Raw genomic sequence first — 64,547 nt, forward strand, 5'->3', positions numbered from 1 at the left:
CTTGTCACATTATCATTACGCTGCTACAGTGCAGCTGATAATGTGTATTTGGACTGTATGTAGCATATTTCTAAGCTATCTGTGGTCTGTGCGTAGCCTTTTATACTGAGGAAGCTGTTTGTTTCAGAGGGATACAGTCAGTGGTGTAATGTACCTCTTTTACTATACAATTTTGAATTGCTTGTACTTTTATTTCCATTTTCTGTCATTTGATACTACACTACACTGAATATTGTGCTGCAGATAATGTAACTCTGCTGCATAATAAGTACGCATTGCTGATAGTACTTTTGTACGGTTGCTTAATTAATATTTTAAACACAGGGCTTTTACTTGTACTGGCTGATTTTTACTCTCTAGTATTGGCGATTTTACTTATGTAAAGGACATGAACAGTTCTTTTACCTTAGGTTGCAGCTCATGATTTTTTATGATGTCCAGCTCTTCCCACTGTAGGGAGGTTGAATGCACTGTAGTAAGTTGTTTTTGGACATTTTGAATAAGAGCTGCGGTTACAATTGTAGTCACATCATATTTGAGCCCTGACTCTAGAGCTAAGATTTGAAGGAAATAAATTATCAGTGTATTAGCCGTGGCTATGATGTTGATATCCTGCACTGTATATTTAATTGCTATGCTAAATATACATTTCACATGCTATATTTCCATTGCTGTTGAACTATAACATTCAGACCACAGTGTGGATTTTTTTTTTGTTCTTCACATCCAAAACTCTTGCTGTAATGCTGTGACTGGATGATAAAGCTGCACCGAAACAAGTGTAATTGAAGTTTTGAGGAGTGAAGGGGACACAGTGGATTTTAGTTCCCAGACCAGGTGAAGGGGTGTGCGAGAAGAGGGATGGAAATACGGTTGAGTATATGAACCTTACAGTGGAGCTGTCATAGTGCTAATGGAGGAAGTGGAGCAGAGGGTCAGAAGTCCTCAGCACCTGTGTGGAAGATTAATGACCACAGAGCCACGGGAGGGAAAGACAGACAGACAGAGAGAGAAACTCTGAAACGGGCCCTGGCCTGTCTGACTTACTCAAAGGTCAAAGCTGCTTGACCCTTGCGAGGAAGCGGCCATATTGACTATATCTATGCACTTATGTCACTAATGTTAGTCTTAGATAATTATTGAATATATAACATTTATTAAAACTTGTCTGAGAACATTCTACAACATCATCTGGGAGCATCATGTTACATGTAAGAGCAGTGAGATTCACATTCAGCATAAGCTGTTATCCCTTTAGAGCATAAAAGGTGATCTCAGGCAGCGATGACAGTAGAGACCTTTAGGATTACCTCAGTAGCATGTAGCGCTACAGAAAAGAGATATCATCATTATCTCGACACAAAGGCGGCCCTCACATTGTTAAAACAATTTGCTGCTTGCTAATATAGGCTGTCAGAGCGCCGCACAGGTCTAGTTCCAAGAGTTAAGTTGTAGGGGTTTTTTTTCCCCCCCTCCCCGCCTGCCTGGGGAATCACCGCGGGTACGAGGCTCATTTCCTCATCAAACACAGGACGAGTGATTTGGAATATTTATGAGGCTCCCAATTTAAGTTAAACATTTAACAAAAAAGCATCCGATTAAAATGAGCCAGCAGAAAGGGTTAAAGTCCCTGTGGGCAGCCAAGGCTAAAAATTAAACATGGAATGCTGGAGATGAATTAAAGTAGCAGGTCCAAGGCAGATTTCAGCTCAGTGGCATTACTGTATAGAAGCAGTGGTGATATGGTATATGTTGAAACAAGCTTTTCATTGACTGTGACTTGAATTCTAATTAGGTATGAACAGATAATGCTTTGATAAAGTGACTGCAAGATGATTTTTGAATAATTTGCATGCTAATGTGAGAATTTCATCTAAATGAGACATTGCATCAAATTTAAGCAAGTCACAAAAATGAAACACTAAAAAATAAAAATGTATTTATGTTTGACAAATTATAAATCCTACTGTGTGAAGAAAATAGATTACCCTATGAACAATATATTTCATTTGAGTTTCTTAAATAGTAAACACTAATAAATTAGTGTTCACTAAGTTCAGTGATAAGCTAGTTAATAATTATCAATCACTATAATCAGAACATTACTGAATGGAACCGTCTAATTGTTGAATACAGGTAAAGTACCACTGTCTCCTCCAATAGTCCTGTTGAATTCTAGTGTGCAGATTTCACAATAAGGATATGAGAGCTAGTAACCCTGCTTAGGTCAGAGGGCACGTGTAACACAATGCCATATTGACTTTATTGATAATCTATGTCTCCCTTTTCATTCTTTCCCTCCTCTCCTCTGCTCTTTGTAGCAGCAGATCAGTGAGTGGCTGAGAAGGAAGGGTCAGCCAGCCCCTGGTCTGCTCAGTGACTCTCCCTACTTCCTGTTTAATCACCAGTCCCTCAGGGATATTCTGTTGTCCATCTATCACACCCAGAAAAAGTCCAGGTGCTCTATATCCCTGAGAGATTAAGAACTCAGGTCAGGTGTGCACATTTATGTGTCTCTTCAGTATGTGCCCCTACACTGGTGCACTGGTACTTACTTTGAGATGCGTAAGAGACTGTGAATAACCTTTACTATGTCTCAGATAATTTGAATGTACATGTACAGAGCACACTTCTGTATTTCATCCTGTGGTATTCCCTTACTAACCTCAGTAAGACACCACAGACGTGCAGCAGATCAGGTCAGAACTTAAAGGCCATACTCTCAGGTGAAGCGATAGCTACCAGCTGGTTAGCTTAGCTTTCTAGCCAACAGTTAAAGAGGAGAAGATCAACACTATTCTAGTGTCTGTGTGTTCAATATGTAGTTAGGATCTGCTGCCAGTTAGTGTAGCATAGCATAAAGAGTCAAAACAAGGGGGGGGGGGGGGGGGGGGGGGGGGGCAGCTAGCCTGCACCACAAAATGCACCTGTAAACAATGTCCATGTTAAATCAACATTAATAGCAGTTTTATTTTTTTGACCATTTTATTTTGAAAACATTTTCTTGAATTCTTCCCTGCAGAGGAGGAATGTTGTTTGTGTTTTCACTGGCAGCCCTGAGGGAAGTGACTGATGCCTAAACCACAGAGACACAGCCTCAGGCCTTCATATGTTGCCCTCCAAGGTTCCCTAATGCAATCTGCATGCGCTAATGTGTGTGTGTGTGTGTGTGTGTGTGTGTGAATGTACAGTATATGTGTGTATTCATAAAAGATTTAGAAATCTCGAAGACGAGATGCACAGCAACAGTACATCAACTGAACCATAAAGCAAACCTAATGTACTTCAATCAGTATTTGCCTGAATTCAAAGATTGTGTATCTCTATACCATTACAAAAAAAAAAAACAAAAAAACAAAAACAAAACACAGAAGCTTTCTTTAGCTGCTGCTAAATGACAGTAACTGAGAGTCGGTTAACACCTGTTAGTGCCAAGCATTAAGTCTGATTTATTATAATGTCCCCTTGGTTGATGCAAATGGTTTTCCGCTATTATCTTGTAGCCTGGAATGAAGGTCTTCCAAAGGCAGCCCCCCTATTGTGGTGGTGTGATCTCATTTTCTCAGCAGAGAGGCGAACTGCTAGCCTCCCTCTGATCCACCTGGCAGGAGGGGAGTTTGGACTGAGACAAGCTGGCCAGCCCACTGACCTCTGGGTAAAATCTCTAGCTGCGCCGGGCAGGCAGCCGGTGTGGGCCAACGATGGGGCACAAATGACTGAAGCAATAGGGCTGTGATTAGCTGACATGGCGGCTGGGTTTTGCAAGCTGTCCTATTCTCGGGCGTGGGTGGGCAAAGGGGCAGAGCGGCTAAAATGGGAACGAATGTATTGATCTTGCTAGCGTTATGAGAATGACACACACAAGCTATTTTTACAGGAGGGGGGACACACTGCTGGCGAAGGCAATCTGTCTGTGACGTAGATAAGCTCCTAAAGGGTAGATGGTCCCAGTGGGTGGGTAAAAGATGCAGGCGTGATTCAAAGGAATAGTTCAGTAGATTCAACTAGTTGTAACTTTTTGTATACCACTTTTTGTGTACCACTCTAGTGTCTGTTTGGTAAATACTATGTACAACTGCAACCATAAGCCAGTGTTAGCCCGGTGTAAAGACTGGAAATGTGGGGAAACAGCTTGCCAGGCTCTGTCTAAAGGTAACCAAACATAAAACCTTGTAAAACCACTACGGGTTGTTTTCATTAGCTGGTAGGCACTTTTTGATCAGACAGATCCAGGCTAGCTGTTTCCCATATAGTCCTTGAAGGTGAGCTTGCTGGCTGCTGAAGGTAGCTTCATTTTTTGGTACAGGTATGAGAATAGTATCAAGCATCTAATCTACTAACTACTAACAATCTAAAACTATTGCCAAGAAAGTGACTAAATTAAATAAATAAATGTGAATAAATGTGTAAATCCGAATTGATTTTGGAGGGATCACCATGCAGCATGAGCATAATACCAGTGAGTTAATGTAATGAAGAATTTTGCCGCAGCAGTATACCTTGTGCTTGATGTCTACATGGGCGATGTCACAACAAGACTCTCTGTCCCAGTGCTACAAAAGCTGTCCTCTGCCATCTCCCCCTCCCTCCTTGCTGCCCTTTACTGCCCAGGGGAAGTGCGCTGTTCCTATTGGAATGCTGCAGCCTGCCGACAGCCCGAGTTCAGAGGAGGCTTATTCTCACTCACGCCACTCACTGAACTCCTCCACTCTTTTTGCATAAAGTAATTGCTGTCAGGGAGTGTGCACTGCAGAGAGTTGCTTGGGCTCCACAAGCACAGAGGGTGAGATTAGGGAATAAAAGAGCTAAGTCAGTGCTACTTAGGCACTCCCAGATCCTGCGTGTGTCATTGTGCTGCTATGGATGAGGGCTGACAGTGATGAATATTGGCCAAAAGTTGGTATTCCACATGATGATTTTCCCTAATGAGAATTGATGAATGCGGGAGGGGGGGACTCAGGATCGTGTGATGAGAGGAGGGACCACTCATTAGAAGCTAGTTATGCTAAGTTGAGCGACTTTAAGGTAGGCAGGGCTGCTTGGCTGAGCTATGCCGCACCAGCAGTTCTTCAAAAAATATCAGCTGAAATCATTGATCAATACTGCCTCACACAGAAGAGTGTCAAATGAGATATATCCATAAGAGGAAAAAAATCAATAAGGAAACTCCTTCCTGTGCACAAACAGCATTTAGCAATACTGTCCACAGAGCAGTGCATTTATTAGCTGTGTGTCAGCTACCACATATGTTATCAGAGATCTATAGCAATCTTTGTATCCATATGCATGAAGCTGTGGTAACACCTGGGTGTGGGACAGTCATAGGCCTCTGCTGTCCCAGCTGCAGCCACGTCAGCCTGGGAAGAGGAGCAGGGCCGCTGGTATAGCAGATGGCAGTGTGGGCTTTGAAAAGCCATGGCCCTGAACGAGCCCCAGGCAGCCCCAGAGGCCAACGCTCAGCCAAAGCTCCACATGTGGCAAGCCAGGAAGGACATTAAGTGGATAATAGTTAATAGTGAACCAGGTCATTTACTATCATGTGCGTACTTTATGGACCACAACAGCCACTCCTGTGTGCAGAGGGGGCCGTGGCTGAGCACAGGTTGAACTTTTAGATGCAGATAAAAGTGCTAAATGATCACGCAGAGCCATTTCCAGACTGTCACACTCTTGGATAAACATTGAGCAATACTTGAGGTGATTTAATGGCTTGTTGTTGGGTTGATGAGAAAGCATATTAGTGGAAATGTTGTTCTTTCAGTCGTATGACTGACCACAGAATATGGCCTCACTCATTTTGAACATTTTCCATCCTAGAAGTCATTGCCCCTCTCCTTTACAGGACCCAGGGCCATGTGATGTGTCACTCCACTATGGTTAAGTATAGATGAAGAGATAGCCTCTTTAATATCCAGGAGCTCATTTCACAGTGGCTGGCAGGTCACAGCATGATGACAGCTAAACAAGCCAGCCTACAGGATGGAACATAAGCCACACAGAGCATGTGGACAGAGGCCTTCTCTCTCCTGCAGTGCACAGAGGATACAAAACACTCAGGATAGATGGTTATTGAGATACAGTTAGTGGGGAAAAACGTACATGCGTCTGTGATTTGCTCTGTTATACATGTTGAAATGAAGAGGCATTAAATTGCTAAACGCAATGACATGCATGTTTGAAATGCAAATGGCCTCCACCAGACAAAACGTTTTGAACTTCTCTGTTAAGGACAGTCTGAATGTTTTGTCCTCTTCAGCCACAGTGATAGACTTTGTCAGTGGCAGATGCAAAGCAGGGATATCTGGGGACACATAATAGGATTGCCTTGTCTACATTGTATTTTCTCTCAAAAGTGAATTAGGATATCTCTTTTCGTCACAAAGTGAAATAATGTATCCAATAGTTGCATTCAAAACCCTTTAACCACTTTGTGCTGTACTCATAATTGGATTTTAACAGCAGGTTCCTTCAAACATCTAGCCATCACCATCTCCAATATTGGATTTTTTAAATACGTCTATTCATGAAACCCTGTTTTTATTCCCTTCCTGTTGAAATGACATGGTTTTTAATCAGCCAATGCACAAAATGTCTGACTGCACTGGAGTCATTAAACCTGCCTGCCTCTACACAGACACATGCACACATCCGACTGACTGCGTAGCCTATTAGGGAGATGGAAGATTATGGGCTAAATGAAGCCATTAGTTACGCAAACCTAATGATCATCTTATTTGTATGTATAAATCTGATCCATTTCCCTTGCTCAAGGCAAATATTTCTTCCCTCAAATGATTTTGGAGGAACTGAGTAAAAACAACAGCAGCATCAACAACAAAAACAACATCAGGAGCCATAATGAAAGGAGCGGCGGCAAAGGCACTCAGGCGATTGCATCCATTACCCCTCTCCACTATATGGACCCCTTCATAGGGATTACCCCTGGTTCCAGAGAGGTTGATTATTAGATGCTCGCAAAGGTTTCGTTTGAATCGCCCCAGTTAAACGAGAAATTGCAGGCTGAGGAGAGAGGCTAATAACAGTTATTAACCCCGTGCGGGCGGCGGTGTAAAAGAGCGCCACAATAACGAGGTGCACCACCAAGGTTTGAGGCGCAGCGCAGCTAGCACACCCCCGAGGAGAAGCTAACTTATTAAAATAATGAATTAGCCGACCAGATTACTGCAGCCTGCGGCAAAGGCAATTATCCCCCTCCAAATCCCTGGACAGGGCTCCCTAGCGCCACCATAAAACAAGTGCTCAGAAAGCAGGAGCCCTTCGCTCCACACAAATGAATAGGCTGTTAATTAGGATCTCTCCCGCTGCGGGTAGCCTTCCCACTGCCATAACAGAAACCACTTCCACGACAGGAAGCGGAGGAGGGGAGAAAGTAATGGGAGGATACTGGATGAGTGTATGATTGCAAAAGATAGTGAAATATGTAGCCCAAAGAATGAGAGCGAGTGAGAAAGAGTGAGACTGCAAATAGTTTAAACATGAAAAAAAAAAAAACACAGAGAATGACAAAGCAAGAGCTGGATAGATTAGTGGATACATAGAGACGGCAGGAATTGTTTGTGGCCCTAATTGCGAGCTCTGTGTGAGGCCTCAGTGGAAACCAGGGCCAGGGAGCATCCAGTCCCAGCCCAGTGCTGAAGTATCTGTTAAACATTTGGTGACTTTACTGTCTGTGGTCAGGTCCTGTGAGCCAATGTGGCCTGAGGATCGGTGCCATCCTTCAGTAACTAATCTGCTGCGTTCAGTAGGTTTCATGCTAAAAATATCAATCCTGGGGCCAAACCCCTTAGTTGCCTTTAAATGCCAAATATATTTTTTAAAATAAGCGTTAAAACTAACAAGCATCACCTACAGCAGCTGGGATTCCCTTAAAGTAAGACTTAAACTCTTCCTCCTGAAGTATAGGGGTTATCAGTCCTGGCGCGAAGAAACAGTCGGACAAGGATGGAAGTGAAGTAGGCCAATGGCCACCCTGAAAAAGAGCCCACTCTGTACTTTGTGACATATATACAGCCCCTAATGGTTATAAATACTAAAGTATCACATGGTTGACATCATGAACCAAATCTGGCCACCTTCTGCTATCACCTTCCAACTCCACATCAGTAGAAATCACAAAGTTTTGAAGGCTGGACTCACCTTGTCCTGCATAGCTATACTTACACAGCAACAGGGAGATAACTGTCAAAGTGGAAACTGTGCCAAAGGGATAACTGCCGCACATATCGTAGTTCACCTACCCATTTATATTTAGTCTATCATGCAGTTCAGGCTCGGGCTGATTTATAGACTCAGGCTTGATCAGAAGTCTTTTTCTTTTTTCGCTATGGGTAAAGATTAACGTTCAGATACATCTGGTCTACATTTCAATGCTTCAACCAACTTGTGAAGTTTGCTTCCAAGCACCTTCTAGTTCATTCAGTCTTTATTTGCACCGATAAAACTATTGATTCCCTGAGGATTTTTAGTGGAGTATTTCAAGCTGTTTAGCAAGAAACAAAATTGGTTTGTTATGGAAATGTTATCTCCCATGGTGTTACTCCTGGGCATATTATGCCACCAGTTTTAATTATAAGAGACTGTTACAGTCAAGTGAAGTGTATTTCCTTGAAGTGTATTTCCATACAGTGCTGCAGTTACTGTGTGTATACAGTCATTTGAAAAAAGAAACATTATATATTAACAGTTTGTAAAGCATACTCTTTATAGCGTAACTTGCTCCCAAGAGGACGATTATATCGTCACATGGATATGCAGGGCACGAAACAAGACATTATGCCAGTGTACTGTATGAATATGCCTGCAAGGCTTGACATGAATGCAATTTCATGTAATTTGAATGCCTTTCATGAGGCAAGGACTCTTTTGAACTGTCTTAAAAAGCTCATCCACCATGGTAGCTGCCAGTGGCCCTGGGTACAGAGGAGTCATGTCGACAGGCCCAATTAATGATGGGGCGTCTGAGAGTGAATGAATGAGGAGCTTTGAGAGGATTCCTCCACCTTAAATCCCCCTGTGCTGCTGCTCCCAGACTGCCTGTGAAGAACAATCAAACGGCAGCAACCCCCTCCTATTTATCACTTTAAGACATTAGCCAGACATGGGCCTGAATATTAACCAGCTCCTTTTCCAGGAGAGTTCCACACCAAAGGCTGCGTGTGGCAACATACATTTTTAATCACAGGGGGAAACGAGGCCTCTCAATCGCTCTCATCTATTACTGTGTGCTTAACTCTCCGCATTTTTTTTCTCCAGGGATCTCAAAACAGGAAACAAGCTATCATCGTTGTTGCTCTTTCCTTGTGGTTTGAGCTTAATTTTTATATTGTTTAACATTTTATCAAAACTGTGCTGATCAGAATTTCATATTGGGTTTCTTGCTGCGGTTTCTTGATGGATCACAGTGAGTCCTTATCTACTACAGATTGTTTGTAAAGCATAATCTAAGTCTCTCAGTGACTATCTTGACTATGCTGACAGAGTTCATTTCCCTGGGTTGACTGTGTGTCTTCCTGCGTAGGACAACTGGGCTGAGGCAGTGGAGCGTGAGCCAGGCTTCCACAGCTTAATTGGAGTCATGTTCTCCAGAGCCTGGAGCTGCTCCTCTCCCTGCACCGGCCTCTCTGGTGCTGGGCCTGTGGTAGGAGCAGGAAGGGTAGGGCACAGGTGCCAGGCATGCAGGGAGATGATCTGTTCACCCCATCCTCTCCCTCTGGGCCCCCCCAAGTGTGACACATGGCACCCTGGTAACAAGGTCACTCCACTGTTGTGGCACCACAGGGGCAGCTGGCCTTATTATCAGGAGAGAAGACATTCTTAAGAAGAATCTAAAGGAGAATCTGATCTCCAATCACATTCATCCACACAAGACGACAAGGTTCTCTATATCCAGGAGCTTTCTTTCTAAGTTTGTCAAGGGTAAAATGTAATTTAAATGCATTAGATATGCAAATAGATATCATAAGAATATTTCAAATATATATGACATCTTGATAAAATCATAATGGATCATGAAAGTATGTCTGTGTATGTATGTTTATGCTCTATTAAAGATAGCAAACACTGGAAAACACAATAATAACAGCAACACTTGTACAAGACCATACAATCAAATAGAAAAGTCCTTCTGTTTATGCAACTTTGGTAAATTTTATGTCACTTTAAAAGGCAAGCCAGTTCAACACTCAAAATTTTGTTGTATTGGCTTCCATTTAAAGTGTTTATACTTAAAGGTATTTTTTTATGTTTCCAACGTGTGTACATTACAAAGGTGTTAAAAAAAAGTCACAGGGACACCTTATGATACAACACAATGCAATACAACATCAAAACAACATTGTCAAAAATGACCAGAGTTAAACACCTCACTTTTCTAAATGATACATTTCAGTAGATTTACAGATGTACAATCAGTCACACACATGTTTATACTGCAGTGCATAAAACATAATACAATCATGTAATTTTGATTTTGAAATACATATGTATTGTGTGGTTTTCAGAAGTTAATATCCTTAAAACACTTGAAGTACTAATGATGCCCTATGAGGCAGAACACTGCCAGAACTCTTCAAAGCATGAATGATTATTCTATAAATTGTGTTTTATCGCTATAAGACAAGTAATGCACTTTGCCTTGTGGTTAAGAACTTAAAAAGTCTTATTACCAAAATTTATTCAGTGGTCTATTTTTTATATGTTTAGGTAACCACTTATTATTCAGTGTTTAGTGAGGAAATTACAGAAATCAGTTAAATGAGGTATACCATGCATGGGCTAGCACTGCTCTGCCTGCATTTATCAATCTCAATCTCTCGCACAGTGTAAGAAAGTGAAAACTAAGGGAACTCATTTTGTGCCCAATGAAAGTTTTCCTTTGGAAATTTTGCCTTTCATTAAGAATCAAATTAAGCACTGGACCACTGCTTTTCGAAATGCCCACCCCCTCGAAAATACACACGCTCACACACATCTAATTTGTGATTTATTATGTTCCTGATGTGGAAGGAACATTGGTGTGTTGTTGAGTGAGTGGTGGTTTATCCACTCCACAGTGGGTACAGTAGTGTGTGTGTGTGTGTGCGCGCGCATGTATATTTGCCAGTGCGTATGTGTCACAGAAGGAGGGGTGAAGCAGAGTATGCAGCCATCATTCACTGCTGTGGGTCAGCCCTCGCACGTGACAGCAGGTGACCAGTGTCAGACAGGAAAGGTCACAGGCCTGCAGTTTGCACACCCTCCTGGTTTACAGAGCTTAAAGAATCCGGCAGACAACCAGGCAAAATGTGACTCTATATGAGATTATCTTCCTCTCATGCCGTCATGGAACCATTCGGAGGTTTGGGTCACGGTGAGATATTTACTGGAGCAGCTAAATGTACAAGCGAACTTAGCTGGGTCCCTTTTTGTCTGTTTCATTTTGTCTGTCCCGCTCTCCTCTCTCACTCTCTCACTTTCTTCACTGTCCCTTTTTTCTCCAGAACTTAGACAGCATGAAGCCTTTCTTCCTGACTCGTCTGTCTTTATGGACCCTGATGACAGTGAAGTCTGGAGGCAGCGTTTTTGAACATCTTTCAGCCCGGCCACTCTCTGTGGGAGTCCTCTGACTTGAAGGTACTACCTTATTTGTCTAATGCATGGTCATGCACATTTGACATTCACCTGTGTATGTGTGTGTGTGTGTGTGTGTATGTATGCGTGTTTGTCTAGGCCTCATTTTTGTGTTCACAGGCCCATTAGTTAAATAGATAAAATGCATTGCTCTTTTTCATCTCTGTATGGCCTCAGGGGTGTTTTTTCCTTGACTACATTACAATCACAGTAAGCTCATTAGTGGTAAGCATGTTTTAATTTCTTATTTTAGGCAGGGAATTTCACACAATCACATGCATGCATGTACTTTGGTGTGAGCACAAGTACCCAGTTTTTCTTAGTTTAGGTAAAATGGTTGTTTTGGTTTTATTTTTTGTTTTTGAAAGGATAAAATCTGTTGGATGAAGATTAGCTATGAAGTTTAACGTGGGAAACCTTTGTACTAGCCCCCTCCATTGTGGGAAAAGGGCATTGATAGGAAGGCAGATAGAGCTGATCAATAAGAAGTGCAGTTTTCTCCCCGGGCCTTCTTTCATATCTCTCTCTTGTTTGTGTTTTGAAGGGGTCGGGGGTAGGGTCTGGTAAAGTGGTGGCGTGGGCGGGCTTCTGCCCCTTTATCAATCAGGATTTTAATTACACACGTCTAGGGCGACAGCTAGATTAGAAACCAATCGACGCTATCGGCCACAAAATCTAATTACTGTTTATTGACAGATAAGGGCAGGCCCCCTTCACTTTTCCAAATAAGATAAACCTCCCCCCTCGTACACAATGAAGAGCAGCTCATACTGTCCATGAAAGACTCTATGATAAGTTAACCCCCGCCAGAGAATTCCTCTATGCTTATGGAGAGGCATTACCTCTATGGACTTCTCTGTTGTAGATGACACGGGATCAGTATGAGGGAGCCAAATTACACCTCCCCTTTAAACTGTATAATCTCTGTAATAGTAGAAGCTTTTTGTTTATACAGTACATCTGATCTGAGGACTTTTTTTTCTCCACACTCATTCAGGGAAATTTTAGAGCTCATCTCTGTAGCCTTTAACCTCATGTTTCATAAACTTTAGTTACTCCCTTTTTTGCTAGTTGCTCATAAATCAGTGGGGTCTTAATGATGAGTAATGAGTGACCCTTAACCCTGCACAGTGCGCACAGGTGAACCATCCCGTCTCCTGTTGACACACATCTCCCCAGAGGACTGTCCATCCTCGCCCTGCTGGATGTCCTCCTCTCTCTCTTAGCTAAAAACTGCCCCCTCCACACCCTCACCCACATCAGCCGTTTTACAGCCTCCGTCACCGCGCAGTGCACTTTGCCTTTAAAGCTGAGAATCTGCCTCCGGTAAATATGGAGTAAATGATTGGATTATTGTTCTTTCATTTGGCTGTGTAGTAATGGCTGGATTATAAACATTGCAGAGTATAGATTTCCTGTCAGATCCTATGAATCAGACATCCTTATCTCATTTCCAGACTGCCGCTCCACCCAGCGCTGCCATCTCCCAGCCAGGGAGTCTGTGAGAGCACAGGGAAGCCATAGACGTGCGTACACACACACACACATAAAGACATAAACATAAACAGACGGACAACCAGACAAGCACACATGGTTACGCACACACGAGTGAGAGGGAGAGAGGGGGAGAGACAGAGAGACTGTTGTCACCCAGCACAGCACAGGCACTCCAAAGTCCATTCGAAGATTTCAAAAACCACTTAGGCCCCCTGTCCATATTTGTTAAGCAAGTAAATCTAAGGGCTACGGTGCACTGAATTCAAAGAGAGAGGAGAGACAACAACGTAGAGAGCATGAGAGAGAGGGGGAAAGGGAGAAAGATGTCTCCTAAATGAAATTTAGGTGAGGGTGGGATGGAGGGTGGCTGACAGCAGGTGGAGGGAGAGAGGCTTCAGACCCTCTGATTTGGTTTGAATCGCGCAAAGAAAAATGTTTGGGTTTGAATTATGCAGCATTTTTGACCAGGACTGGAGATTGATGCCTGATTCCTCTGATGCTTGGACATCATATCAGTAGTTGTGTTTGATATGTTTTATGTTTTTCTCCCTCTGTCCGCCTTTCTGCCTCTTTACTAAATTTCTTTTCACTGGATTACCAACACTGTAATTGGGTTAGGGAGCTGTGTGGACCCGCAACCGCTGCACAAACATGCTTTTGTTGGAATCCATCAAAACTCACTGCACAACTGTGGAAAGTCAACAAAACAACAACATGCTAAACTGGTATTACAAAAGTAAAGGGTACATGTATACCCCTATGTAATTTATTCTGTAGTTAAAAACAGCACTTGACTCGTGTCATGGATCCAGTCCAGTGCACTGATCATCAAAGTAGCAGGCACGAAATGACGCAAGAGAAATTTGCTCTTATCATAATTTATGTTACTTTAGCTTTAGTGTGAACTGCATTAAGCCAAAACCTTAACTGTAGAAACTGAAACAAAGTTCTATAACCCCATAAAATCACTCTCGTCCTTATTGGCAATCATAGTCCCAGATAACATATCAGTGACATTACATATTAGAGCCTTACATCTCATGGCTTCTGCTTTTACAGGAAGATTGTTTATGTTGGCCAATAAAAATTCACAGGTGAATTCTTAAACTGGGTGATATTCTCCTTTAGTGCACAGTTTGGATAATCCTTCTGTGGGCTGCTGAGAGCCCTGCACACTGTTAGTTAATACACCCAACAGGGGGAACTGAACAGGATCACTGTTGTCATTCCTTAGTGCAGAAGAGCTGTGCCATTACATTTATAGATTTTCTCTTTGATGGGATAATTTGGTCTTTATATCTCTCACAAATGAAGTGATCCTCAGTGCTCCTCGCGCAGCTCAATGTGCAGGTCCCATTTTCAAATACAGTTAATTGCATTCGAAAAGAATCAATGATACTTTCACGGTGACAATATCTTTCTTTTAATGTCACTTAATTTCCTCAGTGAAATGATTACATCAATAGCCTGGAACCCATTTCTATCTTTCAGCATGAATTAATCTATTAAGGACAATAATTACACGTTTGTAATGGATAGGTTTTTGTGCTCAGGAGTAAATGTAGCGGAGTCTCCATTGTGCGCCTGGTTGTTGGCACTGTCCTGACCGTCACTCATTCAGTTTATGAATTACACTATCACCCTGGGAAAATAAATAAATAAAGGCACCTCTGCTGCAGCTCCTTGGTGGCCTTGTTGTGAGATAGCCCTCCCTCTAGTGGAGATGATGGAGTTGGTTGCTGCTGTCAGCTGGCTGTACACACTGGTCCACAGCTGAGGCAGTCAGTCAGTGATGGAAAATTTGAAATGTGTGGAAGAAAACCTTTCATGAGCCAGGGCAGGACCGAATACACAAAAACAAATTTAAATTTTTATCGTCACATTTCCAACATGAAATACAGGCAACAGAGGTTGGAGGGCCAGGTGTCCTGCTGGGAAAATGTTTAGATTTTTTAATTGTTTTTACATATTGGTTTGGATATGTAATATTCTGCCATAACACTGACAATGGATTCCAAAGCCAGGCCACGGGAGCACCAATTTACATACAAAACGTTATCTCCATACTCCCCCAAAATCCAAACAAAGGGAGTTTGTTAAGTTTGTGAACACCTGGGTTATGTGATACATTGACTGTGATCTCCACAACAGACACGGCGCTGCTATTGTCCTGTTACTTATTCATCAACTGTGGAAACCAACCGACTGACGTGGTGTTCAAACTTTTGCACGTCTGCTGTCACCTGACGTTTTCTCAGGTGAAAACGTGGCCAACACACCCCGGGGGTTGATGGGCAGAGGTAAAAAAAAAAAAAAAATCAACCAGATTTAGAGCATTTAACAGAACTCAATAAACTTCAAACAGCTGTTCAAGGAGCACGGAGGCACTAACGAAAGAACACGCTGACTAAAATGATATTCAGTGAGTTTCCTTACTGGTTGGGGTGCCCATAGGAATGCACGGAGCAGTAAAATAATAAAGGTCGAAAAATTAAAAACAAAATTCAATGTTTTTTTTTTTTTTTTTTACATACCCCATCAAACAAAACAGTGGAAGCCTAAGTCACGAGACAAACTGGAAGAATAGTTACATTTCTATCGTGTTTTTTTTTTTTTTTTTTTCCTCGTAACAGGCTTTTTTCTTTGAATCACATTTGACCCCGCTCACCCGGGTCCTGCTGCCGGTGGAGGTGTTTGGTTTAGGCACAGGGCGCGCGCCGGAGGAGGAGTTGATAGTGTGGCTGCGGTGTGTGACAGTTAAACGGCGCGCTCAGACACACAGAGCCACACCACCACCATCACCACAACCTGGAAACACCACTTCCACGCTGCGCTGTGCTCAGCCGGGGATGTGACATGACTTGTCCGAGTAAGGTACACTGTACATTCATCATCAGCCGTACTATGTCTTCATGTTACACAGACATATTATTTAGTTTTTCCCTGCTTTGTGTTCTTATTTTTCTAATTTGAGGCATTTTAACGTGTTTTTGAACCTGCTTTAAATTGAGCTTTGACGCACCTGTAGCTGTGCTGTAAATTGCACCAAGTGTGCACGCGGTTTAGCTCTAATTGAGGCATGTGCAGTGCACGCGGACCCGTAACACTGTACCTATTCCTCTGGGAATAGTGACTGAATTACGGGATCGATTTGACCATTACTGTATGCACGAAAAGGTTAAATATAACGACTCTAAGGCCTGTGTTGTCTGTTTATTGCCAGAGAAATTCTGAGGTAAAACCGTTAAATGCAAAGCACTAACCACGCCGATTCTGTTTGCTAATTCTTTTAAAAAGGTTTAATTTTAAAGATGCTAGCTTAAGAGTTTTACTCTCTGTCTCCCAGACCAAATCTGTTTATATCACTAGACTTCAATCACATTTTGCATAAAATTAACTTCACTTAGAGAGTTGATTAAAACAACATTATCCTTATTAAACCACCAGCAAGCTGAGGCTCCATGTTGCTCCGCTGCCTCAGTATTAGTTAAACTTAAGCCCCATGTAAATTGGAATACCCTGCTTGGTGTCATGTGTCTTTAGTCTTTAAAACTGCTGTGAGATCAGTCAAGTCATTCTTATTTTATGACACTGGCAGATGTACTTTTATCAGTCTTAAATACAAACAATATTCAAGTCACTACAGGTGACAGCTGCTTAAAGCCTTTTTTTGCTTAAGTAACCTAAAGTGACTTTTCTTGTTTTGACCAGTTAATTTGCTATGGAATGTTTTCTAATTGCACCACCTACACATTCAGTACACTGAGACAGACACATATGCATGTGTGTGCTGGACATTTAGTGAATAAATGTTGATATGGGTGATGCCATTAAAAAAAAATCTTAATCACTAAACAAAATAAAAGTAATTAGCAACATGTTGCAGTAGCTAGATCAACAGACTTTTATTCTGGTTGTCATATCGGACTAACTTTGTCGTGCCTCATGTGACAGAGTGTTTGCCTAGCGCAGCTCTATTCTTTATTTATATCAGATCCCTCCCTGTCAAATCAACTGTCACAAGCCGTGATTTTTTTCATAACAGAGCTGATAAGTAGCAGCGATAGCAGCAGCAGGGCTTTCATAGCTCACACCCTGTATGGTGTCAGTCGAAACACTTGGGAGGCCAAAGGAAAATACACAGAAATGTGATTTATCAAATGGAAGCAGTTATCCATATGAAAGAAAGTACACAGGGTTGATACCAGGGTAATGCAGTATGTCATGAGAGAGTATCACATCTTACGATTCTCTGTCTTGTTCTAAGTATCCTAAACTATGCTGGATCAGCTTTTACTGCTCCTATTAGGATGTGAGTTGACACATATGGCACAAAATGAGGAATTCTTGTTACAGTTTATTTAAGTAAGCTACCCTTCTCAAAGTATTTTAAAAGATTTTTACATCCCAAATGAGATAGATAGGGTCAATACAGCTTAAATTAATAGTTACAAATTTCAGTTTTTAATTTTTAATATTGTATTTACTAGTGTCTATAACGAAGTACAATATACAGTATAAATAATATTGTCTTGTGAAGTGTATAACCCTGTCTTATTTTTCTTTTTGTTCCATATTTTGTGCAGTGTTGTTTTTAAGTCTGAGGACCCTGTTTGATACTTGATTTTTATTCCTCTTTAAGGAATTAAACTGACAGGTGTTTGAGTTTGGCATCAATCTTAATTGGATTTTCATTTATTTAGTCGTTTGTTTTTGTCACAAAAAGGGACCAGATGCTGTGTGATCTGTGCCACTGTGGAGGCACTACTGCTGCACATCAATAGGCCTGTGATGATCAATAGGGATTGCGTGATCTTTTTGCATTGATTATAGAAACGTGAGCCGATGAATGGAACCGGATTCCTCTCCGGGGGTTATACTGTTCCTGTTCAGCAGAGAAAACTGGAGAGCAGCAGAGCGACCCAACACACCAGTCATTTTTTTTGCACGACTCTGCGGGTAGATCTCGACTCCTCCTCACTCACTCTTATTTTTACTGAAGTAGCTGAAGACCATTGTCATGAGTTTCTGAGAAGTGGGCAAGCTGCTTGTTTCTTTCTGCTTGACTCAACCAAGTGTCAGCCATTGTCGGACTGCTCATTTCTCCAATAAGATGCCATGGTAAGCTCTGTTCTTATAATGTGGGGATACAGTAACATGGAGACCTTCACTGACTGTGAAATGGTATCTGCATTCTCTGCATTCTTACTGAGCTCGATCAACAGTGAAACACAGGCGGTTCTAAAGCTGGGGTTAGAGAAGACAGAGCTGGATTTTCCGCTGCTTTAGAAGCTGATGGGCTTCCAGAATATGAGTTATGGCTTGAGATCATCTCTCACAGGTGGTGAGAGGTTCACAATGGTCCCTCACTTGTAACACCCGCAAATGGAGGTAGTGACACAGCTCAATAAATACATTTACTGTCCTTAGTGGTTTGAAAGCTATTGGTTTTTGAAAGTGAAGTGCTGCAGATGCACTCGGCTGCTTGCAGGGGCTTCTATAGTGTGGCTTACGCTGGTGTCAGATTTTACTTTATGATGTGTTATATAAAAGTAGAGGCAACATTTTGATATCTTAGAATGCATATAGTTGATTGCAGAAAGTTTTTTTTATCCTCATAGTTAAGTTCTGAGATGTCAGATGCTCCGTGAAGTTCGCTGCTGCTGCTGCTGCTGCTGCTGCTGTTGTTGTGTGTGTTAATATTTATTTGGCTTTCCTGAGACTTGGTTTGATATCATTGCAAAGATATATTAATGCAAGCTGGCAAAAAGATGTGGAAACTAAGAGAAAGTGCATTTATTTCTAAATTCAAAAAATGTAAATGAATAAATATAATTAGCTTTAATATTAAATACAATACATATTTAATTTTCCAGTTAAAACAGAGAAATTATTTAAGCTTGTCTTATAATTTCACGAATGCTACATTACAGCCTCTGACACTGACTGTCCCCTGCTTCTATTTATTATTTGCAATTTGAGTTTTTAGCTTCCAGAATTGTGCAACTCTTTTTATTTCACGGAGAGGGAAACTTTGTGTTTGTCGACTGTTCTCCTAGTTGCACCTCTGTTGTTCATGTGATAGGTTGTTTTGTCTATGTGTGTGTGAGCCATGTGTGGCGTGTGTGTCTGTGTGTGAGAGTGTTGTGCATAGCAGAGTGTGCGAGCGAGCGTTTGGATCCCTCCTCCTCGGTGCTCCGCCGGCCCCTCTGTCGCTTTAAGTCCTGCCCCTCGGAGCCAGCCAACAGCAGCTGTTCCATATTCATCAAGCCCTTGAGTCTTAAAGAGCCCTATCCCGACCATGGAAAGAGTCATTCCTCTCGCTCGCGCTCTCATGCTCTCTCCATCTTAGCGCTCATCCCGCTTCTGCCTGCGCTCCTCTTTCTCTCTCACTCTCTTTCTCTCTCTCTCTCTCACCCCCCTTTGCCTCTCTGTCTGTCTGTCCCTCCCCCCTTTCACTCTCTCCCTCTCTCACTCTCCCTCTGTTATACACACGCATTCACTTACATACACTCAGACACACACTCTTTCTCTCTCTCCCACACATATATACAGAAACACACACACACATACGCAACACACATGCTCACGCACACACGCGCCCACTCAATCCATCAGAGTCCAACATACCTGTGCAGGCTGGGGGGTGCGGAGCTGGAAGGGCTTTTCGGCAGCGTTGTCTCTGAGGGTGCTCTGCTATCATTTGGGGAAGAAGCGGGTCTCAATTGTTTTCTCTTTCCTCTTCCTCTCATTCCTGGAATGCTAAAACTGGACTGATGGACATTTCAGAACTTTGTCTTCCAGACCCTCTCAGCTATCATAACCAGTAGGTGCACCTTGTTTCTTTCTTTCCTTCTTTCACTTTTCCTTTTAACCCCTCTGTTGTGATGCAGTTTTCTTTCTTTCCTGTTTATTTTTTGTATCTTCATCTGATCCTTTACAGTGCCTGGTCTTGTTTTACGTTCCTTAAGCCCTGCTAGTCTAGGCTCTGAACTTTTTTTCCTGTTTTAGCAGTGATGTACTTCTTATTTTTCTGGCTTCTTCCTTCATATATCCTCTCACACCTGCTCACACTCTTAAACAGACACTTTCTCTTGATCATTGTTTTTAAGGGCTTTTAAATCATGTAGGACTTAGTGTAGAGCAACAGGACAGGTGCAACTGTGTATTTGTGTGTGTATGTGCGTGTAGATTTATTGTGTGAGGACATCATGTTTGCCAGTCTTTATAAATTTAATTCGGAGCATAGCTGATTGATTTAGCTCGCCCCCCTTTTACCCAAAGAATTTTTGGGTACCTGTCCAGTTGGGTTAGGAGCTTGTTTGCTGATGGCTTTGTTTCTAGATCGGGCCGCCCAGGGAGAACGAGAATAATATTTTAAGGAGATGAGATTAACGTGAATCCATGGAATTGAGAGGATAAATTACACACTGTAATATGTGCAGCCAGGGAAAGACAAATAAAAGAACCCTGTAACCTCAGTGAGCTGGCAGGTCTGTCCCAGCCAGCGGCACGCGAGGCAAGCTGCTGTCTCAACATCTCCTGGCTGCTGGGACAGTCTGGGCTTATACCTTAATATAACTTTGTAAATCCACCAATACCTTACATTAGATAAGACATAAATTATATTAAGCTGCAGGAATTATTTAATTTTTGATTGATTTTTCATTGGAAACAGTTTTATGGGACAGTATTAATGTATTTTCTTCAACACATCACTGATAATGTATGAAAAACCTAAACTAAAACATTGAGCTTGTTTAAAGATTTGTTGCGATATGTAGATAATTTTTATTTCAGTCTTTAATATTTTCAATAGATATTATTGATAAAGTACTATATATATATATCTATGCTGAAGTGGTGATTTGTGGAAAACCAAATCACATTTCACATTTCAATACCTCATTGAATTCAGATCATTTTATTTTTGCTGGAGTGTTTGCTGAGAGATTGCTGAGAGTCTAGATGTTCCAAATTACACTATGCATTCTCATTGTATTATTAATTATACATTTGCCGAATTGTGTGTTCCTGCGACTTATGTTTTCATGTACTTATTATTTAGTTTCACCACAATTAAGCAATATAGTTAAAAAAAAAAGAATTTAAAGCAAATACTTAACACAAAATAATTCATTGTGTAAAGTTAGAGAGCTGAATTCTGTTCGTGTGTATTGCTTTACTTGCACCCATTTGTTTACAAAACTTATTTACTTTAAGGTTTAATCACTGCATATTCAAAGTCATTGTCTAAATGGATTAATGTAGACATGTATGTGCTAGTCACCTATGTTTTTTAAAAAAATACAAGTTATATTATTATAGTTTACCTTTCTCTCAAGTTGACCTTAAAACAAAATTCCACAAACAGCTGTAACAAAGTGGATATTCCTGTAACACGTCAGGTATATAAATGTATTTATATTTTGCATTGCAGTGTATCTCATAATTGAAAGACAAACCTAATATTTAGTTTTAAGCAGTTCTTTACACCACTCCATTATTTATGTAAATTAAATATATTAATATATGATTATCATTAGGTTTGAGGAGGTGTTTAGCTTTTTCATTTTTAAATTATTTTTTTCCCTACAAATGCAGTTTCCATCAAATATAGAATCATATTGACTGAAACCAGGAGAAACATTATTAAACATTAAATCTTTTCATATTTTCAACTATGTTGTAAATCATTTATTCAAAACTTGTTTTAGTTTTGGTTCATGTTGTCTTCCTTCAGGTAATCTGACAAATTCCATTGAAGTATTTTGAACTTTCTACACTTGTATTTTATAGACGTGATATAATAATATTCACTAGTCAGTCGATCAAATATGAAATAATACATTTCTAAATTAGTACATGCTAATTTCTACACTAATATATTGCAGTTAATGTTTATATTTGTTGATTTGTTTTTTTCTTCCTAAAATAATACAGTTAGAATATTACAATTTCAATATTAGTATAGATTTAGTGATGGTGTGCACAGATTTGGAATTTGTATATCATAAAAGGAAATTGTGATTAATGTGTTGTATTTTTGTGTCCCATATTCATAACATTTTATTACTATGGATACATGGAACATTTAAAATAACAGTGAAAAGAGCATTTACTCTTTCAAAGTTGAATTGTGAACAGGTGTGTGATGTATTAATAACTTCAGCGTGGAGTGTGTCTAGTTTAAATAGTTTCTTGGTAAAATATGGATCTAACTGATTCTTTTTTCTAACTCCTAAACTGAAAAATCTGTCACAACAACTTATGCTGAAATGATTTTATGAAATTACTATTTTCCAGTATTTACTTGCCTACCTACCAACAGCTAGTTATTTGTGGGCTCTCTCCAGCATTGGCCTGAGTGGGCTGTTAATTGTGGTTCAGCAGTGGCTCTCTCCTGCTAATTGTACAGCGGTATTTGCAGCCCCTCACTGAGGGCTGGATGTGGCCGTGATGCCTGGTTGAGAGGATTAGTGAGATGTATGTGCTCCATGTAATTAGCGCAGCACTGTTGTGGAATCATTGTAGTATACACTCTATAGATTGACCTGAGGGCATCGCCGCTGCCTGGGAATTAGATTGCAACAGAGTTTTGTCCTCAGAATAGAGAGACACGCTCCTCTTGTCTCTTTGCAGACTGGCAATATTTAGACACGCGAGTTCATGGAAGTTATTCCCAAATATTCTTATAACACAGATTTCACTGAGAGTGTGTTTGCTCAAAATTGGTTTCTTTCATTACCATTTGTATGTACCCCATTATACTCAACCACTTATTTACTTTTGCTTGACTTGTTTAAATCTAAATGCCTCTTGGCTCATGCAGTGAGACGAGTCATTCACTGTATGAGTCTGACAGGCTTATTGTTGATCTTGTACTGCTGTGGCCGTTCGCGCCACTCAGAAGTCAGCCAGTGCTGAGGGTTGTCAGTTTAAATTCCTCTGTGCTTGCTTGAAAACACGCACAGTCTGAGCAGCAGTGAATTGAGATGTGACTTCTTTCGGCTTCTAAATGTTCCATCAACACCCTTGCTTTCCTTAAGCCCTGGCAGAGCACACTGCTTTAAACTAACTAGGCTATCCAATTTCCCTTCATGAAATAAGAGCTTTTTAATGTATTTTTTAGAGAAGCAGAAAGAAGTTAGCACACAATGATGAATTAGATTTCAATTTATTTGACTTCATTCCCAGCTTGCTGCATTAGAGCCTGCAAACACCCATCTCCAGCAGTTCGTCCGCCTGATTCTTATTAGGTTTCAGAAAACAAGGCGAGGGAATTGCATTAGTGTATCTTAAGTTAAAAGCTCTTTGCTCTTTGACCAAGTGTTTCATTGTTATTGGGTTAATCAGATTTTTGCTGTCTTCATGGAGATGCTATCGCAGGCTAGAGGCAGTGGTGGGTAACCAAAGCAGCCGTGCACAGACACTATCCAGATGGGATCAGCTTACGGTAATTTGGTTTCAGAATACATTACCAGGAGAGGCTCCTGGCCGAGAATGGCCACCCCGCTATGAGCCAGGAGCTGGTGGCCTCTGTAGCTGCAGTGTCCAGCCCAGCTGACCAGCCGGCCCACCTGCCCCACTCCCGCACTCCTCATCTCCCAGCGCTTTTAGGAGGTGTTGGGATGTGTACCTTTTATAGAAAACCTATATGTTTTTAAATTAAATTTGTCACCCAATTCTAAATACCTCTTCCTTGTACCAACAGGGCTTTGTTGTCCAATTCATTAGAGAGATTCCTGAGTCCACTGGCCACGCTGGAGCCCTCTCATTTCTGGTATCTAGTATCATTACTTTCACTGTAAATATGTCACTCAGCTCAGGCTGAGAGGGGGGAGGGTGGAGCATGTTGTCCCTCTCCAGGCCAAATGGGGATGCTGAGTATATTGACACTCTCTGGATGTTCACTATTCTGTAGCTCCACAGATATTTGGGTTTATACTTGGTAACACTTAGACTGAGCTACCACATCAGGTAATTAATTGGGAAATACAAGTAAGATAAGCATGCTATAGCCAGACTTGTTCTGAAAAATTACCTATTTTTTTTTTTTGTATTTATTCAACTCGAGTCCACTGCTCTGCATTTAAAAAAAACAAAAAAAAACAACTTTGTTAAAATGTTCACATTGCAAGTTAATGTGTTTCTTTTCATAACAACTCACATGGCATAAATCTAATTGCAGAAAGTATTCTATATTATTTTTTATATTATTGGTCAGTTTTGGGAGATTTTACTGTTACAATAACATGCTGTCTCTTGAGACCCTATCTAATGTTTGATCTTTACACGTCTCAGTGATTAGTTACCATGCCTCTTTGGCCATTTCCCACCCTCCACCTGCACAGACCAACCACCAACCGTCACCGCACGCGTCCCTCCTGATTTTTCGTCCATGGTAACCTTGGACACCTCCACCGCAGTGTGAGAATCTGTTTAAAAATAACCAGGTCCATTAGTCTAGAAGGATAATGCTAACCTACGTGGGCTCTCATGCCCTTGTGGCAGCAGAGTGCTATCACTGACACGGTGCGTCAGCACTTCTTCCTGTTGCTCCACATTGAAGGGCTCCTCTTCATTTACACACGCATGCATGCACGTATCCATACACACACATACCACAGAACACAGAAGTTGAGAAAAATAACTGAGTCAAGAAAAGAGCTGTTAACATTGAAATACAAGACATCAAACTGAGAACACTAAAAGTGAAGTTGGCTGTGTTGGCTAAATTTGCCATTTTTCATAGAGCTGTACCTATTAGTATTTTTGCGACATCGTCCCTTCTGCCACTATTTGAAGCAAATGCAAAATCTAGGTCCATTAATTCACACTTGGTAAGAAAATGTGATGTAAGGTGGGCAACTATATGGGTGTTTATCAGTGAAGGCTATTGGTATTGAGCGGCCAGTTGTTTGAAGGTTATGTTTCGGAGCAGTAATTGAAATGCAAAATAACATTAGGATCGATGGTTAGCTTTGTTTATTTATGAAATCAATATTGAAACCGTCCGTCACAGTGGCAGCTCTGATTCCCACTGACAGCTTCACCAAGTCTTCCCTGCATGTCCAGGGTGAGCCTTGCACTCATTACAGCTTTTAGACCAATCACTGTTTTTTTTTTTTTTTTTTTAAACCACGACTCTTTTCTGATAGCTGCAATCAAATGTTTCAGGCTCTTAAAACACAAAGTCCATAGGCTGAAAGAAAGCTATAGTGCATAGCATCAACAGCTACTGAAAATTATTAAGTTAAAAAATCTGATGCAGTGTGCACACTGTGTTATGGGTGTGTCTTCGAGAGAGAACTACTATTGCTCATCCCTGATTTGCCCAAGGGAAGTAGATGTGACCAATAACTAGCCATTAACATAGCAGTGTGCAAAAAGCCACCCATCGCAGGCCTAGTTTCTCTGTGCTGAACAGCAGTTTCTATTGATATATTTGTTTCTCTTGACCCATGTCAAATATGCATTGCACATATTATAGAAGAAAAAAATCTTTTTTTCATGATTTTACATGACTTAAACACTAAATTATGTGATTTGAAATCCTTTTTTCCAGAAGTCAGAACTGGATGGTCTTCAGAGCTAAACATGATTAATAAATATTTGGCAGTGTGAAGACATATTTAATCAGCTGTGCAAAGGCCTTTGAATTTCCCAGTGAAATCACATAGAATTAGCAGTGCTCTGCAATTTAAGAGCTGATAGAACATTAAAACACTGTATTCTTACTTTATACCTTCATTATTTTTTTAATTTTTTGAAAGATGTACCATTATGTTCACCATTATGTCAGTTTAAATCAGGATCAGTGTGTTCCTGTGCTTGACATAGCCTGGTTCCAGACCTCTGCCCCCATTCCCTATATTTTTCACTAATTCAAATATGAAGGTGACAGTGATGTGGCTATGAAATAAGATGGGTTCTGATTCTCCTTTACACAAAATGTCCTTCAATAGAGGCTAACTTTGTTTGTCTCACGTCTCATAAAACCTCCATCAGACATATTTCCAAACAGCTTTTCTTTTGTAGTACAATAATTTCATCTGATAACTGACAGATTTGCTAGGACAGTGTGAGTGTGTGTGTGTGGGTGTGGGTGCCCTCTTGCTTGCTTGCCTGCCTTCAAATTATACAACTTTGTGCTTATGTGAGTATTTGCTTGTTGGTCACAAAACATGCTGGCATTAAAATGCCTCCTTATGGGACCACCCCTGCAGCACTAAGTGCGATCGAATGGTCACATTGAGTGGCTGGTTGTTGAACCTGCCATTTGGAGAGTCCCTTCCTTCCTCCCAGTCCATCCGGTGACACCAGACGTGGTGAACACTGAAATGTATGTTTAGATTGGCCCCCCCCGCCCCCCCCCCTCCCCCGCCCCCCCCCGAAGGAGGTGCATTAATTCAGGAAATATCCCCAAAGTTTAATTATTCCTGAATGGTGTGGTGGTGGATACTACCGTATAAATCAGTTAGGCCCACCCGCCTTTTTATTACCAGCACTATTTATGGGGAATGTGTGGCAGCTGGTAGAGATGAGCCTGTAAAAAGCTAGAGGCTATTGCTGTGACTGTGTCAGACATAGTCATGGCGATAGTGTTTTTGAGCAACATCAGTTCATTTTGGATCAGTTTGAATTGTGTGCTTAAAACAACATTTTCAAATGTGAGATATTAAGTTCAGTTTTTTAACTTGATGATCATGTTGGATCATGCACGTTATTTTAAACATACCGATGTGCCGTGATCACACACTGACTGTGAGCCTGTACAAATATTTACACATCTGATTGCATTTGAATTATCACCGGACACCTGATAAACCTGCTAATTTTGGCCTGTTCATTTAGCATTTTATATTTGTGTATGTGTGTGCATGTGCTCGCATGTGTGTTTGTCTGTTTATATTTGGCTCTTCCTCTGATGAAGAGGATAATTTATGGAGGGCTCTTTGTTTTAAGCAGGTAGAGTTCCCCCCCTAAACAAGAACAGCCTATCAGAAGAAGATTAATGAAGTAATTTCATGCATGGCTCTATGTCTCCGTCCCCCTGTACGCACAGTCACTGTGTCTAAACCTGTGATTTACACTGGACTGTGTTAAATAGCCTTAACCCTTTATAATAATATTTCTCTCTGTTTGTGAGACACTCATGTGCATTCACTGCAAAAAACATTGAGCACAATCAGGAATGTCCTTCACCTTTCTCACCTTTCTGATAAAACAGACCAACCTCTTTGATCTCTTTTCTCTGACAGTTTGTTCCACAAATATCTAGACAGTGAAAAGCAAGGCATGACTTCCACTCATATTTACATTTTTTTTTTTGCTCAAGTTTCCATCATTCATATTTTATAATCCCCCTTTTTTATTTTACATAAGAAACCCTACTGAGAGTACGTGAGAGGTGTGCTGTGGTTGATATCTGCTGGCTTTCCACATAATTTATGGCAGTTCAACAAAACCTAACCTTAAAAGGCTTTTGTAACACAAAACTGAATTTTTATGACTTATTCCCTCTGTATTAGCCTGGACAGGCCAGTTAATATTAAGTTTTTTTTTTTTTTTTTTTAAATCAAACAACTTTTTATCAAGATGTTCAAAATTTGGCCAAAGTTCAGGTCTAGATATTTAATTAATTTACAGTAACCAGAAACTGTGCTTTACATGCTTCCAATTTCACACAGTTTTAGGGCCAAACAAGAATAAACAATTCACGTTTGGATTTTATACAGTAAAAGAGTTAAACTGTCAGTAAGCAGAACATTTTAAAGTTAAAACATCTGCAGAAAAAGAACGAATCCACCTGTGCCTTAAGTATTCAGGAGAATGTCCTGTGATATTGGTGCCAGTGTATCAGTAACGTATCACACAACACCAGGTTGTGTCTGATGTCATTACTCGCACCAGTTTTCTTGTGACTATCTTTGAAGGACACTTTAAACCAAAGAAAACGTCTACAGTCAGAAACACTTTTGACCACTACTGGACTATAATTACTTTTTCTAGTTATCGTGAGCCATTGTAAATTTATGTTGTTAAATTATACCATGGCTTTGCTACATAATGGGTATAATGGAAACTAATCTTTTCTAATGAAAAAGCAGAATTAGAATTTTGATCCCAAATGTACGGCACAGCAGGCGAGACTTATCACTGAACTTTTTTTTTTCTTTTTTTTTTTTTTTTTTTTTTATACATACAGTATGATGAGCTGTCCAGTTCTGCAGGGAGCTTCCCCACTGGGTCTGTGTGGAAGATTGTTAACTCTTTGCACTCTGTAGTGGGAAGTTTAGACAACTGACAACTCTCTCACATCCCCCACTGACAGTAGCTTTATCATTAGCCATTTGTCTCTCTCAACATCCTGAACTCAGCCCCTTATAAGAACTAGATCTGCCCAGTGCGGCCCAGACAGTTTACGTCAGACAAACGGCAGCGCCTGTATCACAAGAGGCCCTCTCTTTCCTGCCAGCAGCATCTCGAGAACAGGAAGGAGAGGGAGGGAGGGGGGGGATCAATAGATGTGATCTGCTTCTTGGCCAGCGCTATCTTGTGGTGCCGCTGGAGCATGGGGCTCATGTTGTTGTAGTGGAGTGAGCTCATGGCTTTATAAAGACTTCAGTGACATCGCTGTGGAGCAGCTAAATATAATCCTCTGCTGGAGACTGAAAAACTTAATTGCCCAGCCCACAGAGCAGCATGCACCACCCCCCCCCCCCCAGTGGTAACCCTGCACGAGCCCCTAGCCTACGGACTATTGATCCGGGGCCCTCACTCTCCATTGGTACGATAAACACCGCTCTCTGTGTCTCTTCTCTCTCTCTCTCCCCCTCATGTATCGCTTACTTTCTCTTTTCCTGTTTTTCTGTCTCCTCAACTTCCCTTTTGTTTGCCTCCATAGATCTGCACATCATAAATCTCTGTCAGCTTCTCCTGAGTGTCTGGCATATCCGTTAATAAAGAGGCCCCTCCCCTCCCTTCAGGTCCACCCCCTCTGCTCCTTCCTCCTCTTTGCCAGAGCAGGACTAATGAATGAGAAACTCCAAAATTAGGGGCCTCTCCCTCGTAGATTAGAATGGGTCCCTATGGAGTGCCGGGCTTGCCTCCAACCAAACCACAGCCGTCAACCAACCCCCTCCCTCACTACCATATTTCCATCTTTCATATTCAGTCTGCAACACAAACACACGCTCAGATCTTTGAGCACATAAGCCCATGCAGCGTTGGTACAGACACACACACTCATGCACGTGGCCCCAAGAGTCTTTTGGCCCCAAATTCCCCTGATGGTCATTAACCTGGAAACAGTTACACACAGAGGCATCCTCCATATTTCAGCTAAGTGTGTTTTGGAATCTCCATTCCCCTCCCTTCTCCCAAGGGCCACCCCAACCCCTCCCTGAGCCCCAGTCCTTTTTCATTTACATTTTCCCCTGTGAGAACACACACCGAGCACCCTCGGTGGCATACAAGCTACTATATGTATTTCCTTGACTTTGGTTGGGCTGTGCAGATTTTCAGCACGGTCTCAAATATGAGTCCGTGACTGTGTGTCGGAGCGGTAAGAGGTGGCAGTGGCCCCTGGAGGAGAGGTCAGCGTGGCAGCTGCCAGTGGGTTCTGGCTGTGGCGGGGAGGCTGAGTCGGGCTGAGAGGAGGTCTGTCAGGAGCTAATTGAGTTCGTCCTACCAGCGCTGACTCTGGGGCCAGTGGCTTATCAGGCCACATTGCCTGGGGCCCTACAGACAGATCTGCCCCTACTGGGGCATCTGATATCACCATCACCCTGCCTGCAGATGTCAACCCCCACCCCCCCCACCACCCACCATTTCCCTTCCACTTACCCAATCTGATCAGGTAGCAGGGATGTGACACTCGGGGATGAGGTTAGCAAATGTTATAAAATGGTGTTTTTTTGGCATGTTGTGGCCTTGAGAGTGAAAAGGACACTGGGAATTTACTCACTGTTTGAGGTGAACCTCGAGCACAGGTTTGTGCTGAATTCATGTGATATACACATGAAACAGGGAGAGAGCTGTAGTCACCCAGAGAACAGAACCTCCTGAAGCAGGTAACACCTCAGCAGGAACACTTACAAACTGGCTCAATTAGATCCTGAATGTTCTGCGTTCTTACGACAGTGTCATCCAGTGTTCGGAGTTTCGCTTGCAGGCGAGGGAAGTGTTGAGACGAGAGGGAGCGAGCGCGCCTCGATTTTCCTCTCTGAAGTCGAGGAACAGCAAGTGTGAGATGAGCTGCCAGATCATTAGGCCACCTAATCCTGGTCACAGCAGCACCAGTGGAATGATATTAGGGATCTGAAATGCTGTTAAGAGGGCCAGTTCGAATCAGATTAAAACCAAACTGTGCAGTGTGCATTTGTGGGACCATAACCCACTACTCAGCATGAATTTTGATCGGTACAAAGGGAACAAAAGGAGGAGGAACAGAGAGAGAGTAAAAGAGAGAGAGATACTGTATCTTAGATGAGCTCTGCTCCTTTGGTCAGCCAGGCAGCAGAATTTGAAATGCTCTTAGCTTGAGGAAGGAAGTAAGACAGAACTATAGATTTTACAGCATCAAGTCTCAGTGAGTTCAGCAGACCCTTTCCTGTCTGCTCTGTCTGTGTAGCACACAAGCTAATTAGCACCTGCCCCACATATTGAATTATTTATCAGGACTATTGCTGCTGTCAAACTATTTAATGTTCATAATTCATTTTCTCATACAATGGTATTTATAGATTTAAATTGGACCTGTCCCATTAGAGATTACGAATATTTATAGAAATATTTTAGACTATTTGATTAATACACCAGGTTCAAGTGGTTAGTACTCCCTCAGTATCATTAATCAATATATGCAGGCTTGTTAAAAACATAAGCATTGCAGTGGTATAATGTGTCATAGCAGAATGAGTTAAGGGGGATTCTAGCCAGCACATTTATTATAAATGACCACATTGAGCTGGAGGGGAAACAGTTAAGACACTTATGCAATTATGCTAAGTGTCACCCTGAAGATGGCCTTTGAACCGGGGTTAAGCTTACTCTGAATTTGTGAAATAAAAGCTAAATGGAGCCATCTTGTGCTCCTGCGTTTTAATATATAGCCTTTAATAAGCCAAGTGCAGGTGCCCTATCGCACAGGTGCACATATCCATCTGAAACAGAGAACATAAAGCAGATGAACACAGAGCCGTGCATTAATTTATGGGGATGCAATCTGCATTCATTATCAAGAGCGGCAAGTTCTATTTTAGAGAGGCATGAAATGGATTCACTTTTTCAATTTCTGTCTGCAAGGACGTTTAAGAGTACAAGTGGATAATTTTTACAACCGCAAATCTGAATAAACCCCCATGATGCCGTCACTAATATTCAAATATTTTATGCTTTGTTTAAACCTAAAGTAACTGAAGGAAAACTGTATTGGGCAGCATTTTCTCTAGCAGAATGGTAGTTGTGTTTCAGTTTTATATAGTGGGGGCTTTATATTGCAAGAAGAATTCCAGTAGTGCTCAGGCAAAGGGCTTATTCCACAAGGTCAACGGTTTTAACAGGGGGCATTTTTTATTATTTATTTTAGCAGTTAACCTTTTTGTGAATTTCCAGAAGTGGTAGGCACCTGGAGCTCCGATGAATATACATGACAGCAGGGAGGGAAACCCGGGAATGAGATTTAATTTGACACGCTGACCCCCATCTCCACGGGCCCAGGAAGCCAGGGTGAGAAAATAAGGTTGACCCACTGACCCCTGGGCCTGAACCCCTCCGTCACCCACCCTCACAATTAAATCAGCCGCAGAGAGCAAGAGGCAGTCCGGCCGACCGATAGGGGACATAGCGGAGGCCTCTCGTTCCCTGTTTCCTCTGAAGCACTTTGAGACAGACAGCTATCATTCAATCAGGCGGATAGAGCCCAGTGGGGAACGTCCCCCTCTCTCAGAGCTGATGGTAAACTGACATGTCAAATATGTAAACATTACCATTAGTTGGCAATATGCTAATGGAACTAATGTGCTAAGGCACAACTTGGGCTGTCTAGCTGCCACTCACTAGGAGCCCTCGTGTCTGAATTTGCATAAGCCATGCAAGGCTCAATTTTGTTAATGCAGGGAAGTGCAGGTGACCTTTCACCCCTTCCCTGGTACCTAATGCAAAGGGGTGTGTGTGTATGTAAGTGTGTGACCTCGCCTTGACCCTAAGAGGTCACTGTGTCTACACGGCATCCCCAATACATTGAGTTATCCATCTCGTCTACCGGCCCACCTCCTCAGTTCACTCTATTTGTGGACAGAAAAATGAGTTGAACATGTCCAGACTAAGTTTTTTTTCCTCCCCTTGTTCTCCCCCGTGCAATTTCAAGTTAAAGGTTATAGAGCAAGACTGAAATAGATTTATATGGGCAAGGAAGGCTTCAGAGTGCATTTTGTGGCCACATCCAAAAGGCTGCACTTTAGTCTGCACACGTTACAGCATCAGATTGCATGTACTCCAAAATACAGTTATTAGGCAGACAGTGAAAAAGTCAATATCTTGCCATCATGTTTCCTTTTGGTTGACTGCTGACTCAAGGAGACAAGCCAAGGTCCACTCTGCTCTCTAAACTATGGAGATGCCCCCCGTCCTGATGTACGCTTTGTGTGTGCACTTGTGTGTTATTTGAGTGCTCTCTCTCCGCTTCTTTCTATCCCTGTGTCTCTCTTTCTCTTTCACTTCCCTTTCTCTCTGTGTTTTTATTGTGTGCAGCTGTGTGTGGACGTGTGTGCTATAGTCTTGTGTATTTGTACACTGAAGCGCTTCTGCAGCTGCCGTGGTGTGTGGCTAATGAGGCACTTACAGTAGGATCCTCCCCCTGGTTCACTGGTTTATAGGGAAGATTAGGAACAGAAAATTGGAAAGACTTAAAAAACAGACACGTTACAATAGTAGATATGCAATACATTTAAGTGTGATCTGACAAATGAATTACGAATGTTCGACCATGTGAAACCTACCTATCGTTTTCTTTCTCGTGGCCTATATGTCAAAATTGCATGTTTATATTCAGAAACATCTTTTTCACCATAAACCATTTGAAGAAGATTTAAGGATGAAAGCGATCGTCAAGTGTTTGACGTCAAGAAGAGCAGTTGAACTGTGTAGTTGAATATATGCGGAACGTCAAGATGTATTTTTTAGCTGTTCATTCACTCTAGATTCTTTAACTCTAGATAATTTCCTATAAAATCAAGTCAAAGTAAGGGGGGGTTGTTTTGTAATTGTTGTGAACTGCCACATAATCATTATATTTTACACTTAATGTCAATCAAGCTTTTTGCTGTTTAGGCTTTTCTGTCACTCCACTGGCTGATTAGATTCATTTCTACCTTTTGAAGACCTCTGCTAATCATCTTCCTCTTCTTCTCCTCCCTTTCCCATCAACCCCCTCCCCCCCTCTGTGTCTCACCCCATACCTCACCCAGGCTGCTGAATAGAATGGCCGCTGATGACCGGCATCTACCTTCCAGTTGTGGGTCCTACATCAAGACGGAGCCATCCAGTCCCTCCTCGGTCATCGACACGGTCAGCCACCACAGCCCCAGTGGTAACTCAGACGCCAGTGGTGGCTATGTCAGTGCTATGAATAGCCACTCCAACGGCCTGGACTCTCCACCTATGTTCACCCCCAGTGGGCTCGGGGCTGGCACCTGCCGCAAGCGCTATGACGACTGCTCCAGTACCATCATGGAGGACTCGTCCATAAAGTGCGAATACATGTTGAACTCCCTCCCCAAGAGGCTGTGCCTGGTCTGTGGAGATATAGCCTCGGGGTATCACTATGGGGTGGCCTCTTGTGAGGCCTGCAAAGCCTTTTTTAAAAGGACAATACAAGGTATTTTTCTCCTCTCACCCCCCCCCAACAAACACTCAATACCAGTTATTTCATCCCATGTCGCCGCATCATCAGACACAAAGACACCCCCCATACAAGACACCTTTGGCCTCACAACAACACTGATTCGCTATGTAAAAGAAATCACTGGAGTGTGGAAGATGTTTTCTCTGCCTCCTGAGACCAGCAACCTCCATACAAAGTCATGTGTATAATATCTGACTATGAAAGGAACATTAGAAAAAGATGCTAACATATTTACTGATTTTCAAATAACTGTGCCTTTAAAAAAATTGTTTGTGCTGAAAGAACAGAAATCAGACGAGTAATTTGACGTGCGACAGATGATGATGACATTATCTGTCATGGTTTATTGGTGTATGGTGGACATGACACCATCACTCAGAGGTCGGATCTCGTGGAGTGTAGGGGCTGTTTCCCCAAATGCCTTGGGGAGGGCGGGGCTCAGAGAGTGTGCTTTATTGTTCCTGTTCTGTTCTGTGTGTATGTGTGTGTGTGCGTGTGCCTGGGGACTAGGGTGCGATTGGTTATCTGCAAGGCATGATGTATCACAGCTTCTCATTAGAGAGGCAATGAAAGGCCCCCCTCTGTGAAACTGTGCGCTCTGCTCCAGATTAATCAGGAAGACGGAGATATTGTTGAGCCTGGGAAAAAAAAAAAAAATCTGCACAACAGGCACAGCTGCCTAGGTCTAAGCTCTGTCGGCTTAGTAGTGGAATACATGCAGTGGAAAAACTAGATAAATCAGGTGAAATGAGCCAAATGGTTGGGTTTTGGTGAAACGTGACGATTGAGTGGAAGAAAACTAGGAATTTGATATTTAAACTGAATGAGTCTAACATCTTTTATCCATTGCTTTCAGTAAATTTTAATCAACAAATGACTGCATTCATTATATGGACAGCAGGCTGTCTGTCTTGATGTTAGGTGTTGATTTTGGACCTTACAGCCATATCAGCTTTAGACAGTCTATGTACCTTTTGCGGGCAAACAAAAGCATTAGGCCAAATCCTCCTGTTTACTCATGCTGCCATCAGCAATCCTGTCTATTGACAAAAGATGAACATTTTCTCTCAAGTAACATAACTGGGCTTTTGTCCCCTCACTAAAAGTACACTGACGACAACACAATGGAACAGAAAAGAGGCATTGCAGAAGAAAGGGGCGTCTTAAGTGGAGCAATGGCCCAAACAATTAAGAGGAAGGTACATGGAAAAAAAAAATGAAAGCACCTCTTTTTTCCCCCCTCACTTTGCATTGTCGATTTGAAATCCCTCTCTTTCTCTTCTTGGAGGGCTGCCTGTAATGGAGCTAATCTGCCGTCGTTTGTCCGAGCCACAGGAGTTTTGTCAATAACAATCAGCGTTTGGAAAGTGTAATTAAGGCCGAGGCTTTTCATTAGGAAGAAGGGAGGGGGCCGTCTCTAGGGACAGGCATGCCAATTAGAAACTCAGGCACGCGTCGCCGGGTAATTTCAGGGAAAGGAGGGGAAAAAAAAAAAAAACAGGACTTCTTTAGATTGGAGAGGGACCCTGCTGCTCTTTCAGAGGAGAGGAGGAGAGGCTTAATGGCATAATAATCAGACAGGGGTCCCAGGCAGAGAAGGCAGGAGGACGCAGGGACTTTTTGGGGGAGGTGAAAGCCTTCCGAAATGATAAAAGAAACACATGCAGGATTGCTGGAGGAAAATGGAGGCAGTAAATAGCGGGATGTAGAGCCCTTGAAAGAATGAGAGGGTGCCGTTGATGAGAACTGATTAATTAAAGGAATAACGAGGCAGTCAAGGGTGGAGTGCGAGACGGCCCTCTCTAATGAGAAGAAAACAAAGGAGCTGTCTTTTCCAGCCCTTTATCACATTGTTCTATAGCACTTAGGGCAAACTAAGCTAAGTTAATGTTAACCATGTACATGACAGTTTCTTTATCACCTTGTGCTCACCTTGTGTAACTCTGTGTATTTTCTTGTGATAGAGCAGCTAATTCTGCCGAGGAAATTTGTAGTTGTTTTTTATGATATTAGCATGTAGTCTTTTCCTTTTTTGTGTTCAAAATATTATCACTTAGTAAACAGTTTTTAGGCATTTATTAGCTTAGTAATGTTTGTTATCTTTGCATCTGCTTCACTTCCCCCTCTGGCCTGCACTTCTTCAGCTGATGCCCTTACCTTTCCAACAAAAGCGGATGGAAAATCCATCTTCTGTCACCTGTTCATCCAGTGAAAAGCCCCTTGAACTCTTACTTGGAGATAGTTACATTAGTCAAGGCCAGGCCCCAAATTAATGTCAACCAGGATCTCCATCCATCCCAGAACTACCCCTTTTCTCATTGCTCTCTAATCATCCCCCCATCCCTGCACCTCACCTGCCCCACCAATCAAAAACATAAATCTCTTATTGAACCGTGTTTTCTTCCCATTTTGAACCCAAGTGTAAAATTGCTTGAAAAACCAACTGAACTCAGTGGCCCTCTTTTATATGAAGTAATAGACCTTGACAGTAAGCCTGTAAAAGTCAGTTTAGATTTTGATGAGAAATACCTGCCATTTTACTGTAATTTACTTACAAGACCTGACTTTCCCCTCTGTGCTCTGGCATGGGTCCTGAAAAGCCATAAAATAGATTGAGACAGATACTTATCAAGAGAAGAAGGAGGGAAATCTTTTTCTTCTCCCTTCACTCTGTAATGTTATTGGTAACCATACCATAACCTCTCTAAAGACAGATAAACCCGAGAATGGCCCTCGGGTTAAAGGGGTTCCCGCCAGTATGCTTCATTTCTGAGAGTGAAACTCACCATACTATTACTCTGCAAGCCAAGATTTCCAGACATCATTTCTGAATGGCAAGGTTGTTGTAAAAGGTTTTATAAATTTGCCCTTTTTAAAAGCAACGCTTGAATCTACTGTAACTGGAAATCCCTTTTTAAATCAGTACTTTTGTGTGTCTCTATTTAGATGCTGTTCAAGGACTGTGTTGCTACAGTAGATAGATTTTCTATATCCTCTTATTCTGTGCAGAGCCACAGTGACAGTTATATTCAGTTCATTTCAGTTTAGTTTAGTTCAGTTCAGTTCAGTCAGTTAAGCTGAATTGAGGAAAAAATTATTTATCCCTTTGGGACAAATTTTAGGCAAGTGGGACAAGAAGATAACTACAAACAATGTCATTCATACACAATTATGAGGAGGAGACAATTGTAAACTGCAGGCATATTAAGCATATAGTATAAATGAAAATTTCAATGATGATGACTAAACATAGTTGAAATTATAGGCTTGTTCCTCCTGTGGTTCAACACATTACTGATGCAAACAAACATTTAACAGTATCAGATATTACAGTAACTTAAATTTATAAGTTTAGGCATCATATCAAGTTCCAGTCTTGTATTTTAATTTCTGACAGAAGGGGCTACACTCTTGTCTACATCTGGATCTTGGTTTGTGCCAGTAGTGTCAATATTTCTTGAGGATTTTACATCTTTTATATACATATAGACCAAGGCAGGTCACAGCTTATTGTCATTTTAGATCAGTGGAGAGGCATTAGGCATGTTATGAGGTGTGTGCACTGATACTGAAACACTGCCTCTCCTAAATATAAACCAAATGTAGAGTTGAAAAATTAGTTAATCCACCGCTCACTCTGCATTGAGCCATGAGAAGCCCCCTCTGACAGAACATCAGACACACAGGGTGCTTGACAGGACAGGTGGATACAGTAGCGCAGCAGTATGTGAGCACGTGTTTGTTTTTGTTTCTGGAGTGTGTGATACCAAAGGGCTAACTCTCTTAGTTAGCCACCAGGTGTGGTTTGTGCACATGTCCCCTGCACCCCTGTGAAAGGGTAGGGAGGGGAGGAGGAGATAGAAATACCCCCATAAACAAATGGTCCTCAGGGACACACAGGGTCAACTGTGCTGAGCTGGGACGTGCAAACAAACTCGTAACATATCGTGTGCGAGTGGTGGCAATTTGCTGGGTTTTTATAATGATATAATGAAGTGACTAAAGTAGAAAGTAACATTTTTATTAATTTGCAATCAAAATCTATGCTTTTTTAAAATGTATTTAGTACCTTACATCCCAGCAGATTGCTGATTGGTTTGCGCATAATGGCAACACAAACCAAAAAGGCCTCCATGAATTGATTCCAGCTCAGGGTTGCACTGATTGCCTCCTCCCAGCATATGGGAAATGGGTAGGATTATTATGGTCTGGTTCTGCTATGACAACAGAGAAGACAGACAGAGGAAAGACAATCACAGCTCATCAGCCGCTTCCCTCACACCTTTATTTACCCCAATCCCAAAGAGATGAGGAGAATTAGCATAATGATTTCTAACCCAGATATAAGGAGGAATTTCTAATTATTTATAACATCTTGGGACCCTCCACTTGATCTGTCCAATAATGTTAACATAATTGCATAAGTTGTCAAAGGGTGTTGGAGGGCTAGTGGAGGAACGCCAGTGGAATATTACACAGCCTTCTGTTTCGCTATAAAGGAATACGGCGTGAGGGTCAGAGCTGTGGAGCAGCTATAGGACGCGTGCAGATTTCTGTTTGTCACAAAATGTAACGATGCTTCATCTGTTAAAGGGGATGCTGCATGTGTGTATTTAGTAGTTTCAGCAGAAAATATATTTGCTGACATTGTTTACATACAGGAATTTAATGGATGAAGAAAAACTATTTTAGGAATCATGGTGATTGAATTACATTTTTACATCACTCAATAATCTGTTTCAATGCTATACTGACAAAGACATAAACCCTAGGTTAACAGAGAAGTTTAGAAAAACACCAATGTCAAAAGCTTTAAAGCTGAAAGCCCATTCAAAGTGGGGATAATTCAGATTCCTAGGCTGAAGCAACTATTACGCTGAAACCCTTTATTGAAACCCCCTGAATACAGTAAAATGTAGGGAATCAGACAGAAGCGGAGGACCGGCCTCACATATTCTGCCCTTTCTATTGCTAATGCTAGAGTAGAGCAGAACCGACTCTTTTATTGTATAGCAATGAAACTCTTTTTCATTGCTCCGTCCTGGAATCAGACGCTGCACTTGAATAATGCATAAGGCCTCTTGCCTGTACACTATGTAAATAGTCAACAATGGCAACAGTGGTAACAACAGGTTTGGGTCTGCTGCAGTATTATGTAAAGTGGTCAGGGGCAGCGTGTCTGGCTCTCTAGCCTGCTATTGAGGCAGTGGCAGGCCCCTCTGAGCGCAGGGGGACATGGCCTGCGCCCGGGGCCCGGAGGGGACACGCACAGAATTAATGAGGCCAATTTAGTGTTGGACCAGGATGGCGTCTACTGATGGGTCCTGAAGGACTATTGTAGCTTTGCCTCCACCCCCCACCCTTTACCTCTTACCCCAGCTTCTCCTCCTCCTGCTGTGGCCCCCAGGAAGGTTCTGTACTCGCTGGAGGACACCTGAGCCACCTGCACACTTCAGAAATGGATTCTTTAGGAATCCGTATGATACTGCCCATGCCTGGTTAGCTAAAGATGATTTATTATATATCATTTGATAGCACCGAGAGGGCACACTGGTGTTTGTTACATCCGTAGCAGTGCCCAATTTAGCACTGGTTTCTCTTTAGTGCGTGGTGAAAGGCCTCTGCTTCATATAATACCCATTGTTTTGAATATTTTCACATTTTCCGTTGAATTGTAATGCTTTAGGCCTTGATAGATTTTGCTGGAGCTAACCTGGTTTTCTTCTTCTTCTGCTTCTCAGGTAACATAGAATACAGCTGTCCCGCCACAAATGAGTGTGAGATCACAAAACGAAGACGCAAATCATGTCAGGCCTGTCGCTTCATGAAATGCCTCAAAGTGGGGATGCTCAAAGAAGGTAAGAAGAGTAAGAACATTTTATTATTCTTGCACCCACACGATACACATGCAGCACTGTGTGTATTTTTGGTATAAAAACACATTTATGCAAAAATGAAACCTCCATTGATCGGAAAAGGGCTCTGCTGGTGGAATACTACATCACACACTTGCTCTCAGGATGGTTGTTTCCATAAGTCCCAATGTAATTTTCTTCTACCACCCCAGACTGAGACATGCACACAACTGGCTGGCCTAGACAACAGTTCCCAGCCCCCTTGTCCTCCCCCTACCTACAAAGCAGTAAATAATGTGCAGTTGAGCTGGGGACAAAAATATGCTGAATAGGTTGATCCCGCTGTCTGAGTAATAGAAATGTAACAGTATTCCGCATGGAAGGGCTCAGGCCGGGTCCCTGAGCACACACAGTCTCAGCTCTCCCCGGCATATTGATCCACTAAATGTTTTCCGAACATCTCAGCTCTCTTCCTGTGGATGGTTTTTTAAAGTCACGCCAGCAGGGAATTCAGTGACAATTAAACATGCTTCCGATGGATTTGTCTGGCTGGGTTTCTCTGCCCCCCTCCCTATCGTCACCAACTGAACCCTGTGGGACCCTGAGGCTTGGCTGCTCTTCCAGGGGAGGCACCTATCCGCTCTCTGTCATCCCTCTGCATTTGTGAATGCGTTCTCACCTGCCTCTCTCTTTCTCTCTCTCTATTACGTTCTCACTTGTTGGTTGCTCTAAAAAGGCCAGACAAATGAATAATGAAAGATATGTGGCTTAGGGGTGAAGTGACGGTGTTATATTTATGCAAGCCTCCTCTGGGAGCAGCTCAGGGATTCTGTAAGGAAACATGTTATTGTTATTTATTCTTCTTTTTTCCTCAAGTGCTGTTGAGTGTGGGTCAGGTGTGATTGTCCCTCATGGTTATGCAGTGGTATAAATACAGCCAGATAGAAGATGTAATGACAAATGAAAATCTTTAACACCTTACACTTTTAAATTCTCTGTCAAACTCTGCAGAGTATATATATTCCACCATTATTCCTCCCATTATTCATTGGAGAGTGGGATTTATAGATGCATATATATCCAGTTGCCACCTGAAGCCAGAGTCACAGCCCGTATGGATCTCCACACAGTAACAGAATCCCCTGGACTGCATGCAGCCAGATAAAGCCCCAGTGCCAGAAAGACAGAGTAATCGCATTACTATCTGATGAAAAATTTATGCCAATATATCATCTTGGAGAATAAGAGACTACAAAAATATGTAGCCGTGGCTATAAATGAATGACCAGTGTCAGGTCAGAGTAAAAAGAGTGTAACACTCAAATATGCAGACTTCGGTTAAGCCTGAGGTTCTAATGCACACTTCTGTGTATTCAGCACATTCACTGAATTAGAATGACCCTCTTCTTTTACATAGCCACTGTTATCACCAACCACTGCAACTATTGTCACAGACTGATTGAAGTATTGTGCAGGTGTTGCCCGAGATCCTTCTCAAATAACTGATTTCTCTCACAGTCAATATTATTTAAGACATTTGTCATGATTAGCAAAAAGATGTGAAGTGCAGTTTATGCGTAAGCTCTGCCACGAGGCCCGGCACTTTAAAGTGTCACCGGGATGAAATGGAAAGAGAGACACATGGTCTGTGTCCACTGTAAGCTCTATGAAGCCGTCGGCTCAACGCCATGCTCAGGCCCTGGGTGTGTAGGTGGCCACCGCTCATGTGACTGAGGTTGCCGCTTACTTTCATTACTGCAGAAAGGTCACATTGTATCTCAATGGAAAATCACCTAATTATAACTTTACAGCTCCAACAAAGTACAGTGCTGCCCCCCAATGAAACAGAAGTTTAAATCCATCTCTGTCTCTGAAAGAAAAACAATATTAGACATCTTCAGAGGAAATTAAGTTTAGATGTATTTTTGTTTATACTGTCAAAATCAAAAATCTCAGAATTTAGAAGATTTCATTATCAACTGATCAGGCACAAAAACTTCAGTTCAATTTCAATCAATAAGTTCATATCTCGACACGTGGTGAGAGGCGTAAGGAAAATGGTCCCTGAAGATCAGCAGTCTAATTACAGGAGACCTGCCTAAACCCTGTGTCGAGTCGCTGTACTTTCCCTCGACTGTATAAAGGAGGAAGTGATCAATAGAAGAATCAAATGTCAGGGGCAACAGGTTTTTCCTCTGATCAATGGAAACGGATCAGAGCTTAGAGCAAGAGAGAAGACAAGATAGTATTGAGAGATTACATTGACATCATTCAGTGGCAGTTGCTCTCTGCACTTACTTCCTCTCTGCCTCGCTTACTCACACAGAGAGGCCTCCACATACATGAACACACACACACGCAAGTGCAGAATAAATGCTTTTTTTTCTGTGAAGTTAACATGTTAATTTTTATCTACACACCAGAGCCAATAGTTTTTTGTTCTGTTGTCCACACAGTGTTAACAGCACATTGTGAAAAGGTAGAGTGTAACCTTCCTTATTGTAAGAGAACATGGTGACAGTCATGTATATTTGCTGAACAAAGAAGCAAAGTGTGTTTGTGCTGATATACAATACACCTCTCATTGTTCAGCCTGGCATGCAAAGAACAACCACATCCCACAATAGCCCCATCGTTGTCACATACACAACATACAGAACATACACACAAACCACACTACACTCACATGTATAGTGCCTGAAATACTAGACATGTAAATGTCCACGTGTGTTGCAGGCCGTCAATAACAGTCATAACAGCTCCCAAGATGTAATAGTGGCAATAGTAAAGTAAGTAATAACGAAGCTTTTGCTGATGCAAACCTCATTTAAAAGATTTTTTCCACAATACTTTAATTCAGGACAATTAGCAGTACGAGCAGGGATGTCAGCTCACTGGGGATATTGTAGCTAACCTGCAAATGGAGTATGTGACGAGGGTGTCAGTATGACATCCCCCGGGGTCAGCAGATGGGGAGGGGGCGCAAAGGACTGACAGTTTTTCCGCTATCCTCGCTCATCACCACTCGTGATTAAAAATGCTGCAACACACTTACAAGCATGCAAAGCTGGCACCAGGGGCCCTTTGATATAGTGCTGACGGCAGTTTAACGGGGCGGCTTCCTTGAAAGGCAAGGTTCACCATGCCTTGCCATGTGGCCTTCTGATTTTCCCAGCTAAAATAGGGTCTGCCTAAGCCCCCCTTGGCATTGCCAACCATCCCAGACATCCTGACACTTTCCCCAGGGAGAGACACCCAGAACAGGTGAGGGACTCAAAATAAGGGCCCCTTCCACGGCCGGCCACACAAAGTGAGTGAAGACAGGCTCTTCTGTAGGAGTGTGCTCGGAAGGGGATTATTATTGTTTTTGGAGAGAAAGAAGAGCCCTAGGTCAGCTGGCCCCAGCCCCCACCCGGAGGCCTTGGCTAATCCGTGCACAAATGCCAGCCGCCTTGGCCAAAAGCCCTCTCCCCCAGCACCCTGCTTTGAAGAGATGATACCCGAGCTCACCCGCTGCTACCCTTGCTACACTGTGTAGTGGGCCATAAAACAGTGAGATGACTTTGGATGAAATGGTATTCAAGTCTCTTCACACATTTATAACACACCTACTGTTTACTCTGGAGGAATCACAACGGAGCGGTCAGAGTCGGACCACTTAAAGCTTCGGGTGCCACCAAAGGGACATATGAACCTCACAAAAGGCCCCTATAAAGTCCTGGCCTTAGTGCCTGACAGCAGGAGTGAATGAATCCGTCTAGCTGCTCTTAATCACTCTCTCTTCCTCTCTGCCTGCGTCTGGCCCTGTTGGACAGTAAAATGAGACAGGTTAGTGCCAAGCTTTAATTCCTGTCAGCATCTGTTAATTATGGCCAGGACTGTTCTAATTAAAAGAGGCACCCATCTACCTTCATTGCTGGCTTTACACTGGCTGACACGGCCACATGACTCAACCGGCAGAGAGGATCACAGAGAGCAGAAGTGCAGCCACCTGGCAGCGGCCGAGCACATCGGGAGAGCCGGAAGAAAGTGTAGAAAATGGTTTGATAGAAGAATTTTCCATGTTTCCAACGGCAAGTTTAAATATTCAGGCCCCTTTACTTTTTTCTTACATTTTGTTATGATGCAGCCTTATGCTAAAATTGAGTCTTCTTGGGTATGACGCGATAAGCTTTCTGCCAATGCCCTCTGTAGATCCTGTCAAGCTCTGTCAGGTTGGATGGGGACTGTCGGCATAGAACTGACGCCTGTAAGTACGGCACAAAGAAAGTTCACAAAGAAACTAAACAAGTGTAGGCTCTGCATCCTCCCTGTGCAGAAATATAAACTGGCCTTAAGCCACTCTCAGTATCGACTTGGCTTTGTGCTTACGGTCATTGTCCATTGGACAGTGAACCTTCGGCCCAGTCTGAGGTCCTGAGTGCTCTGGACCGCGTTTTCATTAAGGATATGTCTATACTTTGTACTCCATTTAGCTTTCCCTCAACCCTGACCAGTCTCCCTGTCCCTGCCTCTGAAAAACACCCCCACAGCGTGATGCAGCCACCACCACGCTTCACTGCTGGGACGGTATTGGTCAGGTGATGAGCAGTGCCTGGTTTCTTCCACACATAACGCTTAGAATTGAGACAGATTTCAGTCTTGTTTCATCAGACCAGAGAATCTTGCTTCTCACAGTCTGAGAGTGCTTTTGGTGCATTTTTGGAAACTCCAAGCAACTTTCCTGTGTCTCTCACTGAAGAGAGGCTTCTGTCTGGCCACTCTGCCATGAAGCCCAGATAGGTGGAGTGCTGCAGAATCATGGGGGCCACTGTGCTCTTGGGAACCTTCAACGCAGCAGAAATATTTTTGTAGCCTCCCCCAGATCTCTGCTTTGACTCAATCCTATCTCTGCGCTCTGCAGGCAGTTCCTTTGACCTCATGGCTTTTTGCTCAGATATGCATTGTTAGCTGTGAGACCTTATATAGACAGGTGTCTAACTAAATTTCAAGTGTCTGAATACTTATGTCAATGTGATATTTCAGGGGTATTGAGTGTAGATTGATGCAGCCACAATTCAAAAAATGAATTGAAACAATTTTAGAATAAGGCTACAGCACAACAAAGTGTGGAAGTGAAGGGACTGAGTACTTTCTGAATTCACTGTAAACCCAAGCAGCAAGCACAGGGTGTTTGAAGACTTTTTTTTTTTTTAAACTCAAGATGCCTTCACAGAAAAAATAAATCTATTTCTTGATATAATACATGTAAAAATGAATTTGTCATTGTGTGTTTTTGTGTGTGTGTGTGTCTGTGTGTAAAATACAGGTAGTTGCCATCAGATGATTCCCTTGTGCTTGCTGGGAAGGATGAGGCTCTGTAGGGAATTGGGGGTAATTAGGTTAGTGGGTTGTCAGTGTCAGGAAATTGAAAGACAATCCTAATCAGATTTGTGTTTCTAGGGAATCAAATAATTTATATAAGTAGACGAAATCTCTATTCTACAGTTACATGATAATACAGTTTACTGGACCCCCCCCCCCCCCCCCAGATGCACATTGGGGCTGTGGCAGTGCAAGATAAGTGGTGAAAATCAAGACGATATTTTGCATAAATCCGCTGTCGAATCCCTCTTTGTTAAATAAAGGCCACTTTTTTTTAACCTACATCATTTGATTTTCCTTTCCTCTTCCTCACTGAGCGACCTCCAATCACAGCACATGGGAGACATCCAAACTCATCCTCTCCAAGAGCACTCGCTGATGGGCAAATTGTATTAGGCTCATTTGCAGTGGCCATACAATGCCCAGGTTTGACACCGTCCTCCCTGTTATAAAGTGATGAAATCATCAAGGAAGTGCTCTGGCTGCTGGTGTTGTTCGCTCAGAGGACGCGGGAGGCTGACAAATTAACTCTTCCACCACCACAAGCATTTCATTGAGCCTTTTCTCCTCCACCCTTCAGTATTAAATTTGTTTGAGGGGAGGGGGGGGTCACATTATGCATACAAGGTAAATTGAAGGGATTCTCCCTCTTGACAGGATTAAGATATCAAGGATATTTAGGCTGCACGGTCGCAGTGGCACGCCAGTCCAAATATAGGGATGCAGGATATAAATGTTTGCATACAATTACATTAAATAACCAAATACCTGCACGGTGGTATCAAATAAATAGAACAGTGCAGATGAAATATTTTAACTATGTTGAAAATTAATAGGATAGAAAAGACATCCAAATGGAAACATTCTTATCAAATAATGAGATAATAAATAACTTATGTTATGATGAGGCTGGTTTGACATTTACAGTATCAGTGTGGAACCTGGCCCCCTAGGTGTGGCTGGGGGTGATAAGGCCTCAGTGCTACTCCAGTGAAAGAGGGGTGAAATAAGGGTCTTTTATGGGAAAGCAATACCTAGTTATCTATCTGCTATATGACAGCGGATGTTTTGTACAGTGTGTGTGGGACTGTGTCTTTGCTTGTAGGCTGGTTAAGTTTCTTTTTATGGATCCCGAAGAGCACACACCTGAGCTTTCTCTCTCTCTCTCCCTCTCTCTCTTTCTGACACACACACAGGCAAAGAAGCATGTAGCTGGCAGCTAATTAGTATGCAGTCTGCCTCACCCCAAAAGCTAAATAATTAGAAGGCCAGTCTGTGAGATCATTGACCCTGCGTTAAATATTCATATGTTTAGACCTGCTCTGGGCTCAGCTGTGTCACAGTAGACCAGCCAGGCATGGACCACATATGGGAAGGCAGCCGCGACTCTGACACATTCACTCACACACAGACTCACACACAGACACAGACACAGACACAGACACACACTCTTGTGCCCCTTTGCAGTTTTTTTTACAATGCTTACATACAAGCTGGAGACCAGTGCGCTTACTCACACTGCAGCTTTTGTACATGATCTAATACAGGTTGTGTTAGGGCGTAATTTCCGATCATCATCCCACATTTTGTGCGGGTCTTAAAGATGTTGTTTTTATTATTGTATCTCCTTATACATAAAAATATTTTTCAATTTTTTCTGAGCAAGTTAATTTTCATGTATTTGATATCCCTTAAAATGATATTCCTTAAAAACAAAAAGTACACTCTCTCCATTTTTTGTCCTCTTTTCATTTGTAACCCAGGGGTTCGTCTGGACCGCGTGCGAGGGGGCAGGCAGAAGTACAAGCGGAGGTTGGACACAGAAAACAACCCGTACCTGGGCTTGACGCTCCCCCCTCCCACCAAAAAGCCTCGTGAGTACTGCTCCGTCACTAGCCCATTGTCTCCCTCCTCCGTCGCCCCTCCTGTGCCAGGCCAGCACACAGGTAAAACTGAAGCAAAATTCTAGGCCAGACTCATGTTTCCCTGTGTCTCCCATTTTTGAACAGTTGAGAGGTCACTGGTCAGAAATGTAGGCCAGATATTTTTCCGGTCAGAGCTGAATTATGATAAGTCTCTGAGCTGTTGACCGATATTAAACAACGACAGAGTGCTCGAGGATACTAGTGCCTCCACATTCTCGTGCGTGTGCTCTGTAGGGATAAGAGCTTTCAATGCCTACGTTTCACTCGTACAAATTTCCAGGTTCCATACATTAGTTTGCATGATGAGGAAGAAACAGAGAAAGTCAGGCCAACATTGGTGTGTAGGATATTTCACCAATGTACAGCTTTTATCCGAGCAGTGCGTCTTTGTGCTTCGCTGAGCTCAGCCATGATATAACCTTTGACCTCTGCTTTGCTTTGACATCCCCCTCCTTCCTCCTCTATCCTCAGTCACAAAGATAGTGTCTCACCTGTTGGTGGCGGAGCCAGAGAAGATCTATGCCATGCCTGACCCCACCATGCCAGAGAGCGACATCAAGGCTCTGACCACGCTGTGCGACCTGGCTGACCGCGAGCTGGTGGTCATCATCGGCTGGGCTAAACACATCCCAGGTACAAAACAATTATTTCTGCTCCCTTTTATTCTTTTCTAACCTTTCTGCTCAGTCTTATTTTGAGGTGCTTTTGTCCCATTTTTAGTTTTTGCTATCTGTCTCTACCTCCTGTCTCACACACACCCAAAAAAAAGTACACACACACACACACACACACAAAGATAATTAATAACAACAGCTCATACAGCCTCAGGGTGTATGGAGGATGGAGGGGGTGCAAAATGGACATAGCTGTGCAAGAAACAAATCAATAGAGTGCATCTAAAATCCCTGCATTGAATGGAGAGGGGGAAACACACCCGGTGCCAATGTGTGCTGTAATCACCAGGGAGATTTAGAGCAAAGTTGGGGACCTGCCCAATCAAACAAGACATCATATCACACACACACACACGCACACGTGAACACACGCAAGTGCAAGCACACACACACATTGAATTATTGATGGGCATAATCATGTTTCTTCCTTGCCCCATAGACATTCTGATAGACGAGGTGTTAGGTTATAAGAGGCTGTTGAATTAAGGCTACAGTGCCTCACGTCAGCAGAGATTTTGCTTCCTTCAAGAGTTTTCCTCTGATTTTGACGGAGAACACATTGTTTAGCCGCTCTTGTTTTTTTGCAACCGTGGCAGATTCTCCTTGATCTTGGGCTTGACCCCCATAACTCTATAACATTACAGTGCTGTAGGCACGGAGGGATAACAAACTAAATGAATGTGTCCCTCAGCGGCACCCCCATAACCTCTTCGTCTCATCAGAATAACTTGGACAGGCACACAGCTGTCAGCATGCAGGAAATGCGCGACATCACTGCAGCACTGACGCATACACACGCCGTCTGCCTCTCACACACACAAACATTCGAGCGTGTACATACTTCTACGTCACATCAGTTAACTTAGAAGATAAATCTCAATCCCAGTTCATGGATTTAGGTGGTTCATTTATTTTCAGTAGAGTGAAAGGGACTCCAACTGACCTCAGACAGGTGCATTTTGTTCTGAAAAGGTATTAGAGTACTTCTCAGAAGGAGGGGTATTAATCAGGTACAGATCTGATAGTAAGGAGATTAGAGATGGATATGCTCCCAGCCCCTGGCCTCAGCCTCGGCCCCTTACGCGTCTAAACTGTTTGGATCACTCCCCACAGGCCCTGCATGGTCAGCAGCCTGAGAGTTTAACCAAAGAGCTTACTCAGGACTGGATCACAACTGACCCGATAACACACTCTCATCGTAGTGACCCAAAATCGTCGCACACATGCACAAAAACTGCAACGTTCTCGTGCTGCCTGCTGAATATAGACTGTGCAGACATGGAGGCATCACTTACTAAGACACATACAGACATCTTTATTTTATAGTGGGGAAAAATACGAGGCCACTGAGTAACATGAGTTAGTTATGGTTAAAATTTGTGCAGTAGGTAGTAGATTTTTGTCCATAAATCATATCCTTAACACACCATTTAATATACGCTAGGTTTTAAAGGTTTTAACTTATATCCTGAAGTGCATCATCATTTTAATATGTGTACACTCTAGCTCGGATTTTATGTGTCATAGTACTGAAGCACTGTTAATCGGATTATATTAACACGTATTGTACAGTGGATAGATTCATAATGTTAATGGGATTTGCCCCACAGATTGCGGCAGAGGACTTGTCATTCCAAATGCGTCGATAATGATCATTTAACCCAAAACCCGAGGCAGTAAGCCTGTTCCAACTGTGAGCGAGTACCTGGAACCGAACGGTTGCACTAAACAATGAGCAGCACCAGCAAGATGATGGAATTTAAGTAGATTATTCTGATCTGCCTCGGTAGAAATACACCCACTCATACTTGTGCTTTTGTTTCAGATTTGGTCACTTTTTAACTTTTAGCGCACAATCACACATATTGTTTTTAGATTAAAAACACAATTTGACAGAATAAAGATTTCACTTCAGCTGAGTGCTTGGTTCATGTCTGTCCCTTTGGTAGTGTCTGTATTAGGACAGTGGGTGTCCTCTGGCCATGAAATGGCTGCATAATTGAGTTGTACATGGCTGAACCTGATCAGAGACGGTTCACTGGTTGAGCGAGACTCCGTGCACTAACACTCCATGCACCAACGGTACCCCAGGGCAGCCTACCATGCTCCATTCCTACCATATTTCTCCCTTCATCCTCTCCTGGACAAAAAAAAAAAAAAAAAGAATGGGGGGAGAAAAAACTGCTGATTGCATTCTGATAGATTTTTGTAGCCTTAGGCAATGGAATTAAAAAGATTAACAGTTCATTATGAAGTAGACCACATTGATTAGGCCATTGACAGATGGGCCAATAACTAAAGTCCAAATGTAACAATTTGGATGTCACGAAAATTGGCACTTACCTTTTCCCAATTGATTTTAAATTTCCCCTATTCTCAGCTAACATTTGAATATGCATTTCCGAAGTGGCTTAATGTGGAGTAGAGTGGCCCTATTGAGTTTTAATTAGAGGACGATAGGAAGATATCAGAGCTCTATCATTAGTGTAGATGGTATCTTTGCCTTACAGGGTCCAATGTCAACTTTGTCATCTCAGCTCTATTTAGCAGCCATGAAAGGACAGTTTGCATACATGAAGCTCTTTTTTTTTGGTTTTACAGGTTTTTTTTCTATGAAATAAGAATATAATAATTTCTTTAAATGAAATAAGAACACAGTTAGTTAGTCAGATCAGGTGCACTTGTTACCTTAGTTTAATGAGGTAGATATTGAAGGCTGGTGTCACATATTAAGAGCCTTTTCACAGGTTTGCCAATGCCAGACCACAGCCTTGCCCTCATTCTGAATCTGCCTTTGATTAATTGATAATCACTGCGGAGCTTTTGGACACTAGTGTCACTGCTCCAAATAGCCCCACGAAGCTCAGTCTAACACGGCTGTTGCCTGAGGGGGGGCAGGGTCATTAGGAGCAGTGTTAGGGGGATGCTGACAGATGGCTTGTTGCTCCTAAGGTGATAACAACCTTTGACACACATAGCCTTCCACTGTCCACCCCTCTGGCCCCCCTCCATCCCATAAAGCTGCATTTCACTCTGTCCAGGAGGTTTAGGGAGGAACTAAGTATACTGACAGCTTCAGTTCACTAGAGCCTGTTTACCACCTTGACACTGCTGCTTTCTTCAGGAGTGACAGAATAGTATTGTGACCCCTGTGGCCCTATACCACCCCACATCCCCTCCCACCCACAGGGGGAATGTTATGTGTTCATATGTAAAAACTGCCATGCATGCTGCTTATTCAAGAGGTGCTCGTTGTTTGGTGTTTGCCAGCTCCTATCCCAGCTTCCCAGGCCCGAGTGTTTTCAGCTGGGAATTCTCTGAAGGGTGAGAGGCCAAGCAAACATTGACACTCTGCTGCTGCTGCTGCTTTGCTCCGACACAGTAAAACATATTTTTGCTCTGGCATGTCACCACCAGAATGTAAAATATTTAAGCAACACTGAAATGTACATTCTGTGTCTGAAGTTCATTTTTGTGTATAATGTTAAGAAATTCATTTCCGAGACAGGTGTGATTCTAACATCCTTTTCGTATGTTATTGCTTTTTTTTTTGGCGGGGGGGGGGGGGGCATTAGATTCAGACCAGATTAATCTAATGAAACAGGCTTGTTTGCGTTGTTCTATTCATTACTGGTGTTTTGGGAATATTCATCATCTGTGCGTTATTGGATTCCAGCTCATCAGCTCCTGCATTTGACAGACAGCCGCCTGCCGTGTTAGTTGTTAGCAAGGAGGCAGCGATGTTAAAAAGAGATCGCACCTCTTGTATGTTGTCGTGTTTGTGTCAGCTCCACCATAATCACCCACCCACCCACCTATCAGCCCACCCTCCTCCAGCCCCCTCCGGGCTCCTGTTTTCTCTTTGCCATTAAATTGTGAAATCTACTTACTGTGTTGCCAGCCTGATCCCACTCAGGCTGTGTAATCTCCTTGTAATAGAGTGTGAATACTGCCCGGCAATAAATCAGCACCTCATCAGTGCACTTTATTAAATATAGACACCAACAGACAGCTCTTAGTATATTCAATTTACCCTCTGACGTAGGCTTCAACACAGGAGATAAAGATAGATTGAACAATCAGGTGGATGCTGAGGCCTGAACCCAGGCAAGAGAGCGGGGGGAAGGCGGAAAAAGCTGCAGGGAGATTGAGATGGGGGCGTATCGGAGGCAGACAGGCAGTCAGGAGCATGCAGGGCCAGGGAAGGGACATTTGCCAGGCAGGGTGGGGGGAGGGCTTTTGTTTAGTTACTGTGACACATGAGCAGGTACATCCAGAATCACAATTACATGTGTGCACTGTTCATATTGTCACCAAGTTGAATCTGTAGAAAATTTGTAGAAATGAACTGAAACTGTTTCACCTGCGTAGAGTTTTCTATAATATTTGATGTAAATTGTTTTGTAGGAAACGCTGATGTGCCTTTAAGTAATCGTCAGCAGAGCGCCATCCCTCATTAAGCAATGTTGCTTGATGGCAGCGGAGATAAATTATGTGTAATTATGGCGATGATTAAAGTCTGATTCGTCCTGGTCTTTGCGGCTAAACAGAGATATGTAACCGTCAGTACTGGGCAGTGGGACCCTGGGGAGGGCTAAAGACTTCCCTGCTAGGGTCAGGAGGTCATAGGGTGCAGATTAAAACAAGGGGATTACTGTATTTGACGTTCTTCAACTTTATAACGTTCACAGGCTACTGGTCAAATCGCCCGTTTCCCAGCTACTTACAACGGGATAATGGGCTGGTTATCACATCAAAAGAAGGCAGATAGCAGACTATCCTGAAAGGGAGCGCCAGAGCTGGGGAAAAAAACGTCTTCTTCACTGGGTCAGTTTAGTTTGTATTGACATGATTTTGTCCAATATAAAAACAACCTTTGAGTCATCAAATCAGTGTCCAGGGAAAACTCGCAGCAAACTGAGCTGTTTGTGTTTGTGTGTACATGCGGCTGGACTTCAGGTCAAATTATTTATGTCAAGCGCAGCAATTTATTACCAAGCTGCTATTGATTGGGTCCTCCTGATGCTGTCATGTAAATTCAAGAAGAATCACGGTCGGCAGTTGCAAGTTAACATACACACATACACACACACACACACACACACACACACACACACACACACACACACACACACACACACACACACGCACACACACACACACAGAACCACAAAAATGAGCCTGTGCGCACATACACATACCATCATGAAGCTAAATTGCCATTCATTCCTGTACTGGTTATACATCTTACACTGTCATGTGTCACTCTGCCAGATCAGAGGAATCTATACAAATCAAAGGTGCATACATTTTTTTTTCTCGTCCTCTTTTTAAAGTGCTATCTAAACTAAAAAGCTTTGATATAGAAAAAGCTTATGGCAGCATGATCATTCAGTTCAGTTTGAGGTTAGAAAAAAAAAAAAAAAAAAAAAGGAGACGTGCTGAACCTCTGGGGTCCTGTTAGGGGCAGTTTTACTCCAACTGGAGCCCAGAGAGCACTTGACTTGGCTGAGGTGAGATTGCCTCTGGGCAGAAGTCTTCAGGGCCTGCTTGTCCTTCTGATAGCTGGCCATGATAGATCAGCCCCAGTCCAGCCAGAATTACTCTCTTTCCTCTTTCTATCTCTCTCTTCCTCTTCCCCCTCATTCTCCAGGCCCCTTTTTCTCTCTTTCTCTTTCCCTTATCTCCCTCCTCTCTGGCCCATATCTTCTCTTCTCTTTTATCCTCCATTTCTCTCCCTTCCTCTCTCTCTCGCTTGCCATTTTTTTTCCCTTCTCTCTCTGCCCCCCCTCTGTCTGCTCTGTTGTCTGATTGAGGGTGAGTTACGAGGGGGCTGCAGCTGGAGGGGGCCACCGTGCCTCGTAATTACATCTCTTTTTATTACCCGTGCTAATGGCCCTCGGGGAGAGGGAAACAATAATAAATTAATAGAATATGAACTCCAGCTCAACAGAAATCTCCAGCATTTCATTTTGGACCGTCCTGTGCTCTGGCAGATGAAACGGTGCGCTGATTAATCTCTGCGAGGGGTTTGAAGCAGCCGTCTGTGGGTTTGGGCTGCCCCCTCCTGCCAACATCCGAGAGCTTTTGGGGAGATAAAGGAAGAGATGATGGTTTTGGCTTCTGTTGTTGGTCTTTAGTGGTCTTCTTTTCACCCTTTGAGCTATGAATGATGGTGTGCTGCTGGAGCTAGTGGTCAGTTGGGCTCTGTAGAGCTGTTTATCTGTCATCTGTATTTATTTTTGTTCTTCTGCCTAGATTGAACTGAATTTCAGTGTTGCTCATGCAGGATGATTTATGTCACATCTGGGAATTTTGAAAGTGAAAATCCCTTTAAAAAAAAAAAAAAAAAAGGAAACGTATGATTCCTATGTAAGTGGGGTGCTTAAGTCAAAGTGAACAAAGACAAACTCTGCATTGTTATTATCCCTGTATTCCTGCCACAAAGACTTTCAGACAGATATCTACTGGTGCACTCAGCAGTGGAGTGGAAAAGGCCCTTCAAGTGCGCAGACAGGCCTCTCTGATTTGGTCAATATTGTGTCATGTTTGGTCAAACCCCGCCAAGGCAGTGGGCTGGAAATGAAGATGTAAATATTGATATTTCATTAGAGGAAATCACCCACTCCAACGGCACTTAACCGGGCCACCTTCAGAGTGTGGCGGCCGGAGCGCCGTGTGACCTGCGGAGTCGGGAAGTCACTTCATTACTCGATTAAATTGAGTGGAAAAAGGCGAGGCAACGACACGAGATCCCATTTGGAGCGATAATTTAGGCCCTGAAGAGAGGGGATGGAGCAGGGGAAAAACACCACCTCTCCATCTCACAACACTGGATTAAATTCAAGGACTTTTAGCGTCAAAGGTAATTGTAGGCTGCTGGGCTGCATGTGTGCATATGGCTGAGAGGTGTCTGCTGTATCAGAACAACTCTAAAGCCTCTCCAACAAGCCCTGAACAAGGCCTTCACACGGGCTGTCACATTGGGAGCAGCGCTTTAGTTCCGCTTCAGTCCTCCTTGGCATTAAAAGGCTAGACAAAGCCTCGCCTGTGATTGTGATGCCAACCTGATGCGGCAATCAAGACCGCGTCCATGCTTGCGTGACAATTTCCCTCCGGCCAGTCCACATTCTGTCCAACTTAATGGCCACGTATGCAGACAAGGAAATAACACAACAAAAGATTTTAAGGTGCCGTCTGGATTTGTGTAATGGCACAGGCCTTGACAAAATATGGCTTATTGCCTCCGCTGATAATGTGTGTGTAAAGTGTTTTGAGTGCTTTCGGCAGTTTGCTTTGTTGTGTCTAATTTGGGCTCTTCAGACCTCTGACCAGTCCAGTCGGGCACCAGCACCTTTCTGTTAGCACTCTATTCTACTGACTATTGATTCCCCTTCAAAATGTGAAGGCCCTCACATTCTGATCACAATCTGTTAATTAATGTATCCTCCAGCTCTTCCCCTGCAGTGGTCATCACCACGATAAGGGAAATTGAACACTCAGGTACTACTCTCACTGGCTCTTCCTTTCTCTCTGCCTGTCTCTCTCTCTCTCTCTCTCTCTCTCTCTCTCTCTCTCTCTCTCTCTCTCTCGCTGTGCTGTTTCTTTTTCACTTTCTCTCTTCCTCATCATGTCTCTTATTCTCCTCAACCAGAACATGCATGAGTGTGTGTGTATCCTGGCAGGAGGAGATAAACATCAGGCTGGTGGCTGCACCCTAGTGAGATCATTTATATTTAAGAGAAAACGTGGGGCGTAGGTGTGGTGAGCGCCCTGGTCAATACTGTAATCTATGGCCTCTTAATCACGCGGTGGCTAGTAGCATGGCAGCAGCAAACTTGTAAATGCAATCATATTAATCAGGGGCGGAGCTGAAGAGCCTAATATGTTGTCAGAATGGGCCGCCTGCAGGCACGCTATGCGGGGGGAGGGGAGGTGGGAGATGGAGGGGAAGAAATGGAGGCTGTGGTGGTGGTGGTGTCGGGGGTTCATTCAGTTTATTGACAGCTGAAGGGTAGTACGAAGGGAAAAGGGATGAGATAGCTATCTGGTTATCTGTCCCTCACGCTCTCCTCTTTTCTCTTTTTGCCTTTACCCTCTTTAATTTGTTCAAATTTCTCCCAGCTCATCTTTGGGGGGATCCAGCAGTTTGTTTTATTTGATGTTCTATTCTGAGCATATGTAGAGGTGTTGAGGGGGAAATGACAGTGGTTTGATGCGCCTGTGCCAATTTCATCTGCTGTTGGAGAATGAGGTGCTGGATTTAAGCAGGTCTTCAGGCTGGGCTTGAACCATGTGACCCTAGCACCCTGTGTGTGTGTGTGCATGTGCTTTTATGTGTATGGATTTATGTGCATACGTGTAGGTGTCATGATCCGCATGTGCACATGTATGTCTGTCTGTTTTCTTGTTTGACACGTTTGTGTATCTGTGTGTGTGTGTGTGTGTGTCCTCATCACCTCCTCCCGCGACACAATGCATGTCATGTCCTCAACCCCGCCAATGAGAATGTGTCTCGGTGCTAATCCCCCTCACACCAATAAGAAGTGTGACAGGATACAAGGGGTAACCACATGGCTTTGTGTACCCCAGACCTTTGCACCGATTTACTGTCCTCACTTACAGTAAAGCCCACTCAAGTGCTCTGACACAGGCTTCAAAGGGGACCTTCCACTGTGCATTTAAAATTAAACACCCCTCGCTAACATGTGCCTTAGCATGTACTCTGGGCCACAGGGGCTCGACAAGTCATGTTTACTGATCAACTTAAAGTGCTGTTTGTTTTTCTTTTCACTTACTTTGAGAAACTCTCTTTTACTTTTTAATGCTCTCTAACAAAAGAAGACATCTGACTGAATCATGGAACAAGCACACATATTTTTCGCTTTTTTGTTTGGTGTAAACAGAAGTGCATAAACACAGACTCGTTCCATTTATTTATATATTTTATATCATCATGCAGTCGCCCCGTCCTCACACAGTTTCATCCCCTGTCCTTCCAGGCTTTTCTACTCTCTCACTGGGAGACCAGATGAGTCTACTGCAGAGCGCCTGGATGGAGATCCTCATCCTCAGCATTGTGTTCCGCTCGCTGCCATACGAGGACGAGCTGGTGTACGCTGAGGACTACATCATGGACGAGGAGCACTCACGGCTGACGGGCCTGCTCGACCTCTACGTGTCCATCCTGCAGCTGGTCCGCAAATACAAGAAGCTCAAAGTGGAGAAGGAGGAGTTTGTCACTCTCAAGGCCATCGCTCTCGCCAACTCAGGTGGGCCGTCGTGATTTTTGATTGCAGAAAATTTTATGTTCATTTCATTTTAATTCAGACTTTTTTTTTAATAGAAGTAATATAAAAAACTAAAAGAATTTATTGCTGATAAAAAAATAAATGTATTCCATTAAATGATTTTGAAACATTTTAATATTGCATAATAACATAAAAATTGTGGTTATCACTGTTAATGTAATTTAGCAAAAGTCTTCTTAACCTAATATGTAAATTATTTATTTGAACAAAAGGCACAAACCTGTCTTTTGAGTTACTTTGCTTCATATTACACCATGATTTAATCTATATTTCTTTTAAAAATTGAGTTCCACTATATTTATCTCATAAATTATAAATTATCTGAAATAATGATAAATTTGATGTTGTATTTACTTAATATAACTTAAAATTATACAAGATTTCATAAAATTGTTAAAAATCCAAAATAAAATGCACTAAAACCAACCAGGAGGGAACAAAAAGAATTAAGCATTTTTATATATTATAACAACAAATTAATATTCAGTCAATATATGAAGAATAAACAAACAAAATAACTTTATTTGTTGAAAGTGAATACTGTCTACAAAAAAATGTTACTGAGACATTCTTCAGGTTTTATTACTCTGTCAGAATTATTTTTCCTGACTGGATTTCTGAGTAGTGCACACTAGACAGTGTAATATCCAGAAACAGCAAGGTATTGTCTAACACAGTTTCAGAAATGACATTTCTTCGTTTTTCAGGAGTTTCAGTGTAACCTTTAGTTTGGAGCAGGAGATGGAGAGAAGATAAGGGCAGTGTACGAGAAAGAGGGATGGAGGAGTGAGCTTTTTTAATTGAACACCTTCCGTGTTGTGGTATTTCTCCGGCGCTCCCTCTCCCCACTCTTTCTCTATCTCCATAACAGTAGCTGCAGGGCACAGCAGCCACGGGAGATAAATTTAGCATTTCATTAGGAGCACGGGGGCTGTCAATAAAATGTGTTAAGTCGAATGGAATGAGTATCAGGGAGTGATAGGCCTCGTTTGTTCCAATGCGAAGACAGCACGCTGCTATTGACAGGCTCCTTTTGAGGAGGCAGGACCTGTCCTGCTCTGATCAATGCACGCCTGGGTCACCGGGCCGCTTTCCCTTGTTTTGTCCGGGGCTGAAAAATGAAAATGCTGATGGTGGGGCTTTGCTTTCAGACAACAGAGCACTGGTAGGGAGGTGGGGTGCGGGAGAGAGGAGAGATGGGGGTCGGGGACAGAAGAAGAAGAGGAGGAGGAGGAGGTGGTGGAGGGTGTCCAGAACGTTAGAACAAGGTCTCTGGGAGATCACTCTCCCGGGAGCCCCTCTGTCTGACAGCTGTGAAAATTCATAGCGATTGATTTTGTAATTAGCAGTTTATCAATCGGATCGACGTGGGCTCACTGATGGATTGCGAGGAAATTGTTTCTTCAAAGTTGTTTTTTTTTTTTTTACGTCTACCCCTCCTCCAAGGACTACAAGCAGTGTGCTCACTGTCTCCTGCCCTCTTTTTCCTCCCATCTGTTGAGATGTCTCTATCTCTCCTTTTATTTTCTCCTCCTTTTTTCCCTGTCACTGCGACTGTCATTACATTGTAGTACAGTTCAAATGAGGTTTATTGCTAAAATGGGTGTGTGTTTGTTTGTGTGAAAAAGAGAACAAAATATTGGTTTGATTTGTAAAAATGCAGCTTTGTTAGGTTATGAATTTAGCCTCCATGAAAAGAACAAGAGATAATTATGTCACACCACTTTTTTTTTTTTTTGCCTTTTGTTCCTCTATCCTCCTCCTCTCTCTCCCCCCCTCCCTGCCACATTCACTTTACAAAACGACCTACTTCATTTTACCACTGTGGATTTGAAAACCGTCAGGGTGAGAAATGTCTCAAGGTCTTGGGAATACAGTTGTTCCAGTCAATGAATTTGGGGCGAAGTCTGAAATCTGTTTTGCCTTTTATTGTCCCGTGTGGTAAAATATGCACCGCCAAGGTGAGACGAGTCAGGCAGCCAATGACACGCCGCCTCCGGAGTGCCAGACACCGGTTAACCAGTGTGAGAAAGCGCGACCCCGGACTGTCCCTGAGAGAGGCCGGGAGACAGAAACAGAGGCAGAGAAAGGCGAGAATGAGAAGGCAGCGCTGTAACATGATGTACAGTGGGATCAGTTAAAAAAAAACAGTGGCCCTATAGCGAAACGTTATAGGAGCAAGAAGCCACGCGGAAACCGTAGACTGCTCTAAAACTGGCCCGGAGGTGAGAGAGAGAGATTTGGGCAGACTGAAGCTGAGAGAGACTCAGTTTTTATTTTTTCACAAAACAAAATAGGTAGTAAACTGGTAAGACCATTTTTTAAATATAGATAAATATTCCAAGAAATTCCCAGGGAAATTTAAATTTGCCACTTTTTCATTCCTATAGTTACATTATTGGTTTTGTTGTTGCATCAGGCAGTGAAATAAACCCATTAGTATTTGTTTTCCCCTTCTCTGTGATGGTCAGAATTTGGTCAGGGAGAAGGAAGGAAATTAATTGAAAGCAAGTGTTGTATTCATCTCAGGCTTGTTTACGGTTTCCAATTCTCTAATGGAGCCCCTCTTTTTTTTGTTTCTTTGTTTTGTTTTTTTTTTTGTGCGAAAACAATCTGTCCTTTAGAACAGAGAGGTGTTTAATGTGTACTTACTCAGCAGACATTGGGCACTATTCATGCCATTGTTACTAGAGAATAACATTGATTTTCAGTCTCACTGGTCAAGGGCCGTATGAATATCCTGTCCAGTCCACCAAAGAATAAATATATAAATAAATAAAGCAGATGTTCTTTTTTATGATCTATTCTTTATCTTGTCAGGGCTTGAGTTATATTTATAATGTGTTCCCTTCCTTGCTGCTACTGACAGAGCAGTAAAGATCAATCATGAGATTTAATTTTGTTTTAGAAAAATCCATTTCCCATCACTCCTGTTATATTACCAGTGTCTCAAAGTGCAAACAACATTTCTTACAAGTTACTTTTGTTTTTCTTTTCAAATTTGATAATCCATCAATCTTCGTGCTCCTTTCTGTGCTCTCGTCCAGACTCCATGCACATAGAGGACATGGAGGCGGTCCAGAAGCTTCAGGACGCCCTCCACGAGGCCCTCCAGGACTACGAGAGCAGCCAGCACCAGGAGGACCCACGGCGGGCGGGCAAGCTGCTCATGACCCTGCCCCTGCTGAGGCAGACGGCCACCAAGGCTGTGCAGCACTTTTACAGCATCAAGGTGCAGGGCAAGGTTCCCATGCACAAACTTTTCCTGGAGATGCTGGAGGCCAAGGTCTGATCAGAGGGTGGCTGATTGGCCGCGGCAACAGAGGAGGGCTGCATTAGCGATACAGAAAGTGACTTGAACCAAGGCTGAGGGTACTCAGGAGAGGGAGACCCCCGCTGACTGTACTAGGCAGGACAGAGACTGACCTCTCTCACTCCCCCCCCCCCCCCCCCAGAACCCTGGGGCACTAAATAAAAAAGAACAAATGCAAGACTTGGTTATTAGTATAAATATAAAAATGATGCAGATTAATTTAAAATATATAAGAAATACTATGTACAGTAATAATTTTTTTTTTGGTTTTTGTTAATTGTCAGTGGTCATGCTGTATATGAAGAAGGACCCCTCTGCCCCTCAGCATCTTCAGAATAAGTAGTTGCCAGTTCTTGATAGAGACAAGAAAAAGAGGTTTCTTTTTTTTTTTTTAAGAAAAACAAAAAGTTCCTTAAATTTATTCTGAAGACAGCGAAGGTGTCAACAACCCTAAACAGACTCACTTGTCTCACAGTTGTGTTTTTGCCTGGACTCGACCAGGACATGTATATATTTATTATTGGAAGACTGAGTGTACAGTTCAAAGTCTGGTGAACTTGGTGGCCATTTTCTCTTGTTCTCCTCCCTGGGAAAAAAAAATGAACTAAAATTGTTACCTAAATGTGAACTCTTATCAGTTTAAATGTCCTTGGATATACCTCTCCAGAGCAGTAAGCCGTGTGGTCTTTGTGGATCTGTCTCAGACTGGAAGACTAGCTGGTCCCATGTTTAACTAAACTAGCATAGGCAGGTACAATATTCAGTCGTCTTATTCTGTAGTAACTCAGCAATAAAGGGAGCTGTGGGGAAGCTGGGCTTAACCTCCTATCTTTCATGTGCTTTTCAATGCTGCTGTTGCTAGAAGACCATGCCTGTGTATCTCAGTGCCACCAGTGGGACACACCTCTGTACCACTGTTGCGCACCACTGTTACTCCTCTCCTATATTGGTTTGTGTCAGTGCTGTTCACGCAACTCATTGAACCCCAAATTTGGTCATTGTTTAAGCCTGTGGAAATTGCCTCTTGGCATGCAAACAGATGACCTGATTCGGGCTAGGTGAAAGATGATCAGCGGGTTTGGTGCGGCAGTATCAAAGGATTTATGCCGAGTGGCAGAAGTCCAGGAGATTCCATGTTCAAACAATCAGAGGCCCATATGTCAACCACTCTATTTTGGGCCCCTTTAAGCCTGTGGCAGAGTCATCCCAAACACAGGGAGCAAGGTGCCCAGCATCTGCTCTCACCATTTTAGACACCTCACATCTTTTAATAGCTGTGCCTGCATTTATAGAGCTTCAACCAAACTGAGGTAAATGGCAGGTGCAGAGCCGGAGCAGTGGCGCTTCACACTGGGTTTATTTTTAACCCAGCAGGAGGTTGTTGTCTGCGCGGCCTCCCTCTAGGAGTACAGTAGACACATGGAACACTTCTTCTTGACCTCATGTTGACACTGTGGCCGGTGCAGAGTAACACCCGTACCACTGGCCAGGAGAAAGGCAGGCATCTGTGAGGAGAGCTCGGGATGCCCAAGCACACACATGTGAATAGCTATGCAAGAAACAAAGTGTCAGCACGCTCCAAAGGGTAACAGCAACCCAACAGTGTGTCACTACAAGGTGTGATCTCTGGTGGGAGAAAGAGATCCTGTGCTCCCTTCTCTCTGTGTTTAGCTACATGTCCATTACGCCGTGTGTGAGTAATATTTTAGTCCAGTCCAGCTGAGCTGTGCCGCTCGTCTCCATGTGAGAGAGAATGTGTTGGAGGTGAATGCTTATACTACTGAAGGATTTTATGTTATGTGATAAATTGTGGCACTGTCACAACAATATGATACTGTGATCAAAGGAATCCCTGACATTGCAGTAGGGTAGAGTTGCCGCCATGCTTGCGATATCAGTGGTTAGCACTGATACAGCGGCTGGCATACTTTGTTTTTCCTTTTTTCTTTTTCCTTTTTTTTTTTTTTTTTTTACAGCAGCCTGACTGGCCACGTAATGGGAGGATGACAACCCACTCCAGCAGCCAATCATCCCAACTTGAACTAGCCGCTGTCCAGTTAACAAGCTCCACTGTAGACGGTGACAATATAACTTGAGTTATTTTACTGTTGTGCAATACAACAGGGACCAATTCTGACTGAAACCATGCTAAAAGCATGCTTTTACTTAGATTTGGGAGAATTTGTACGCTATTAAGTAACATACAGTATTCTAAAGCCCTCTAATCAGAAACATGTATCCCGTATATCAGAAGAACTATATTTGATTTGCTTAACTGACAAAAAGACTTTTGTGCTTGTTTCAATAAAAGTGCAGTATACATGAAAAATTTTGCAGAAAATCTTTAAAACTAGAATTTTGTAGTGTCCCAAATGATCAGCCATAAGAATCGTCATAATGGGAGTCCTCTCATCTCCCTTTTTTCTTTTTACCTAGCAATGTGGCACTGTGTTAAGTAAAAGATAACATGTCTTACATTACAAGCTGTGTCTAAGTGTGTAAATATATCAGCGTCAATACAGTAGGTTGCCGAAATACCATTGAAAATAAAGTATGCAGCGCCCTGCTGACTACTACCTCATTATCATATTGTCAATATTTCTCTGATTCAACACGTTCTGCTCTTTATCATCTTCACATGTCTGTGACATACCTGAGCCATCCATGTTTTTATCAAAAATTGTTTCTCTCCCTCAGTGCTCCTGCCAAAATATTTGTAATCGTCGTTTCTGACCTTCTCTTCCCGTTCGTCCTTCATAGATTTGTTTGTAAAGGTAAAGCATGCTTCACGTTGACCACATGACTTGGCCATCGGTGGGTGTCACCCCCGTTTTGGTTACTAAGCGGGTATGTGTTTTTATGAACATCAGTGTGTCAGAATTGGTCCCTTGATGATAAATTGCAGACAGGGGCAGGTGACTGATTTCCTGCTTCTGTGCTATGAGTATTTATGGTGTGAAATATATCATTTGACAATGGTGTACATTGATATCTCTGATCGTTGAATCACCAATATCTGTGTAACTTTTACGTTTTGATTTTCAAAAAGGTAAAGGATCAATGAATTAAATACTCCCTGAACTCTGTGATTCTTCTGTGTTCTGACTAAAAATTTGTTGTAAAGTAAAACTTCTAACATGAAAAGTTTTATAAATCACATTCAGCCAGTACAAGCCAATCCTGTTTCAGCAGCTTTTCAAGGCTAAAGTCCACGTTAGCATGTTAACACCGTGACAGTGCTAACATGCTGATGTTTAGCAGATGTAAGGTTTACCCTATTCCCCATCTTAGTTTAGTTAGCATGCCAGCATTTAAACTTCTGTCCAAATGCCACAATTTCAACAATTGTGGCATTTGGACCTTTCACTTTAAGCCACAAACATGAACCTCACGTGGTGTTTAGGGTTCATCCACAAATGAATGTCTTTGAATGTCTTTCAAAAAGTGGTGGGGAGATAAAGGGATGTTTGTTCTTCACTGTATTTACTGTCACTATGGTGTGTCTGCTTAGTCATTCACCCAGTAGAGCAACCCTTAACCCTAACCCTGCCCTCTTCCTTGGTGTGTTTACCTGTTCCACTGTGACCAGTCACGCCTGCACAGACACTGACTGGGAGTCCAGCGATGGGACAGAACAAAGAACAGATAGGAGCTCCCAGCAGACCAGAGATGGGTGACAGTAACGTGAGGCAAGCCACAGATTCGCACAGGCCACCCAACCATCCAGCCATCAACCACAGCCACTGCAGGGCCAGGAGCTGTTGAAAATGGATCCGTCACAGGAAACAGGCAGGCAGACACGCAAACGCTGATGGAGGTGGGGGAAGTGAGGGGCTGTAGCTCCATTATTTCAGGAAGCTGATATTCCAGGGAGTTAAAGTATTCCCTTCTCTATATAATTATAAGAGCCAATTTCCCTTTTTGAAATAATGTCCTGGCAACCAATTAATTGTAATAATCCTCTACATGGAAACAATGGCATCACAAGGCAAGCGAAAGGATGACTTGAGGATGAAAGGAGTGAAAAGGGAGATGTAAAGGTCCACACAAATAAAATGTGGAGCACAGT

General features: G+C 42.6%; 1 protein-coding gene across 6 annotated transcripts; it reads left to right on the forward strand.

The window, feature by feature from the left end:
• The first annotated feature begins 33,599 nt into the window (after positions 1-33,599).
• On the forward strand, positions 33,600-60,602 carry esrrb (estrogen-related receptor beta). Of its 6 annotated transcripts, none has more exons than XM_041060666.1 (7): positions 33,645-34,009; positions 39,778-39,894; positions 47,019-47,143; positions 47,270-47,278; positions 47,660-47,813; positions 56,857-57,126; positions 60,213-60,602. In XM_041060666.1, the coding sequence occupies exons 1-7, from the start codon at positions 33,757-33,759 to the stop codon at positions 60,455-60,457; spliced, it is 1,173 nt and encodes a 390-aa protein (XP_040916600.1). In that variant the 5' UTR covers positions 33,645-33,756; the 3' UTR covers positions 60,458-60,602. The 6 variants fall into 6 exon arrangements, with proteins under 6 accessions (XP_040916598.1, XP_040916596.1, XP_040916600.1 ...); XM_041060665.1 differs by lacking the exon at positions 47,270-47,278 and adding an exon at positions 47,546-47,563 and having other exon boundaries at positions 47,019-47,129; positions 47,652-47,813; XM_041060667.1 differs by lacking the exon at positions 47,270-47,278 and adding an exon at positions 47,492-47,519 and having other exon boundaries at positions 47,019-47,124.
• The last annotated feature ends 3,945 nt before the right edge of the window (positions 60,603-64,547 follow it).

The sequence above is a fragment of the Toxotes jaculatrix genome, chromosome 17, assembly GCF_017976425.1.
Source record: "Toxotes jaculatrix isolate fToxJac2 chromosome 17, fToxJac2.pri, whole genome shotgun sequence".
In the NCBI taxonomy this organism is placed as follows: Eukaryota; Metazoa; Chordata; class Actinopteri; family Toxotidae; genus Toxotes; species Toxotes jaculatrix.

What these genes read in the sequence shown, in the direction of transcription:
- esrrb (XM_041060664.1), top strand. Translation starts at nt 33,613, where the DNA reads ATGGCCGCTGATGACCGGCATCTACCTTCCAGTTGTGGGTCCTACATC. An exon ending in TTTTAAAAGGACAATACAAG is followed by an intron (nt 34,010 to 39,777) that starts GTATTTTTCTCC and finishes TCTGCTTCTCAG; the next exon opens with GTAACATAGAATACAGCTGT. An exon ending in CCCTCCCACCAAAAAGCCTC is followed by an intron (nt 47,130 to 47,651) that starts GTGAGTACTGCT and finishes CTCTATCCTCAG; the next exon opens with TCACAAAGATAGTGTCTCAC.